The sequence below is a fragment of the Pteronotus mesoamericanus genome, unplaced genomic scaffold (genome assembly GCF_021234165.1).
Source record: "Pteronotus mesoamericanus isolate MK-2021 breed Mesoamerican mustached bat unplaced genomic scaffold, CSHL_Meso_final contig_20, whole genome shotgun sequence".
In the NCBI taxonomy this organism is placed as follows: domain Eukaryota; kingdom Metazoa; phylum Chordata; class Mammalia; order Chiroptera; family Mormoopidae; genus Pteronotus; species Pteronotus mesoamericanus.
Genome location: NW_026555085.1, coordinates 90752965 through 90825053, shown reverse-complemented (window position 1 = coordinate 90825053; position 72089 = coordinate 90752965). Strand labels below are relative to the sequence as shown.

Below are 72089 nucleotides of genomic sequence, written 5' to 3'. Positions count from 1 at the left end.
GCTCTTCTTTCCCCCAGTTTATCTCCAAACTGCTTGGTTTGGCTATTCCTATAAGATACATTTTCACGACAGAACTGGTATACCATTTATGTGTAAAATACAGCTATATAGTATTGTACAATTTGTATGCAGATCATTAAAGGCATATCACATTGTCTTTGTTACAAATTTTCTTTTATCCCAGCATGAAATCTTTTCACATATTTCCAGTTTTCACAATTTGTTCCTCATGGAACTCTTAACTTGGAAGACGTATGCACACACTGGGAAATTGGGCTTAAGCAAGATTTACTAATATTGCCCATTTCTGCAGAGACCTGTTGGGGAGTTTGTTAGAGCCCTTGTGTTTCTGGCATTATTATTTGTTTCTATGGCAATGGTAGTTGATGGGAAATTATCACTAGACAGGAATCTTATCTCCTAGTCAGAGAGGACTTGGGGTCTGACGAGAAAGCTGCTTAAAAATTTTGATTTAAAACTCTAAGAAAAAAATTATTGTCACAATAAATTTTAACTGTCATCCATATGCTTAAGCAGAAGCAGAAATCTCTACAGAATAGAGACTGCTTGGAAATATGTAACAGTAAGGAATCCTTTCTGAGACTTTTTATTATTATCTATGAGAGCAGAAAGAACAAAGACAGTTAGAAAATGATGTGCTCTAGATGGCTTTCAATGCTCTGATTTTATTTACAGCTGTATCCGCTCACTCATGGAAGTCAAATCACTCCAACCAGGTACCGCTTCTATTTGGGAATGTCGCTTACGATAGGAATGTAATATCAAATTTACATTTATATGTACTTTGAAAACATTATTGCAGTTTTCCTGTATTTCTCAATCCACAAATATTTCTTGCTTAATGGAATCATTAATTCATCGAATTGCTTGTGGACTAGTAAATTTGTCTATTCATCTGCTTACACAGAGCCGTGTTTCATTGAATAAAAAAAGCAGTGAAATATGCCCCATTTTCCCTAAATTTTGGATCATTAGGATGAATGACTGGGTGCATAAGCACACTTTCCCTTTTTTTAGTCCCAACTCCAGACCATACATCTGGTGTTGCCCATTCGCGGGGAGATGCAGGGAGAACAGGGACCTCTCAAGGGAGAAAGCCTGTGAATCAGAAAAGCTCCGAGTCACTGACAGTGGAGGAAGCAGACAGATAACGTTCCAGGCTTCTGGCCAGAAAGGCAACTTTGGGCAAAGAATCTGCAGCTCTGAGTTATTGCACCAGGTATGTTGCCCAAATTCTACCTACATCTTCTAGTGTCTCTTTGTCCTTCTCCCTGGGGATGATTCTTGTTTCTCCACTGAGCTTGTAAAGCATTTTGATTGAGCAATATCATTGCAGCCCTTGAATTTCAGACTTCGACTTGAAACCCCGCTGAGCCCAACACTTTCAGGAGAAGGCACCATGTGGTTTGATCGCAAGTCTGACACATACTTGAAGAAAGGGAGGGAGTGCGTGTTGATAGATGACAGTCATAATCTTGCTTTGCTCTGTTTTCTCATGATGAAAAATTAGACCAATTAAAACCATAACTTATCTCATTTATCCATCTGATTACAGAATATTTGATGGCTCTTTTGCTTTCCCCCTTGTTATGGAGCTTGTTTTCCTCTTTGGGAACTGGGCATTGCATTAAGTGGAAAGGTCAGGTCACAGGCCCCTTTACATGCCACTCACATAGTTAAGAGTTTGATGATGCTTAATTGCTGTTTCGTTGCTATAAAATTGTGTGCATGAATAATTGGGCAATGATGCCCAAAACTTAAGGGTTAAACAACCTGCTAGATTGCTACATCATGGTTAGAAGACTGTAGCCATAATTAGTCCCTGCTCAATTTGGCTGTATATGACTAATGATTATAGCAAGGTTACATTACTCCAAGTGCCAGGTCCCTTAGAGTTATGACCTCAAGTAATAGGAAACTGCCTTGCCACAGAACTTTAAAGAAAAAGGTTACAGTCCTGCTAATTAAGGGGACAGTAGAAATGTCCTGCGATTTGGCAATTTAACTTGTAAGCAAAACGAGGAGCTATAAGGGAATCCACGCAGCATTGTGAGCCTCGCAACCAGTCACTACATGAGGGCAGCATTTAAGTGCTACCTGAGAATCTGGAAATAAATTTGCCTCTGGTAGTTTGACAAGTAAAATCCATTTATAGTATTAATTAGATGTGGGAATAAATTATGAGATATTCAGTAAGTGACTGCAAAATTTCAATAAATGTGATTGGGTAGTAATTTCAGAATTATTAATCAGACTCTTTCAAGATGGCAAGAAGAAAAGACTCCCGCCAGTTACCTCAAATAATGGGTAAATGTTGGAAAGAATCACGGGGAAGGAAAGGAGGCAGAAAACTGTCTCAGGAGCTGCATGACCAGGGTCTGTGGACCCTGAAAGTCTATTCAGGAGTCAACAGGAACCAATAGGATCCTCTCATCAGAATGGGTCATCTTTTGTTTCATTTCCAAATATTGCCATTGCAATGAATCTACACGGCCACATTCCAGCTTTCTCTGTTCCTGCCACTACTGACTGTTTATTTTTCTCTTTACCATTTGGCCTTGTCCTAATCAACTGTAACCCAACAGAGCAGGAATACGTGGTCCACACATGACCCTCTAAGAATAAGGAATGCCCCAAAAGGGGAAGGCAGGCCCCCTGTGGGGAATGATAGGACCTCCTTTCTTGGATGACCCACTGCATCAGAAAACCAGGGCAGGATTGTAATGTAGGAAATGGAAGACTAGTCAATGGTATTGGGCTGTGAGAATAGAGGTATTTCTAGAAGGTGAAAAATTAAATTCCAAATAACAGTGGTAGTCCAATTACCACCCAGCAGACAGCATATATTCTTATGGTATTTGTTAATGTGAATCTATTCCTGAGAGATAGAAGAACTCACAAATATTAAGATTCTGGGCCTGTAAAAGTTTGAGAATCTGCCCCTGAAATATGATAAATGCATTTGAGGTAGATTTCATCTTGTCTTGGCTCTAGCTCGGATTCCACAAACTTTCCCTCTACCCTTCTGAACTACCATGTACAGGAAAGCTTCTATTTGAAAAGTGCTTCATGGTCAAGGGCCCATTAGTATTCACTTAATGATTAATAGGCATCCTTTTAGTTGAACTGGGCACTTGGCCATTGCATTGCACACTGGGTTCAGACAATAAAGTTTAGCAAACTTAGCCATAGAATATAGTTAAAAGGAAGAAAGGAAATGCTTCAAAGAGATTCTTAAGAACAATCTAATACTGAGATACATATACTATTGTCTGAGGATTATAGGCTAAATTTGGCTACTCAGCATCATCAGTTCTCAACCTTTATCTCTGTTCCCTCTGACTCACAAGTACAATACACTCCACGCTGACAACTCTCACACGCGTGCTGAGTTTCAACAAGGTGGCAAGTGCATAGCTGAGATTGTTCTTTCACTATTTCCTCTTACTGAGAATTTGAGGGGCACGGACCCACTGCAGTCTAAGTGAATGGCCTCCAGTGTCGCATATGGTGCAGCCTGCATGGCTGCATGTGTTGGAGCCACACTTGCATGTGATAACAATGACTTTTTAAATACGTAAACTTGTCATAGTGGGTGGAGAATGAGGGAGGTAATTTGAAAAGCGATAGTTACTGTCGATATATGAAAATACTCTTCTGAAATATGACCCTCCTCAGAGAGCTGGTAATGAAATTATTAAGATAATTTAATACTTATTTTAAATTCCTGTTTCAAGTATTGGGGAAGAAACCTTTAACGTTAGGCAATCATAAGCTTTATTGAATAGAAGAAATTGAGTATTGCGTCAGGTGACAGGGAATTTTATGTTTTGGCAACTCTACCATTAAGCTGTTTGGAAGTAAGAGATAAATTTAGGGGTATGTGGAATGTGATGGTGTATAGATTATTTCAATAATTGTGCATATATTTTTGCTTTCAAGTGGGAAAGAGTGGGTGATATTGATGAATTCAGGCCTAAGTGCGATTGCATATTTTAGTATTTAAACAGTTTATAAAGCACTGAGCCAGCTTTTTTCTCCCTTTTTTTCTTCCCCAACTAACCATTTGAAGCTGCTGTAAGTAAACCAAAGCTTCCATACACCTGCATGTAAGAAGCCTTGTAATTTCATTTTCCTTATATTTGGTTTGTGTACATTAGAGGTTTAAACTACTGCTATCTCTTCACTTTGTCTTATACATTCTTAGTGTGAAAGAACTATAATTACAGATTATTAGGGGACAAAAGACCCCAATGTATGCACATTTACTAAAAGCAATCAGTGATGAAATATTCGATGTTCAGACTCAGTAAAAACCACACTTCTGGGAGTTTTTTTTTTTAATCATTCTTCAAGATTCTGAAAGAAGTAAACTGCATAAGGAGGAGGTATTGCTTTGTGTCTGCAGCCAAGGCTTGAGAGATGGATATTAAATACAAGAAAGCGCTTGGGTAGGTTTCCCTGTGGTTGATAATTCTAGAAAGCACACTATATCTTTATTCTTTGGAAATTGGCTTTTGTGAGATTTCATTTGTGTGGGGAATATGTATGTGTAAGGGAGGGGGGAGGGAGGGAGAAGGAGAGAGAGTATAGTTATGTGCAAGAATGTTTCACTTCTTTCAATCAGAAAAATCATTTTAAATAGAATTTATTTGTGGGAGTAGTTATAAGATCTTTTCATTTTAAAAGCAGCAATTCTTCGCCCCATTAATTCTTTATTCAAAATTTTTCATTGTTTAAACATCACTGTTTGTCTCCTGCTCAGAGTTACTGATTTGGAAAGAAACCTGCCACATTCATTAGTTAGTGAAGCATCCACAGCTCTTGGTGCATTATCTTATTAAATGAGTGGTTATTTTTATGATGCATTATTTAAAAAAAAAAGCCACAAGTTCTACTTCTTGTCATGAAATAAACACACTGACTTAAAAACCATTCCAGCAAGATGGCCTCAAAATTTGCTTTTGCCAATTTGGCAATGACTGAAAATTTTAAAGTTTCTACAATATAGCTTTAAGATGAAGCCACACCAATAACTATTGTTGCAAGGTACAAACAGCACTAAAATAACCCATATGATGAAAAGGATCTGGCAAGACAGAATGGTCTGTATCGTATGTTGAAAATGCTGTGAGGCGTTTAAGGTGAGTATGAATTAGAAAACCAAGGAATATAATGTGAATAAATTGAGCGTGTCTCCTGTTTGCTTGCCTTGGTCCTTCACCCCTCCTCTAACGTCTCCCTTCCAGTACAATCTCCACAGGGGGAACAAGTGGTTATTTGTTAGATTTTAGCTCATTAAAACCCCCAGGTGTTTCCTTCCATTTACAGATGAGGTCCAAAGCTTTTTAGCATAGAATGCAGTGACCTGCATTCTGAGTTTTCTCTGTCTTTCCAGGTGATGACCCTGTCCTAGCCCCACGGGTCCCCCAAGCCCTGCAAATCCCCTTCCTACCTCTGAGTTTTATGCTAAAGCATAGGTGGTATTCCTACTTGCTACATTATTTCCTTTTTGGTCCTTCAAAACCATGTTTGGAGGTAATTTCCCCTGAGATCCCTCCTCAGACTCCTTTCCCTCTTATTAATGTATTGTTGTGCATATCATCCTGTAGTGGGAGAACATTTGGGAAGGTAATCTACTGGAAGTGGTATTTGGGACTGCAGTAATTATAAATTGTAGTTGCTTAGCAAACAGATTGACCTAACTTAGATTGGATGTTCATTTGGGCAATTCAGGGATCCCCTAAACCAACCTCGGCATGCTCCAGTTTATGGAATTTCTATCTGGCCTCCAAGACTGAATTTGAGCTCCTTCCAAGAAGGTGTTTCATTTCTGTGTTGCACTGGTTAGTAGGGTCAGGTGCTCTGAAGTACTCAGTAAATGCTTGCCGAATTGAGTATTTTTGTTAATCAGAATGACCATATTTCTAATATTCAGGTCTTAATAAACACAGGCATAACTTTTCTGGGAAAATAATAGTGCTTAGTCATCGAACTAGTCCTTTGGATTCATAAGGAACCTGAGGCACATGTCATTTAATCCTGACAAACAACTCTGTGAACACAAACCATGGCGTAACAGAAGCCGCCAAGAGACGCACGTGAGAGATGATTAGCCTTTGTGATGCCTCCTATCCCCAAGTCTGGCTTTGTTTAATCTGTCTCATACCAGCTTCACCAGGCAAATGTGTCACAACCAAAACAGATTGTATGACTGGCAGGCAAGAAACTCACAAAGTGATACTACAGTTAAGTTAGCCAGGTCAAAGGCTGAGACCTTAGTCCTGAAGGTTCAGAAATTCACTCACAAAGTCTTTGTCAGGATTTTAATATCTCCCCTCAAGGAACCTTTTTCTGAATTCAAAAGCACAGATTAGGTATTCTTTCTAATGGCCCCACAGGATTCTGCACTTACCTCTATCCAAGCTTTTAACTCTCTGTATTCCTAATATTCATGTCCGTCTCCCTTATCAGATTATTAGCTTCTTGAAGGCAGAGCTGGTCCTGTCTATTTATCTCTATCTCCCTGTAAGTAGGACATCCATACATGTTGGATACGTGATGAATATATGCAAGTACTCAGTTTGGAGATGCTTGATGTTTTGAACAAATGGCACAAGATTCTGAAATCTAAAACTATATTGTCAATTTAACTGCTGTGCATTTAGAAATATAGCTGTCAGGTGATAGCGTCTTCACTTCTTTGGTGACAGATATGTGGGATCTGATCTGCCCTTCGCCAAGACGACTTTTTGTCAGGGTGCATTTAGTCCTTTGAATCTCCAGCTTTGTGCTTTCATAGCTGGACAAACTTTTGTTCTCCTGTATACATTCTTTTCTAGAACTAAATATACCTATAGTCAAATTTCCAACATTCTTTTCTAGATACAAATATACCTATAGTAAAATTCATGTCTGTTCCTAACAATTTGGGAGTCATCCCAGCTTCTCATGATGGTTTTGCATATGTCTTTGTGATTCATTAATGCTGATGTATAATTTCACTCCCAACAGGGAAATCTCAAGGAGCAAACTGGATTTAATTACTCAGTGTCACCATTTACCAGGTGGGGAAAGTAGGTTTACATTGTTTGTATGGAAAGTAATACAATAATTAATGAATAATAATAGAAGAGTAAACTCTGTTTCGCGTACTCTGACTGTAAACTTACTTTTGCCCCACCCTGTATTGTAGTTATTATTTTCCTCTATCTTACAGATAAATAAAATAAAACCTAGAAAGGTCAAATTAATTGAACAGAACCATACTACTCTTAAGGGGCAAAATTTGGGCTAAAATCAATGTCTTTGGCTTTCTTCTCCATGCGGTTTAATTAAAACAACAACAACAATATTTAGTTGAGGCATAACGCATATAGAGAAAACTGTACACCTCAGTGAATTTCTGTAACTTGACAAAACTGTGTAGCCACCTGCCAGACCAGGCATCATCGTACTCCCCTCAGCCCGGCAGCCCTACATACACCTGCTTCCTTCCAGTCGCTACACCACCCTACCTGAGGGGCACCCATTCTCTCTGCTTCTAAGAGCATAGATTGGTTTTCCCTAATTTTACACTTTATACAGAGGGGATTCTACAGTATGTCTTTTGCATCTGTCTTCTTTAACTCTATATATGTTTATGACATTTATCCATATATTTGCATATGTTCGTAGTTTATTCCTTCTCATGGCTGCATAGTATTCCATTTTATGATAAAAATCACTGTTTATATATCTGTTCTTATGGGTATTTGGATGGTTTCTAGATTGGAACTATTTTGAATAGGATGCTGGGTATTCCTTTCCTTCCTAATTCTGACCATACATATCAAATTATTTTAGAGACGAAAACACAAGTTCATGGCAGAATGAATCAAGCCACTTATGTTTTAAAATGTCAGTTTTCTCTTAATATTTCAAGGGTGACATAGTATTTAAAAACTGATATAATTAACATCATTAAGAGCTTAAAAGATAAAAACATGATCATCTGAAGGAGTACAAATAATTGTTTCACTATTGATTCCCAATAAAAACTGTTAGCCAAGAGCAAAAGGTAATTTTCTTAACATGTTAAAGAGCTAGAAAACTTCTACAGCAAACCATACTTTTTTGAAATGTTGAAATGCCTTGCCTTTAAGATTTGAAACAAAACAAGGATGTTGTCTCTAACTACTATTCATTATGCTGAAGGTTCTAGCAGTCACACAGTAAAATGTGAAAAACAAATAAATTGTAAGGATAATGAAGGAAAAACAAGATTTATTAATCACAGATGATACAGTAAGAACATGGAAAACCAAAAACTGTATACATAAAATATTAGAAATAATAAGAATTTAAAAAATTTGCTGGGTGTAAATTTTAAAATGTTCATTGCATTTTAATATATGAGCAAAAATAGGTAAGATATATAATTTAGTTTAAAAGATAGAATTTAAATGTAAAAAAATAAATTTTCTAAAAATAAATCTAAGAAAAAAACTTACAACTCAATAAGAAAAAGATAAAATATTGATGAAAGACTTGAAGAACATTTCATTGAGAAAGCTTCTATAGTCTAGAAATAAACATATGCAAAGATGCTTAATTTCATTAGTAAGCAGGGAAATGGATGGAAATTAATTAACTGCAGTGCATTTTCTTTCTACCAGATTTGCAAAAATAAAGTGTTGTCAAGGATACGGAGTAACAAGTACACTAATACACTGCTGGTGGTCTATAGTCACTTCAGAAAACAATTTAGCATTATCTGGTAGAGTTGATTTGTGCAGTGGCTGCAACCCAACTATTCCTCCCCTGGATATACGCCCTAGAGAAACACTTGGACATATACAAACGTCTATTGTCAGCAGACAGGGAAAATTTGGAATCATAGTATGATAGATTACTATGTATCAGAAGAAATGAATGCATTTCGACTGCCTGTAAAACATAGATCAATATCAAGGACATAATATTGAACAAAAACCCCCAAAAGTGAAGATAAATATATACAATACGATTCCAAGTTTAAAAACAAGAACACGAAAACACTATATTATTTAGGCATGGGTGCATATTTGGTTGGTCTGTAAAGTAAAGCTAGGAAATGATAAACATAAACATCTGAATAATCATTACCCATTAGGGAGGGAAAAATAGGATATGATGTGAGAAGGATCCACAAAGAACCTAAAAGTGACAGCATGGCCTTTACTTTCTTAGTCTGCATGGCGCGTGCCTAAGCAGTGCTAGTACTCAGCTGGTGCAAACCGGCAGAGCTGGACTAATAAACACACCCTAGCTGGTCGTACAGAGTTATTGTCAGAAGGCTTCTGAGTATCCCTCTTCCAAGCACTTGCATTGTCCAACCTTGGAGTGTTATTTCATATATGTGCAATTTAATTGCTGATATTTTGGCTTTAGACCAACTGTGTTACAACTATTTGTTTTCTATTTGTCTCACCCATTTTATGCTCTTTTGTTCCTCTTTTCCTGTCTTCTTTTGGTATTTTGTATTATTCCACTTTTACCATTTTGGTATACATTCTTGTTTTTTTTTATATTAGCGGTTATTTTAAAGATCAAACATGCATTCTTAACCCCCTACAGACAACCTTATATTAATACTTTGCTGTCCCTGAAAAAGTGCTGAGAAAACTTAGAACAGTTTAACTCCATTTACCTCCCTCCTAACTTTGTGCTATTGCTGTCATATATTTTGCTTCTACATAGATTAAAAATATCATAACACATTGTTGTCATGTTGTTTTACAGTTAGTATATTTTTATTTTTTTATTGATTTTAGAGAGAGAAAGAAAAGAGGAGACAGCGAGAGAGAGAGATAGAAACATCGATTTGTTGTTCCCCTTATTTATGCATTCATTGGTTGTTTCTTGTATGTGCCCTGATGGAAGATAGAACCCACAATCTTGGCATATCAGGATGGGTACTCTAACCATAAAATTAGTATTTATTAATTACCCACATTTTTACCCATTCTTCTGTTCTTCGTCCCTCCTGCAGTTTTATGTGTCCATCTGGGATCCCTTTTCCTTCAGCCTGAAAAATTCCTCTAGTACTTCTTGTAGTGTAGGTCTTCTGGTATGTCAGATTTTGTCTAAAGAAAAGTATTTATTTTACCTTCATTTTTAAAAAGGAATTTTTAATTGTTATAGAATTTTAAGTTGGAAGTTTTTCTTTCAGCAGGTAAAGGTATCATTCTATTTTCTACTTGTTTCCATAATATATGTTCAAAAGTCTGTTATAAAAATTATTGTTAATTTTTGAACTTAATGTGTTCTTGTTTAAAGTTACTTTTAATATTTTATCAATTATACTTTTAGTTATATAATTTCTGTTTGATTATTTTTATAGCTGTCAACTCTAATTAAATTTCCCCAACTTCAATATTTTTCCCTTAACTTCAATTTTTTTTCTCCAACATATTACTTGCAGTTCATTTACTTCTGTATTATCTGATTAACTAAAATAGTTAAATATATGGTTTCTGAGAAACTAGTAATCTTTTATAAAAAATGGAGGTAAAATTCCCCATGGTCTTTACAACTTACTTTAAATCTAACTTAAGGTTATTTTTCCCTAAGAATTCTTAAAGTATTAAATTATCTGGGGATTGTGGGGGGAATAGGGGACAGAGAGTTCCTCATGTAAGGAAAACCAACATTATCCTTTAATTATTAGGCTGATACTATGATTATTTCAATATCATATGTACCTGGCAGACACAAACTTCTTCAGTTCCCTTTCCAACTCTGTTACTGACTTCTTTACCTTCAAAGTTATATTTCTTTCTTTTTTGTATTTTTTTAATTTTTATTTATTGTTGTTTAAGTACAGTTGTCTGCATTCCCCGCCCCCCACTGCTCTCCCCTGCCCCACCAACTCCCACCTCCTGCCCTCAATCTTACCATCTTTGGTTTTTCCATGGGTCCTTTATACATGTTCCTTGATAATCCTTCCCCTGCTTTCCTCCATATCCCCTTCTCCTCCCCTCTGGTTGCTGTCAGTTTAGTCTTTATTTCAATGTCTCTGGTTATATTTTGCTTGCTTCTTTGTTTCGTTGATTAGGTTCCACTTACAGGTGAGATCATATGGTATTTGTCTTTCACCGCCTGACTTATTTCACTTAGAATAATGCTCTCCAGTTCCATCCATGCTTTTGCAAAGGGTAGGGGCTCCTTTCTTTCTGCTGCATGGTATTCTATTGTGTAAATGTACCACAGGTTTGTTTTTCTTCTCCTTCTTTTTTATTGTTCAAATACGTTTGTCTCCATTTTCCAACCACCACTTTCCCCTGCCCTACCCTCAATCCTTCCCCACTGTGGCTTTGTCCATGGGTCCTTATAATGTTCATTGATTTGGCTCTTCCCCTTCTTTTCCCCGTTACCCGCTCCCTCCTTCCCTCTTGTTACTGTTGGTTTGTTTTTTCTTTCAGTGTTGTTGGTTATATATATATTTTTTTGCTTGCTTGTTTTGCTGATTAGGTTCCACTTATAGGTGAGATCATAGGGTATTTAACTTTCACCCCCTGGCTTATTTCGCTTAGCATAATGCTCTCCAGTTCCATCCATGCTGTCGCAAAGGGTATCACAGTTTTTTAGAGTTGTATTTCTAATTTACTGCTAAGATTAAAATTGGATGGCAAACTCAGATGTTAAATACATTATGAATGAATTTAAAAGAACACAGTAAAGGCACCTTGAGACTTTGTAGACAGGGCTGAATGTGAACATGTGTCGTGAGTCAGCTGTTTCATATGGGCATGTCTCATTGCTCTGGCCAGCTGCTAGATTCCTTGTGAGCAAGGACAGGGCCTTAAATTCTCTTTAACTCTCTTGGCCCTGCCAAATACAACTCTTACTTTACATGATAAGTGTTTAATTGATGTCTATGGTAACTATCCAAAATTTGATGCAACATGATGATCAGAACATGATGAACAGAAATTTGATGAAGAAATTTCTATGTCACTTCAGAACTTAAGATCAATAAACAACTCTAATAATCTACTATTTAAATTAGTAATAAAATCCTGAGAAGGAGATTGTGCCATGCGTATCTCCACTGGCATCAGTAACTCTGTTGAAAGTGAGCAACATCTTGCTACACAGCCCTGGCTCTAACTATTGTCCTTCTATAAAAAAAATTCCAAGAAAACGTGGTATAAGAAAAAAAAACCCACTTACTGAAAAGAGTTGTAAGGGCAGTATAAAAATGTTTAAGTTTACAAAGAAACATGTATTGCATGTAGTACTTGGTGGGCGAAAGAGCACATCTAAAGGATTTTTTCTCAATTAATCAAAACCTGATGCACGCCTGTCACCCACTCCAGCATGAGGCTATGCCATCCAGGACACATGACCTAGAGGTCTCCAGGGCACAGCAGCCAGGGCTGGATAAACTGGAAATATTTTAAAGAATGGGAATTGTTTTGTGTGTTTTCCATTGGCCAGAATCCAGGCAAGGAGCCCAAGCAACATCAAGCAAGGCCCAGAAATATAGAAGAACAGATGGCTATTTGGTGACTTAACAGCCTCTGCTACAGGAATGATAGGAGAGGATATCAGCACGATGTCAAATGCACTGCTTGTCCTGGATTTTTAGCTCGTCTGTTATTATAAGGATATAGAAACAAATCTAACAGTGGTGGTAACAGGAGTTAGTGGGTTTTCATAAAGCAAATATTTTCCTTTATTCTTTTAATAAACATTTATTACTGTAGTTGTTATAAGCATACAATCCTGTGTAATAAAATGAAGTAAAAATAAAGAGAAATCACTCAAAACATTTTTCTGCAAGGACCATGAAGTGTAAGAGTGAAGGTAAAGATATGTTGTAGACTATTTACTCAACTCTCATTTCTTTTATCTATTTCCACAAAATGCTGGGGTTTGGGGGTTTTTTCCTTTTTTTTTTTTTTTTGCATTGGGTAGCAAAAATAACCAGAAACAGTTTAACACTATTTCCAGAATTTCATTTCCTGTTTGAAATAGGAATTGTATTCTTTTCAGCTTCTGCAGGTCAGTTGTCAAATTAGTATGAAGCCATGAATGTTGAAAGCTGCACCACTTTTTAGTGAGGTGGGAAGAGCATTCTGCTAAAAGTCAAAACACGAGGGCTCTGATTTTCTTCCTGACCCACCCTGTGACCTTCAGGGAGCCAGTTTAACCCTAAGGCTTAGGTCTCCCCACATTCAGGAATGTTCCCCAAGGTCTCTTTCCAGTGCAGATTCCAACTTTTGCTTTTCCTTTCAGGTTTCTCTCATTTTTTCCTCCCTCTTCCCCTCCTCCCCTATTTGAATACTTTCCTCCACTTCTGCCTAGGGGCCCTATCATGGTGCCCCAGGTGAGTTTGACATCTCCAAACAAAGGCCCAGTCTCTGGAATCTGGACCTTCCCAAATCTCTTCTCCCTCTGCTTTTTATTGAATGTGTTTCTGTTCTGTGGTTTATTCTCTCAAGCCCTGTTTGCTCCTCCTAAGGACTTTGCTTCTCAGATAAACTAACCGGTACCAACGTGTTCACGAACATGTCACTTCATTTCTGTGTCACGTAACACAACTGCAGAACAGGTGTAGTGTTCTGAAGGGAAGTTCTTCCCGCAAAGAGCACTTCTCACAGGACAAACATGAGGTTCCTCAGCTAATAGGGGGAGAAAAGAAATCCTGAATTCTTGGCCAATCAATTGTCTATGCCTGTGACACAATACACATGTCACTAAAATATTTTTCTATAGATAATTCTACAAGGGAACAATACTTCTTACAATACCCTGCTTCTTCAATAGTGCTTATTCTATAGGACCAAATTTAATAACCTCCTAGCTGCTTACATTGGTTATGTAACAACACGAAATGAAAGGCTGTTGAAGTATTATCAAATTCTTTTTTCACATACAATGAGCTGATCAGATGGTCCCCTCCTTTATTTCAGCTAAATTATTTCAATTGATTTTTGCAAGTTAAACCACAGTTGCATTCTGGGAATAAACCCAACTTTTTATGATATGTTAACCATTTTTACATATTCTTAAATTTGATTTGCTAATATTTTGCTTGGCAATTTTGCATTTATAATTTTCCTTTCTTTTAATGTCTCTGTAAGTCTTGGTATCCAGCTTATGTTATACTCATAAATAGAGATGAGAAATATTTCTTCCTTTTTTATTCTGTAGAAGAGTTCATGTATATTTAGTGTTATTTCTTACTGAAAAATTTACAGAAGTCATTGCTAAAGCCATCTGAGCCTGGAGATTTATTTATTGAATGATTTTTCATTATATATTTATTGTCATTAAAATATTAAAAAATATTATTGTATCAGTGTGAAGTTGTAATTTTTCAAAAAATTACTATTTAATTTAAATTTTCAATTGATTGATATAAAGTTGTTATAATACATTTTTATTATTCTTTTAATGGATAAGTATCTATAATATTTCCTTTTTAATTCCTGGTGTTTTTAATTCACACCTTCTTTTTCTCTTGATTAATAGTCCCAGAAGTTTTTCATTTTAGTTAAATTTTTCAAAGAAGTAATTTTTGGCTATGTTTATTTTCTCTGTTGTATACTTTTAAATTATTATTTCAAGTTTAATTTGCTTTTATTTTTCTGATTTATCTGAAGGAATATTTAGATTTATTGATTTTTAAGCCTTTTTTGTGCATTTAGAGATAAAAACTTATCTCTAAGCATGGTTTTCCTGGCATCACAGGCTTTATGTCCTATTTTCATTGTCATTTAATAAAATATATGTTCTAATTCCCACTGTAACTTCTTGGACCAATAAGATTCTCTGGTTGCCAAGAGTTCATACATGTTGTCATAGCTTGTTGATAGGAAATGATGTGCATCCTGGTGACTCCACTGGAGAAGATGCTGGGAACTTGTACCTGTTTTCCTCCAGTTTGTACACTATGTACATTTTCCTCTGCTGATTTTGCTTTGTATCCTTCCATTGTAATAAACTGTAGCTGTGAGTGTGACTATGTGCTGAGTTCCGTGTGTTGTCTTAGCAAGCCATTGAACATAAAAATGACTATAGGGACTTTTGACACACAGGCATTTGGGGATTTTCCCCCCTTTTTTTGTTCATCTGCTTTGCTTTATTGTACTTGTCAGAAAATAAATTCTGAATGATTCATATTTTTAGAAAGTTGTTTAAACTAGGTGTATAAAAAGTCATTTCTTGGTAAATGTTTTATATGCAATTATAAAAATACGTATTTTGAAGTTCTGTGCAGTGTTCGTTTATGTTCATTAGGACAAGTTTGTTCATTGTAGTTTCTAATATTTTAAGTATTTACTGGTTTGTTTACTTGTTTTATTAGTTACTGACAGAAATGTATTAACATAACCTAATATTTGTGCTTTTTCTCCCTGGGCACATCTATTTTTGCTGTATATATTTTGAGGTTATATTATTACTTGAAACAGATTTAGAATTGATACATCTTCCTGATAGACTGACCATTTTATTATAATGAATGATCTCTTCTTATCTCTAATAATATTTCTTGCCTTAAAATCTACTTTGATGATAGTAACATTGAAACGTTATCTTTGTGTGTGTGTGTGTGTGTGTGTGTGTGTGTTGCTTAAGTTTCATGGTATGTATCTTTTCTATTCTGTGAGTTTGTATTGTTCTGTGTCTTTTTCTTTAGGAATGTTTTGTGTAAAGAGCATGTACTTAGGTTTTATATTTGTCCTGTCTCAGAATTACATTCAATGTAATTATAATATATTTTAATTTAAGCCTACCACCTTAGTCTTTGTAGTTTACTTGCCCCCCTTCTTTTGGGGAGATAACTAAAAGCTTCAGTATAAAAGTATGGATACTCAGAACCACATATCTGAAGGAAATTAGTTGGATCCTCAAGGGAGGATTGGCAAACATTTTCTTAAAGAGCCAGTAAGTACTTTTAGCTTGCAGTTTATGTGATCTTTGGTACAAATAGTCAACTCTGCCAGTATAACCCCAAACATGTCATAGATAACATGTAAGTAAATAGGTATGGCTATGTTCCAAAAAACTGTGTTTCTTAAAATATGCAGCCAATTCATAGCTTACAGTTTTGTCAATACTTGTTCTAGAATCAATTGCTTTTTCTTTATTGGTGTTTCATATAGCTATTGTATTCCTTCAAATACTTTTGCGTTTTGTTCTCTCTGCCCTTCAGTCTTAATAGGTATTCTCCCTCTTATTCATGGCCTTCTTTCCATGGTTTTAGTCCAAAAAATTAAAGGGAAAATTCCAGAAACAAACCATTCCTAAGGTTAAATTGCATGCTGTTCTGAGTAGCGTGGTGAAATCTCTGGCCACGCCACCCCATTCTGTTTGTGATGTGGATCACCCCTTTGTCCAGCACATCCACCCTGTGTGCACCCTTTGTCCTTTAGTTGCGTAGTAGCCATCTCTGTTATGAGACTGATGTCATGGCGTAGCAGTACTTATGTTCAAGTAACACTTACCTTACTTAACAAGGGTCCCCAAGCGCAAGAAAAGGGATACTAATAATTAGGATATGTCAAATAGAAGCCATAAGTGCTTGTTATGTGTTGGCAGAAGGTCGGTTGTAGCTTCACCCTGCCTCTGCCACTCGTCTCACTTCATCCGGTCACATAGGCACTGTGTCACCTCACAGCAAAATGACAAGAAGGATGAGTGCAGTACAGTAAGATATTTTGAGAGAGAGCGATCACACAAAACTTTCATTACAGTATATCATTATAATTATTTGAATTTGTAATTATTGTTGTTAATCTCTTACTGTGCCTAATTTATCAATTAAACTTTATTATAGATATGTATGTATAGAAAAAAACATACTATATATGTATAAAGTTTGGTACTATCCGTGTGTCAAATATCCACTGAGGATTTTGGATAAGACTCTCTGCAGATAAGGGGAGACTACTCTATGTTTTATTAACTTGTTTTATTATTCACTAATTTTCCCTTCTGTGCATCTGATCTGCAGTTAAACCATCTGTTGTGTACTTAATTTCAACTCTTATATTTTCTCCCTTTGATGTTTTTATAGATTTCAGTTCTTTGGTAAAGTTATCCATCTTCTTACTTCTTTTCTTTGACATATTAATTGTAATTATGATAAAGTCTACGTCTATTAACATCAATATCTGAATGTCTTGTGGTTCCCTTTTTATCTTTTTTCTCTTGATTTTCAGTCATTTTTGTTCTTTTATCATTTTCTAGTCTGCCTAGAAATGAATAATTGTGTATAACAAGTTGTAGGGATAATTTGAGGATATAGCAAATGCTATCTTAAGAGAGACTGTTAAAAGCTTAGCTCAGAATCCCAACTCCTTATATCCCATGTATTCTCAGATTCTTAGACTTTTGCTAAAACACCACAAGGAGAAAAATTATGCAGAGCTCCAGGCCTATATCAAACCATTACTCTAATTTCTAGAACCCTGGTCTCTTAAATCAAGGCTACCTAGAAAATATCCTAAGACCTTCAAATATATGTGTGTGCGCTCATGCCTGTGTGTACATGCTGTGTTCTTTGCTAATTACTCTTTTAGAGGGTAAGTCTGTAACAAGCTATACCACCTAAAACAGGCAACCCAATATATTCATTTTTAAATCTAAGATTTTAGGAGTGCCCACTGAAACAGTAATCTGAGCTTCATTTGTAATGGCTGGAATTTTATCTTTCTATGAAAAGATATTAAAATCTAAACTGATGTTATTTTTTAAGTCTTGTCAGTCTGCATTCTTATGTTAACTTTATAGTCATATAACACTGATACATATTTTTCATATGAACAGATATTAAATAGTGCTTTTATTAGTAGAGTAGATTTATTTAACTTAAATACAGGATTATACATTGAAATTATATCTTGTTAATGTAAGTCATTTTTCTCTGTAGTAAAGAAAAGAACCAAGATAAAAATGGAAAGTTATCATTTCTGTTTTATATTTGAATTTAATCATGTGATAAAAACCATGAGCTCTTCTATCTTTAATTTTTTTTGTATTTATCTTTAAAAAAGATTTAAAACTACATTTAAATTCCCTTAGAATATAATTGCAAATTCACTGAGAACTAAAATAATACTGGGAAATGCTTTTCATGTAGTAAATCTACTCAACTTTTGGAAGGACCTATTGATTCCGAGTATTTAGGTTTTTCTAATACCATACATATAGCTTCATGACAATTTTCTATAATTACTTCTGGTTATATGATTTTCTTTACATTATTATAAGTGTCCTTTAAACATGCAAATTTTCGGAGCCTGTATAACATTTTAGTTGTCCCCCTTTTTTTTTTTGTGGATCATTTATGACTGGGTGTCAAAAAAATTTTTTTGCAAGCTTCTCCATAGTCTTGGGTTACTTTATGCCTCCAAACTGGTTGTCGGATTACTTTTTTTCTTCTGAACGTGTAGAAATCTGCTTGTGTAAGCTTTAATTCCCATGTTTGTCTTGATTCAGCTTCCCCTCTTTTGGATATTAACACTTTAAGATGGCAAGAGTACTTTCTTTTGAGGCTTGCCTTACCTTTATATCATCAGACATCCTTATTGATCAGAATTAAGTACAAATAGTGGTACCGATTGTTTCCTCTTTCTTAGGAGAGAGAAAAATGTCAACAGAGTAAATCAAGAATTTATCAAATGTGTTCCTTTTAGAAGAAAAAGAATTTTAACAGATGCACAGCATTCTGAATTACACACAGTCCTTATTAAATCTTGCCTCTGATAGTTTCATGATTTGTATCAGATCACAAAATCTCAGTTCGGGAAACAAACATAAGGGGACATTACCAAAATAGAAAATCAGATAGGAAAAAAGAAAAGAAAAACAATTTTGCATACAAATGAGTAAATGGTGGAAAAACATTAACATATGTGTGTTCTAATTAGTTGTTAATTTCTTTCTAAATTGCAAATTGATGATTTCTATAACTCATTTATAGAAAACTGAATATAGTTAATATAACACACATTTAAAGAATATGGAGTGGGATTTCAAGTAAAAGTTGACTTTGACTTCTGCATCATGGCTGCCAAATCTTGAGGGAAAGAAGGAGGAAAGGCTATAAATTCTGCAGCCAATTTATTACAAAAGGTGTACTAAATGCTTGTACATAAGTGCTCCTTTTAGACCAGTGATATCTGTACCTGCAGCAGCCAATGCCAAGGCCCAAAGGGATCAAATTGTGGTGGAGCTATTGCATCCAGGAATTGGCAAGCAATCTTCAGGACACACACAGATGGAACTTGGAGCTTGTTAATGGTACTGGCAGTTAGTATAGGATTTTCAAGTGGATATTTCAATTTTAATTTGGGCACCAAGGGCCAGGTTCCCTTCTATGTGGCTGTAAGCTGTGCTGCATTCCATTTGCCTCAGGATACAATTGAATGAGACGGAAAGTGGCTAGATCCTCCTTTCTCACTCCCCATAGACTGACTGCCATAATTTTTTCCCCAATCCGGCCAGGAACCCAGGTGAAATTTAATAACAGTGCAAGATGGTTGAGTTTTTCTGATTTAATCAAACTTTTTCTTTTTTTTAACATAAACTCTATTGGCAGTGATGATCAGCTGTTCTAAAGTTCCATGCTCTTTTCCCCTGCGCAGTGGTAGCTGGGAAGGGGCTGCCCCATCAGTGACTCCATTTCCCAGCACTACCATTTGCTTCTAAATGGCGTTATGGGACTAGTTCTCACCAATGGTATAGAAGCAGAATGGTGAGTGTCACTTCTAACCTGAGGTTGCAGAAAGTATATTCTACCCACTCTCTCCTCCAATCTTCTGGCTGAATTTTGTTGCCTAGGGAAATCACAGTAGCCACTTCTTGAGGACAGTAGAATCACTTTAGTGTGGGTTTCTAATGAGAACAGAAAAATAATATGTTCTCTCTCTACCAAGCAAGAATACACAACTCTAGACTCTTTGAGAACAAGAAAAAGGTACCTATTGTGTTAAATTGTTGAGTGTTGTTTATGGATCTGTTAATTCCAATAGCCAGCATTATTGTAACCAATAGTGCCTTTAGGTCACTATTGCACCAAACACACACACTTACACACACGCACACAGAAAGATAAGCACTCTTAAGCCATTTATCCCCAAACTCTCAAGGCTCGCTGTCTCAATCTGGGTTCAATCAAAAAAGCACAACCACTAGGAGGTATACGTACATACATGTACTCGCAGGGGTATGGTGTTTGTGTGAGTGTGTAAGGTATTTGTTACAGAGATTTAATTTTATACAGCAGATAAGAAGCAATGTTTGTGAGCTACAAAAACATTTGATGACCTTGAATAAACCCTGGAGCATTAAAAAACAAGACAGTTACTGCTTTGCTTCCACTCTCCAAATCTTATGCAAAAAATAAAATGTCTCTCACAGATACCCTAAAAGAAAAATTTTAGGAAAAAATAAATCTTGTAAACAGTTCAGCCTAGCCAGGTTGACACATTACAAAGCCCCTATACCAGTCTGCTGATTATATTATCAACCAATCATCTTTCTTTAAAAGTCTACTGTTCACTTATTCATAAGTATGCATTGAGTGGCACCTATTTTCAAACACTTGGGAAATAATTGAGAAAAAATAGTAGTAAGATGTATTCCAAACTTTAGTAACTCATTATCTAGTGAAAGAAGCAAAACTGTAAACAAAATTATAATGCTATCATTACAATGGCATAACTATTCATAGGACATTGTACAAACACTGAAGAGGAGCAGCGTAGAGTATTGATGTTAACAATTACACTAGACCACTTTGCTCACACTTATACTAGCAAATGTCCTGGGAAACATCACACTTCCCCAATACCTGAAACTTCAAATCTTCTCTTCCCAGCCAACAATATCCCCTACTCTCTTCCAAAGGTATGAGAGTGATAGTCATAAGCGCAGAAAAAAAAAAAGGCAACTTCATCTTGACTTTAGAAACCAGAGATGAAGTTAAAAGCAGTCACTAGAAGAAAGTGATGTCAACTGTTTTATTTTCTTTTTAAAGAAATTGTATTGAATTTATTAGAGTGACATTGGTTAATAAAATGATACAAGTTTCAGGTGCACAATTCTATAACGCATCATCTGTATATTGTATTGTGTGTTCTGCTCCCCAAGCCAAGTCTCCTTCCATCACCATTTATTCCTCCTTTACCCTCTTCTACCTCCCCACACTCCCCTTTCTCTCTGGTAATCACCATACTGCTGTCTGTGTCTATCAGGTTTTCTTTTTTCTTTTTTTTTTAACCTTTGCTTAATCCCTTCACCTGTCTGCCCAGCCCCCTAAAAGCCCTCCCTTCTGACAGCTGTCAGCTTATTCTCTGTATCTGTGAGTCTGTTTCTATTATGTTTGTTAGTTTATTTTGTTCATTATACTCCACATGTAAGTTTAATCATATGGTACTTGTCTTTCTCTGACTGGCTTATTTCAACCACTTTATTTTAAAGTAAACACAGTATAGAGGGGACACTAACAAAGGGTGAATAAAGACTTGTAGGCACTGCATAAAGTCCTTTTTTATATACCATTCACTTCATCAGTAGTATGTTTAATAATATAGCAGACATAGAACTGACAAGAAATGGGAGTAAATTTTGCATAGGTCCATCATCAAGGTATGGGACATATAAAATATTTTTCAGATGGTTGAAGGTATTTTACAAACATCCAAAAAAAATTAGTAAAGCCCATACTTCTCAAGTGAGAAAACCGAGGGCAAAGATAGATTTATTCAAGGGCAGGAAGCCTTTATGACAAGGCAAGGAACAGAGGCCTATCCCTCACTCTTTCCGAGTGTGCACTCTACCCCCTTGCAATAACCAATATGGGTTGTAGCGTGCAGAATATCCCTCCTGCCACCCTTGAATTTACTTATCATTCTTCTCCTTTTTCCTCTCCCCACAGACCCTGGGGGCCTGATTAGCTGGGTTTATTCCAGCTGGTTTGAACAAGTTGAAACATTATTTTCTAAGCAGAATGACCCATTTGGAGACATAACTTTGTAGGCCCCCAGTAAATTAAGCCTAGAATGACCCAGACTCTTGGAATCTTGACCCTTCAATTTACTGCAGTGTTGGAGGATTTTGAATGTGACACTAGAAATAATTTTTTAATTATAAGTACTAAACTGAGTGGTGAAAATCTATTTTTTTTTTTTTTTTGCTAAGTGACTGTGTACACATAGACAGAATGACCATCATTATCATCCAAACTGAAAAGAATATTTTTGAAGTGCAAAGGGGCAAGTTAGTTATTACATCGAGAAAGAAAGTAGAGATGGGGAGGCCTGGACAAACAGACAAACCTGACCAACCTACACTGCGACGTGCCCCTGTGTTAATGGGTGTGGAGATGCCTTTGCCCTCTTGGTGAAGGTCCATGGCAGGCACTATTAGCCTGTGCTGGTATGCTAGCTAGCTCATTGTCCCTCACTCTGGAGACTTACATTTAGATAGCCTATTAATTTTGTAGAACTGCTGTTACAAGATACCACAAGTTGGTGGCTTGAAAGAGCAGAATTTATTCTTTCACAGTTCTAGAGGCAAGAAGCCTGAAATCAAGGTGCAGGCCTGGCCGTTTCCTCTCTGAAGGCTTTGTGGGAGGATCTGTTTCATGCTTTTCTCCAAACTTCCGGTGTGGCTGGCAATTTGGGGCATTCTTTAAACCTATTCTTAGGCTTATAGAGTGTCACCCCACCCTCTGCCACCATTGTCACACGACATCCTCCCTGAGTGCCTGGGTGTGGATTTCCTCTTCCTTTCCTATAAGGACACTAGTCTTGTTGAATTAGTGCCCACCCAAATGATTTTCTGGTTACATCTGCAACAGCTATTTCCAAATACGGTCATATTCACAAGTACCTAGGGATGGAACTTCCAAGTATTTGGGGGATGCGCAATTTAACCCCTAACAGAAAACAATGTTATCAAGAATGAAAAAGTAATAAAGGCCCGGCTGCCCCCGGAGCATACTTCTCAGTCCTTACAATTATGGATTCCGGAACAAATGGACCTGTAGAGAGGACAGAAACAGGTTCCTGAAACAGGGCACAGGGGAACTGCAGAGCATGAAGGAAGTTATTTCACAGCAAGTTTCAAACCCATCATAGAGCAAATAGTCTTCAGGGATACAAGATGCCTTCTTTATAGCATATCCTTTTATTGAAGAGCCTTCCCTTTTTGACAAAATCTCTATGAATTCCAGCAACACAACCTTTTAAATATTTTTTAGTTACAATGTTAGATAAAAAAATTGGCAGTCTGTTTTAAAATAGCTCTTGAAAAGGCTAGTGATTCAATGCTGGTGGTTTTGAGCTCCAATGATGCAAGAAGAACACATGGCCCATGAACTCACCTTCACAGCACACAGCTAAATATATACACTCATGTGTTTGATAAATTATTCATGTTATTTCTTCCTAAAAGCAACACTGCCATTTGGTGCTTATCAGATCTACTTCCTGCTTACCATATTCTTATTTTCTCTTTAGACAAACACCTAGAAGAAGTCATTATTGTGCCTTGAAGAGGTATTGTTAGCAGCTCCAGGCTGTCGTTTCACAGGTTACATTACCCAGAAATAGGTAATTATTAGCGGGAGTGATAAAATTCGGAGATGAATTGTTATCTAGAAAAGCAAAAATAAACAAGGGAAAAAATATCCATGCCTTCAGGCATTGCATTTATGTTTATACAGTGCCTTATTTCACATTTTATTGCTCAAGCTTTTTTTGTTTGTTTGTTTTACTAAAGACACTTTGGGTTTTTATTCCTATAATTCATGAAATAATGTGTTTCAAGACTATTTGTTTATTCACTAACAATGACATATAGACCTCTTTCTTTTGAATGCCAGAATCAAAATATGAGGGTTTGAAATTATTGTAGATTCATCATACTTTATTAGGAGAAGCCAGTTATTATTATAAGCTCCATGGTATATTACTTTTATTCCCTAATCTTTTTAAACCTTATTAAGATGGAATCCTCTTTCTTTTGTCCAGAATGCCTGCACTGCATTTCTAACGGATTTGTGTACTTAATGCAAATGTATGCTGCCTACTGTACAGCCATGTCTGAAATATGCAGTTGTGGTCATTTTGTGTTCTGTGTTGAGGGGGTGTATTATATTTTATCTTGCATTTTTTTGTGTCTCTGTGCAAACATCCAAGAGATGGATTAAAAATGTTTTGAATTAAGGAATAGGGGCTCATTTTAATCATTTTAGGTTTGCAAGGGGGGAAGTGAGGGGAATCCGATCAATCATAGAGACGATGATGTTGTTTCTGGTACGGCCCAAAGAAGTAAAGCCAACAACACTGACCTTATACTAGATTGCAATGCCTAAAACTGCAGGAGACCTCAGTCTTTAAACACCATAAATGTCCAATGCTGTACTTAACCTCTATTACAACCCCTTCACTACTAAATATCTTGGCAATTGTGGTAAAAATGTATATTTTACATTTATATCCTTTTTGACTCACTTCCCTCTCACAGCCTTTCTGTTTTAATGTGAACTAATGTGTGAAGGGCCAGCTAATTTGTCAGTGTCCTGTTAATGCATGAGTAGCGTTTGGGCTTTTCCTTTCTATTAATTTATACTCACACTTTTATCCTCCCTAACGCCCTTAACTCTTAGAAATCTTTAAGTCAAATAAGGTCACCTGTGTTATTCACTTGCTAGTGTAGCAATTCAATAATGACCCCAGAGACTGCTCCAAATAGAGTCACTGAAGAGCAAACTTTTGCACATTCTGTTAATTCTCTTTAACGAATGCTTTTTGTTATGCCTCCTGCTGAGGGCTTCGCACCCTTGATATATTATTGTATTGAGATCTACTGACAGAGAGGATGATGGAAGGAATAGGAGGTCTGCTTGGTTTCAAAGTGAGACTTGGTAAGGCGTTGTTACAGACTCAGTGTTTGTGTCTTCCCCTGCCCCCCACCCCAATTCATTTGTTGAAACCCTGGTCCACTGTGTGATAACGTTAGGAGGTGGGGCTTTTGGAAGGTAACTAGGAGTTGATGAGGTCATGGGGGTGGAGCTCTCATGAATGAGATTAGTGCCCTTAAAAGAGCCCTGAGCACGCTTGCATTCTCCCTTTGTTCTCTGCCACAAGAGGACCCAGAAGAAGTCTGGCCATGATGGCACCGAGTCTCAAAGTCTGAATTTCAGGAACTGTGAGAAATGAACTGCTGTTGTTTATAAGCTCCCCAGCTTGTAGTGTTTTGTTATAGCAGGCTGAGCTGACTAAAATAGGTGGTTGTCACCAGGCTTATATTTATCTACCCTCTGTAATGCCATGGAACAGATTTCATCGTACATGCCTCAAAATGCTATGCTGATGGCCTAAACTTTGTCATTTCTTTCTTTTGATTACCTGGATGAGGGAGGATTGCTCCATAAACTGGTGACCCAAAAGAAACCAGACCCCCATGGACCGTGACTAGGATACCGGTCATGAGTTCAGGGGCTTGCAAGTATGTAATTATAAAGTATTAGCAATCAATATTTATTTTGCCAGATGTTGACCTATGTGTGTTACATATACAACCTCATCAGATCCTTCTAACCCACTAAGCTATGCATTATAATAATAAAGTATTAGCAGTTGATATTTATTTTGCCAGATGTTATCCTATGTGTGCTACATATACAATCTTATCAGATCCTTCTAACCCACTAAGATATGTATTATAATTACCCCTATTTTTCAGATGAGTAAACTGAGCCATTAGAGGTTAAAACCTTAGAAGAATTTGATCCCAGGTTGTCTGATTATAGAGTATTTAATCTTAAAACTATTCTGAACTGGAATCATATTAAGAGACAAGCAAAGAGGAGAAAGGCAATGAATACAGAGGTGCTAGTTTGTTCAGTGATGAGGGACCCAGAGTGTGGAAGCTGAACCATCAAGACCATGGGGTAGGACAAGCTTTGAAGCTGATGTTTATAGCTGACACATTGGTATGACTCATTTCCAGCCACCATATGTGTTACAAGTGTTTACCTCATGGTCATTAATACATCTTCCTTGACGTAACCCAAAATACACATAACAAGAACAATTGCCAAGGGTAAGGAATTTGGGGACTTATAAAAACACAGATAAGGAACTAGTAAAGGTGGTAAAATGAATTAATGTTGGTTTCAACACAAACTTAGGAGATACAAAAAACGTCTACCATATAAAGATTTGGGTTTTCTTTAGTATAAAGCCCACAGAGAAGTCATTCCACCCAAAGAAGAGTTAACCTATCCCAAGCTTCAGTGCCTCACAGGATAGCCACTGGGAAGTTAAAAAACACCTTGCCAAGTGCAGAAACCAAAGCGATTCCCAGGAAACATCAGTTGGTCTAACATAATCATTAAATTAATACTTGACAGTGATGTCATCATTTAGAAGTCACTAAGCAGCAGTACAGCCCAAATTGTTTGTCCACACATACAACTCCCCATCAATAAAAACCAGGAGTGCAAGAAGCTACACTGGGAATGACCAGCATGTGATTTTCGAAGGAAAAAGAATCAAACCTGACAAGGGTCAAAACCTGAAGTACATTTAAGAGAAAAACGATTCTTCTCTTGAACATTACTAGGGTAAAAAAAAAATGACAAGAATGATGTTGAGGTCATTCTCCATTTGTTGAATATTTAGTGTGCTCAGCACTACAGTAGACATTGAAACACTACAGTGAGGGACTATAATCCTCATTTTTTAAGATAAAGATGCTAAAGCTTAGAGAAGCCAAGCAATTTGCCTAAGTGCCACAACCAATCTTTCAGTGGGAAGATTCAAACTATTTTCTGTTACTACAACACGTGCACTCTTCACTGGTAAGCGGCACTATCTTTTAGAAGATAAAAATATAATTCCGTGTTTTAGGTGATTGTAGACAGAATTCATCCACAAGGCTGCACTTCCTGCTTGACTGGAATGGTTTAGGGAGACACTAAGGAACTTCCATGAAGAGCCACAAGGACAGTGGTCCTTGGGAAGCCTGTCCCAAGTTCAATGGTCTCCTGTCTGCCACCCACGAGGCTCTGCAGAGGTCTTATTATGCTGTGTATTTATGACCACCCTGGTCAAAGGGATTCAAAAAACTTTCACCCAAACCTATTGGAAGTCCTTTTTAATTTATCTTTCTTCAGGAATTAATTCAGCTGTCACTGAGCTTAATGTAAGGAATGAAGATAAAGACCACAGCATCTGAGAAATCTAAATGTTCATTAGAATTGGGGAGACAATTTTAAGTAAATTAGGTTTGAATTTTAGTTACTTTGGAAAATAAGCAGCAAATCAATGATTATGTTTCTCTCTTAACATTCCTTGCAGGTTATTAAAAGTAATCTTTTTAGAAGTTATGAAGCGGTATCCAGGGTGATTTTAGAAAGTGGATTCCTGGGAGCTCTGTGCACATGTGCTGTTGTAGCTGACAGGCCATTAGCAGAACCTCCTGGTAAATTTCAGACAAAAGCCTGAGGACTGATACACATTGAAAATTACCTCTGCCCCACTTTATGTTACTTCCTTTACTTCTTTCATCTTATTTATGATTTTTAAAAACACCGTGAGCTTTAGTCCAGGAATTGAATAGCCTAAGTTTATGCATGTCTTCAGTCTTCCAAACCACCTTGTTTGTCCACAGATCTGTTGATAAAGAATCCCAGAGAGCACGTTATTTCTAAATATAGTCAATGTGAGGAATAGCTGCCTAACCTTGGCCAGGTACACATCAGCGCTGCGCCATTTTCACCTGCAAACCGGAGGGGCGGCAGAATAACCATGGCAGGCATGGAGGGCTGCTGCTCAGACACTCCATCAGGAGAGAATTTGCCACACAGCCAGGAGCGTGGTCAGTAAACAGCAACCAGCTGTCAGCTTTTTCACAGTCACCTCCAACTGTAGAGAGCCACCTCACTCAAGGCCACAAGTTTCCCTGAGGCAGCTGGCATCTGGTGATTGACAGGCAGAAGTCACATAAAACAAGTCTGTTCGGCAATATTTACTTGCAGTGAAAACCTAAACATCTGGGCCCCACCTCCAATCAAGGTGTACAGGCCATTGGTATTTTTCAGGAGATTCTGATGCACAGTGAGAGTTATGACCTAAAGCGCTGGACCCATCACAGCTCAAAAAATAACCAGGATTCATACTTGGGCTAAAAGAAATCTGCCAGGAGAGACCAATTCCAAATTGTGCCTAATCAAGGTGGTGTCTCAGCCTAATTTTTGATTCTGTGGACCACCTGGTCAGCTGCTTCATGGCACAGAAAATGAACAAGTAGAAAATGGAGCCCAAGGCAGTGTAGAGAGGGGAATAGTACCACCCCTGATTCTTTTGTTGACAATGAGGAAAGTGGCCATCCTTGAGGCACAGGGAGCAAGAATTTCATCATAATTACCATACTCACATATTTCAAAAATGGTTTAAGATAGGTTATATAAATTCATACAAGACAACTGATTTTTAATTTAAAAAAATCAGAGAAACATGGGTAAACCAAAGTAATTCAGAGTAAAGTAACCACATAAGGAAATGCAAAATAAGTTCCTATATAATAAGTATGAGTAATTTTGGCCCCCAATGACTGCCCTTTGTTCATCCAACAATGTGCTTCTTCCTTAACACCAAAACTTGAGTTTGGTTGTAGAAAGAGTTCTTTGGTCTCTGAAAAGTAAGGCCCTTCTCCAGTCTTCCACAGATAAGGGAAAAGAGGTGGTAAGCTGGGCTGACTCTAATATTTTTTTTTCTTTCCTGCCAAGAAGACATAGATTGGGGAAAAGAAGACTTTCACTTTATTTCTTATGCCTGATTTTGAGCATCAGTCACTAGGGCAATGGTTCTCAAGCTTTGGTTGATATTAGAATCATCTGAGGAACTTGGTGAACAGAAAAAAAGCTCTGACTCTATTATTCAAGGAGCCTGAGCCTCCATCTGCTTTATCATCTTCCAGGTAATTCCAATACACACCAAAGTCAGCTACAGCTGGAGCTGGGGCAGCCATCCTGTGTCTGAAGGAAATTCAGAGATGCTGGTCCTCAGATGAGAAGCCAAGCCAATTCCGGCAGTACTTACCTTCAGGCTTCTTGCTATGAAAAAAGAAAAAGAAAAACCTGCTCAAGTTATTGTAAGTAATTGTGGCTAAGAGCAGTCTCAGTCAATGCACAGCCAAAGCAAAAAAGAAATCACAACCAATTTTAATATCCTCAATGCCAATGGAATCAAAATGTTCCAGTAGCTCAGAAAAATTCAACCTACATCCTGAGGCCAAGGAAAATTACTCCTCTAGGCCCACATAAAGGAGACACTGCTTTCTGTGGTGAGAAATATCTCCAGCAATATTACTACAAAGGATACAAAGAAAGCATTTTTATAATCTCTCCATGGCATCTTAATGCAAAATACCAATCACAGTCCACTAAAAGTGATTCTGGGGGAAAAGATGTAGATTGCAGGGGATGTGACTTAATCCAAGAATGAAATTTAAACTGTCTGGATGATGAGTTGTTGCATAATGTATAAGGGTAAAAAGCAAAAAGCAAATCTAAGAATTGGTTCATTTATTAGTATAGGCTTGGCATAATTTGTTTTCACAATCTTTCCTGATACAGACATGAACTTCTAACTTATTCCTGGTTACTCAGTATTTAAAAAATAGTACATCATGCTCTATCTTCCTCAATGTGATCATTGAAACATAAGTTAATTTCAAAACTCACCTTGTTTCAGTTTATTTTATTTTTGCTCTGCATCTCTGGGTACCTTCCCAGCCTGTATACTCACCTATCTCAACAGCTTCTGAAAAGTGTTCAAACATCACTGCCCTTTAAGAGGAGCAGAGGTTGCCTTAGAAGATCATGGCCAGAACTGCCCTTGGAAAGTCCATGGAGATCGGTGGTGAACAAACAAATCCTGGGCCCTGCAATTCAGGTGCTGGGGAGGGGCGAGTGTCCTTTTGCTAACCCAGCAGTACTTCCAAGGCTCAGATCTGGACCTGGTCAATAGATCTCACTAAGTATCAAAACTATTGTCTTATGCAGTAATAGAAAATAATGCTCTATGCTGACTTGGCTTAATGATAATTCATGACTAACCCACAGTTCTAGGTTACACGTGATCAAATACTGGGTGCATTCCTATGAGAATCATGAAAATACCTATTTAATTATCATCTCCCTCACCTCAGATTTTTTTCTGCACTGACATCCATACTTTCCTTCTTTAGTTCTGTCTCAGAGAAAGAATTGTTTTGTTTTTTTGTAAAATAATTATTCCACTTATCTCGATGGCTTTCATCCTCTGTGCTGTGCAATTTCACTCCATCAATCATCCCTGTTCCTTCATCTTCAGTCCTTCAGTTCCCTCTTGTTTCTTCCCTTCTGATTACAAACATGTTTCTATATTCCCTATCCTGAAAAAAAATCCCTCCCTTGATCCTGCTTCTGCATTAAGCTACTGTCTAATCTCTTCCCTTTAATAGGGAACTTCTGAAAACAACAAGTTATGCTCATAGACTTCACTTAAAACACCCTCCACCCCCCCCCCATTTTAGTTTACTTTCCAAAGCTTTGAAAATAGGATCTTCACCTAATATTCTACTATATCTTATTTTTTAGCATGACTTCAATAAACAAATTATTCAGTTTCTTTTTCACATTCTTACCTTCTTTACACTGTTTGACATTGCTGTCTACTCTCCTTTTGAAGTTTTCTTCATATCCAAAGCTAAGCCTGTCATCTTCACCCATAACACCCATAACAGCATAATACCTTCTTAAATAGTATAACAAATGTCTGTTTAACTTTTCATATATTTTTAGAAAGTTTAAACAATTATATACTATTTTTACAAAATTCGTTTTTAAGTATATCTGTGCATCAAAGTTGTGACCAGTGACTAGTGCAATTTTTGAAGCCAAGATAAGGTTTGGCCATTGAGCTACATCGAATGACAGGTCCTAAGGCATTTCTGATTCTTTCCATTACTTCTCAAAAACATAATTTTCAGCCTCCTTAACAGCAGCATATTTGTCCCTCTCTGGTTGAAGTCCGCTGTGTTAAAAATACGACTTTTTAAAAATATGACTCCCGGGATTGTCAAAATGAATTTAAGACTTACTATTGTAAGTCTTGCAGCCATAGCTAAACCTAACAATCACTTCAAAATGCTGCTATGTGGCTGCTTGCATAAAATTCAAGTAATAACTAGAGCAGCGTGTGTGTTGGCGGGGTGGGAGATGGGGCTGAGAACAGGCCTACCTCATTTTATTGTGCATTTCTTTACGGTGCTTTGCAGATTCCGCATTTTTAAAAAAAACTGGAAGTTTGTGGCAACTAATGGACTTGCATCCAGCAAGTCTTTCGGTGCCACTTTTCCGATACCATTGGCTTGCTCGGAGTCTCTGTGTCCCATTTCAAACTTTTCTCCAACGTTTTCAAATGTTTTCATTATTATTATATTTGTCATGTGATCTGTGATCAGTGATATTTGATTTACTATTGTAATTGTTTTGGGTGCCATGAACCATGACCATACAAGACAGGAAACTTCATCGCTAAATGTTGTGTGTTCTGACTGCTCCACCAACCAGTCTTTCCCTGTGGGCCTTCTGTTTCCCTGAGACACAACAATATTGAAATTGGGCTTCTACCATGGCCTTTAAGCATTCAAGGGAAAGTAAGAGTGTCATGTGTTTCACCTTAAATCAAAAGCTAAAAATAAGGCATGTTAAAAGCTGAGATTGTCTAAAAGCTTGGCCTCCTGGGCCAGTTAGCCAGGTTGTAAATGCAAAGGAAGTGTTCCTGCAGGAAATTTAAAGTGCTAGTCTAGTGAACACACAAATTAAAGAAAGAGAAACAAGTTTAGAGCTGATACAGAGAGAGTTTAAGTGGTTTGGATAAAAGCGCATATCAACCACAACATTCCTTTATTTATTTATTTATTTTCTTTTAATTTTAATGTTTTGTTCAAATACTTTTGTCTCCACCTTCCTGCCACCACTTTCCCCTGCCCCCCTCCCCCACCTCCCTCCCTCAATCCTTCCCCACTTTGTCTTTGTCCATGGGTCCTTTATACATGTTCTTTGATTTGATCCTTCCCTTCCCTTTCCCCACACACCGCCTTCCTTCCCTCTTGACTCTGTTGGTTTCTTTTTTCTTTCAATGTTGCTGGTTATATTTTCCTTGCTTCTTTGTTTTGTTGGTTAGGTTCCGCTTACAGGTGAGATCATATGGTATTTGTCTTTCGCCCCCTGGCTTATTTCACTTAGCATAATGCTCCCTAGTTCCATCCATCCTGTTGCGAAGTATAGTAGTTTTTTTTTTCTTTCTGCTGCGTAGTATTCCATTGTGTAAATGTACCATAATTTTTTGATCCAATCATCTACTTATGGGCATTTAGGTTGCTTCCAACACTTGGCTATTGTAAATTATGCTGCTATGAATATTGGGGTGCATAGCTTCTTTTGAATTGGTGTTTTGGGATTCTTAGGGTATAATCCCAGCAATGGAATCGCTGGGTCAAAAGGCAGTTCTATTTTTAGCTTTTTGAGGATATTCCAAACCATTTTTTATAGTGGCTGCACCCGTCTGCATTCTCACCAACAGTGTACGAGGGTTCCCTTTTCTTCACAGCCTCGCCAGCACCTGTTATTTGTTGATTTGTTTATGATGGCCATTCTGACTGGTGTGAAGTGGAATCTCATTGTGGTTTTAATTTGCATTTCTCTGATGGCTAGTGATGCCAAGCATCCTTTCATAAGTCTCTGGGCCCTCTGTAGCTCTTCCTTGGAGAAGTGTTTGCCCAGGTCCTTTGCCCATTTTTTAATTGGATTGTTTGTCTTCTTGAAGTGGAGTCATGTGAGTTCTTTATATGTTTTGGAGATCAAACCTCTATCTGATGTATGATTGGAAAATATATTTTCCCATATGGGTGGATCCCTTTTCATTTAACCAAAACCTAAACCAGAGCAAGGTTCTAACTCTCTTCAATTTTACAAAGGCTGAGAGAGATAAGGAAGCTACAGAAGAGAAGTTTAAAGCTAGCAGAAGTTTGCACATGAGGTTTAAGGAAAGAAGCCATTTCTGTAGCATGAAAATGCAAAATGAAGCAACAAGCACTAATGTAGAGGTTAAAGCAAGTTTTCCAAAAGATCTAGCTAAGGCAATTAACAAAGGTGGCTGTACTAAGCAACAGATTTTTCAATGTAGACCAAACAGACTTACATGTAAGAAGAAGCCATCGAGAACTTTTATAGCTGGAGAGAACTCAATGCCTGGTTTCAAAGCTTCAAAGAACAGGCCGATGACTTCCATGCTAGGTGCTGATGCAGCTGGTGCCTTTCGGTTGAAACTCATGCCCATTTACCATTTGAAAAACCCTAGAGCCCTTCAGAATTATGCTCTATCTACTCTGCCTGTGCGCTGTAAGTGCAACAACAGAGACTGGATGACAGCACATCTGTTCATAACATGGTTTACTGGGTATCTTAAGCCCATTGTTGAGACCTCCTATTCAGAAGAAAAGATTCTTTTTGAAATATTACAGCTGATAGGCAATTTACTTGGTCACCTAAGAGCTCTGCTGGAGATGATGTACAATGAGATGAACGTTATCATGTCGGCTAACATAACATCTGTTCTGCAGTCCAGGGATCAAGGAGTAATTTCAACTTTCAAGTCTCCTTATTTAAGAAAAACCTTCTGTAATGTTGTAGCTGCCAGAGATAGTGATTCCTCTGATGGATCTAGGAAAAGTAAATTGAAAAGGTTGAAAAGAATTCACTATCCTAGATGTAATTCAGAACATTTGTTATCCGTAAGAAGAGTTTAAAATGTCAACATTAACGGGTGTTTGGAAGGAGGTGATTCCAACCCTCAAGGATGACTTTGAGGAGTTCAGGACTTCAGTGGAGACAGTAGCTGCAGATGTGCAGAAAATAGCAAGGGAACTAGAATTAGAAGTGAAGTCTGAATATGTGACATTGCTGCTACCTCATTATAATCTTTTAATGAATGTGGAGTTGCTTCTTATGGATGAGCAAAGAAAGTGGTTTCTCGAGATGGAATCTACTCTTGGTGAATATGCTGTAAAGTTGCAGAAGTGACAACAAATAATTTAGAATATAAAACTTTTTTTTTTTTGCTTAATTGCTTTGCCTTTTCCCCCCAGCCCTGCGACACCTTCCCCTCTGACAGCTGTCATAATATTAAATATACTTAAGTGATAAAGCAGGACCAGGGTTTGAGAAGACTGACTCCAGTTTTGAAAGAAGTTCTACTGTAGGTAAAATGCTATCAAATCGCACTGCATTGATTGCATTTTACTGAGAAATTGTTTGCGAAAGTAAGACTCAATAAATGTAGCAAACTTCATTGCTGTCTTATTTTTAGAAATTGCCACCACCACCATGACCTTCAGCAATCACCACCCTGATCAGTCAGCCGCCATGAATATCAAGTCAAGAACCTCTACCAGTAAAAAAAATCACTGAAGTTTCAGATGATGGTTAGCAATTTTTAGCAATAAACCATTCTTTAATTAATTTTTAAAGATATAATGGTATTGCACACTTAATAGACTATAGTAGAATATAAATATAATTTTACATTCACTGGGAAACCAAAACTTTGTGTGATTTGCTTTATTGCAACATTCACTCTATCGCAGTCGTCTGAAACCAAATCTGCAATATCTCCAAGGTGTGTTTGTATACGGATGAAAGAGAAAGTGATGATGAACAAGGGATGGAATTTGTTCTTGTAGGCAACTTGTCCCACCGTTCCCTTGTATCATCAAATACAGCATCTGACAATGAATCCATTGTTTTGTGAACACAGATTTGGAAGTAGAAATAGGTCTTCTTTTTTGACTGCATGGATGTTCTGCTATGATCCAATGATTGCACAACAGATGGACAAACACATAAACCCTATATAAAAATTATGTGCTGCCCTGGCCAGCGGTTCAGGAGGCTGGAGCCTGAGTCTGTGCACTGAAAGGCTGTCGATTCAGTCCCCAGTCGGGGCATGTACGCGAGGCAGCCTATTGATGTTTCCTTCTCACACCAATGTTTTTCTCCCTTTCTATCTCTCCCTTCCTCTCTCTATAAAATCAATAAAAACATAGTCTTGGATGAGGATTAAAAAAATGTTTTATTTCAAAAGAATATATACGCCCTTATGTTCATTGCAGTATTATTTACAATAACCAAGATTTGGAAGAAGCCCAAGTATCTATCAGTAGATGAGTGGCTAAAAACGCTATGGTTCATTTACACAATGGAATACTATGTGGTCATAAAAAAGAAGAAAATCTTATCTTTTGCCACAGCATGGATAGATCAGAAGAGTGTTATGCTAATGAATTAAGCCAGTCAGAGAAAGACAAATATCATAATTTTCCTAAATGTGGAATCTAATGAACAAAATAACTAACAAAATAGAAATAGACTTATAGATACAGAGAATAGACTGATGACTGTCAGAGGAGAGGGGATTGGGGTCTGGGCGAAATAGGTGAAAGGATTAAGAAAAAAAACCCCCACAAAAGCTCATACACACAGACAACAGTTTGGCAATTACAAGAGAAAAATGGGAGTGGGGGGAGGTAGTAAAGGGTAAAGGGGGATAAATGATGATGGAAGGAGACTTGGGTGGTGAACATACAATATAATATACAGGTGATGCATTACAGAATTGTATATCTAAAACCTATATAATTTTATTAACCAATGCCACCCTAATAAATTTAATAAAAAATATTTTTAAAGAAAGAAATATGTGCCAAATTTATGTCCCAGGAATTATTCATGAGCCTAGGAAAACTTGAAAACTTATGTGAAGAAATGCATATTTATGAAGCTGAAAACAATGGCATATTACTTCCTAACTTACAGGCCTCCTCATTTTATGTATACATAAAATTATTATAATTTTGAGATGCAACATTTTTCACCTGCATCTGTCTCCTTATATGATGGGTGAAAGAGAAATTTCCCAATGTCATATAGATTCATTTAGTGTCATAAAGTTAAAATTGAATTCAGTACCTAATCTGACTTTTGGATATTGCTCAGTTCTTTACTATTTGCTTTATCAAAGAGTTTATGAGTTTGAGTGATCTGCTAAGTTCTCACCAAAGGCAACCAAAGCTGGTATCAACTGCATAAAGAGCTCAATCCAAGTTCATGCACAAAACCTGGGTCTTGTACTGCTCCACAGTTCCTCAGTGGGGTAAGAAAAAAATGACATTGATTTCTCATGCTGAAATCCAAAAGGAAACTAGGAAGAGGAATTAACATTTTTGCATGTTCCTATGTACCAGGCATTGTTAAAAAGCACCTTAAATGTGTGTTAACTCCTTTTAACCTCCTAATAATCCATCAAAATGGATTCTGTTGCTGACATTATACAGATAAGGTAACTTGGGCATGGAGCAATTCTATTGGCAGTCAGTAATGGAGTCGGATTTCAAATTTAAACAAAAAAACCCCGCCAGAGTCAACATTTAACTTTTCTGTCTGTTATGTTAGCTGCTTCCCAAATAAATCCTAGGAGCATTTTAATTTAGTGGCAAAGCTCTATCCATTTAATTATTCTGTTAATTCATTTGATTAGCTTCATAAGTGTTTAAAACTTTGGCAACTTGGTATTCATTATCTGAAAAGTTCAAAGTACAAGAGGTCAATATTTTGAGTTTGCACCAAACCTCTCCTACAAAACCTCTCAAGGCAAATACATCGAAATGTTTGCGACCTGCCCCAACCATCCCAATATGAAGCAGTAATTTTGACTTGGTCACCCCAGACAAAGTTAGGCTTTGAAAGTTATGCTTCACTGTGTAAACTTGGGAGTAAGCACAAAGGAAAAAATATTCATGGAAAAATGTATATTCATGAGGAAAATGTATATTCAAATGTATATGAATATACAAGTTAAAATGTATATTCATGAGGAAAAGCCAATATAAAAGACACAGAAGGAGGGGTTCCCAAGTTTTCTACAAGAGCCCCATCCTGTGCCCCATTTCTGAAGCCCAGTGGACGTCACAGCTTTTGGTTCTATTATATACTTGGGCATCCAACGCACTTGGGACATTTGTCTGGTATCCTTTCTCTTTTTGCTTCAGTGGGTCTCAATGGTGTCTCTATTACCTGCAACCAAAAGAATCCAAACCAGTTTATCAAAAGACACATTACATTTAGAAAAAGTACATCTATTTTCTATATTCATTTTGTTTAATTAACTATATTTGGGAAGCACTTTTTAAATTTTTGCTGAAACATTTGTCAAAGATTTGTACAGCTATATCAACCTCTAAAGGGTAACTCTTTGAAGGGAGAGATGAGAAAAAATGGTTGAATTTTACTAGGACGTGTTCATCAATAAAACTGAGTTATTTGTCATTTTACTTCCTGGAGGGCATATCATTTTTTTCATGTTTATTACCTACCATCCTGAAATAAAGCTATCAGCATGCCAAAACAATGCTGAATACACCATGTTTCTTTTAATCTCTACTTCTAGCTCCTGAGTCGAAGTGGTACCTGATTTTGGCAGATTTCTAGCCAGAATGTGGGTCTCTTCGCAGCCAGAGGCCATGGGGTACTGGTGTGAGACAGGCCTACATGTGGCCAGAAGATTTGAACTTGAAGCCAAATAAAAGGCCCCACCACTTCCAAAATTTCTCTCTAATACTGTTTCCCAGTGAGAATACTTCAGTGAGGAAAAGGAAAAAATAAAACCTCAAAACCATTCCACCTCTGTCCAATTATTTTGATCAAACACCAAGTCTAGTGGAAACAGTCATAGAATAAAAAATACTGCCACTCAAATGAGCAGTGACTAACACGGTACACTGAGTAGGAAAGATTAAATCAGAGCCAACAGCTCTGTGGCATTTAATACAGCTTGTATTTTATTTAACTAGACTATTCTCAAGTTTGGTGGTGCTTTATTACCAGCAGTCAGGTGGCTGGGATGTAATAATGGTGTTTCATTTAATGAAAGTATTTATTCTGTGATAGCTAATGAGTGCTCAGTGTTTGAGAGGAAAAGAGAATAGGAAAAAAATTACCACGGGTAATTTGAGTTAATGTTCAAAAATCATTGCAGTTATAGTTTGGCTGAGCAGTAAATGATTCTCTCAAACATTTGAGAAAAACAATTTGCTTCTTCACTGTTTAGGCCCTTGTTTTTCTCAGGGCTCGTTGTTGTCACTTGCACACCGAGCTGTAGATGCAGATTTGACAGGCTTGTATCCCGCAATGACGGTGCATTCACAGGAAAAGTGAGAAGGCGAGATCTTTGGAATCAGCTGAGCTTCGTTGCAAATCCCCGCTCAGCCCCTCACTGGCATGGGCCGTGCACAGAAAATAATTTAAGGTTACTTTACTCACTACCGTGATAACACTGACTTCGTCTCTTCATTCTTAACGGCTGGGGTCAGCGAGTCGGAGGTTCTCCTGCGCAGAGGTAGCCAGCAATGCCCGTGGGTGCTGGGGCGACGGGTTCCCACGGGAGGGTTCCCATGGGAGCAGGACAAGGACAGCGCAGGCACACCAAGGCCGCACCCGGGGGTAGCTCTTCCTGCCCTAGAGCTTCAGGACTGCGCGGAGCAACGCCGATCTAACCTAGCGTTCAAACTTCCCACCAGCACCCTAACAGTTGAAAATAACTGCAGTTCAAACAGAGAAGCCTGAAGTCCGTAAGGAAGGGCCTGGCCTGGGATTTTATACCGTGAGAGTGGGACCCGCCTGGAGCCTGCTGAACCCAGATCCTTCCAGCAATCTCTCAGATTGCTTGGAAATCGACCAGGCAAAAGCCGCCGAAGAGGCACATTTATGCCATCCGCATGCTACTCCCTCCACCAGAATCTTCCAACATTTTCTATGGCCTGGAAGGAGGAGACATATAGAATAATCAAAACTTCAGAAACTCTTTCCCCGCTACTTCACCCCTCCCACATTCCGCACTTTCCGACCCCCCCCCCCCCCCCCCGCGCCGCTGAACTGAGGAGAGCCCCTGTCCTGGGTGCAGCAACCGCTTTCGCCACCAGGTGGCGAGGTCCAAGGGCGCACTTGAGGAAGGGCAAATCGGTTTTATTCTTCTGTTCCAGCGCTCACATTACCTCCAATTACTCCACCGAAGAGTGGTCTTTGGTTTTCCCTGATGGTTCCCCCGCTGAAGCGGTTCATACTGGGGAATTGTTAGTCTCTGCGCCTAACATCGTAGGATTGAAGCCCAGCCCAGTACTGTGGAGTGGGTCAGTTTGTAGTGTCTTCGTGCCACAGGCATCCATTGATATTCCACACGGAGAAGGTGTTGGCAGGAACAGACAGGTCCTTTCTCTGTCTTGCGTCTTTGTCTTGAAATAGTCATGCCTTTTGAGAATAAATTTGAAGCTGACAGCCCAGCCATCACGAACTTTGAAATTTCTATCCATTTCTTCTGTCCTAAGGGGAATGCTAAAAAGATATTTAAAACAGAGGACTGTGGCCAGGGCAAGCAGGAAAATAAAGGGAGGAAAAAGTGATCATCAATTCCCTTTCAATGTTGTCATTTGCCTTCAAGTATGCTAACTCATCAATCTAAAAACCATAGTATGAATGCGGTATTACTATTCCCATTTTTATATTCGAGTAAATTTCAGCTGAAAGGCTAAGTAAGGTACCTATATTTAACTCAAGGCCATGTGGGTTGTAGAATTTACTCACAAATGTCCATGACTTCTGAGCAAACATATGATCTTTTAAAAACAAGATAAAGCAAAAAAAAAAAAAAAAAGAAAGAAAAAGGATGGTACATATATAGGGAAAGGGGGAATTAACAGACATTCTATTAGGAGTGAAGGCAAGTCCAGAAGGGATTTTGGTGGCTCTGGCAGTAGTCAGGGGACACCCACCGACAAAGTCCCTCCTTCAGGAGCACCTCTTTAGCTTAAAAGTGATTCCTGTTAAAGACACATCAGAGAAAAAAGTACATCTCGACAATTCTCTGCCATTTATACTTCTAGTGAAGGTGGTCTCAATCCTTTTTGGGAAGAAGGCTTTTAATTTCCCCTACAGCATTGAAAAACCGGAACACACTGAACTCCTCTGCGGGACTCATGTTCACAGCCAATTTATCAACCACATATGAATATCACTTTATTGCACATATTCACATATTTTTAAACCCAGCTTGTTTATCTGTTTTTTTTTAATTGGGATCCATATAACTTTTTACTAGTCCAAAAATAAAATCCAGTGCTAAAGGATAAAGATTGGCTACTGCAGCAGACAGTCCAAAAATGTATGTTAGATCCTGAAAAGAATTCCAAAAATATTCTGAGGAAAGACAGAAAAATTGGGTTGAGTCTGTGACTTCCAAGGAGTTTATTTTGAAGAGGCTTGAATTCCTCTCAAGGCAAAAATTAGGGTATATTTGCTATCATTTTTATTACCTTAAGAGTAAAATTTCTTGCTTACAGTAGAAAAAAGCAAATAAAACTTTTTTCTTAGATTTATGAATTAAGACCAGAGCACTGGACACGAAGCTGTATAAGGTACTCAGGTGCTTGGAGCATTGCTTTCCTGAGGCATGATCTTTTGTCAGTGCGAAACTGATATTAGATAAAAGGGTATGTACACAAGTATACTCAGAGGGATCTTGAAAAAGTAAGGAAGAACACTGCATAATGTAAAAAAGTTCAAAGGCAAATCAATCAAATGCTGTTAGAATCATCACCTACTGAGCTCTTCTAAAACACAGACCATTTGACTTATCAATTGCAGCAGACGTTGACTACAAATAAAAATTAGAGCTGTGATGTTCAGCCAAGTAGCATAGGACTGCAGCTGAAAAAGAGGAAAAGACTGAAAGAGATTGTCCAAATGTGGTACATATTTGAAAAACTGCTCAGGATGTTAAGGATAAAACATAGAGCAAGAGACAGATGCTTCTGTACCAGAACTAATTTTAAAAAAACTAAAAAGAAAAATACAGCTTTTGTCTGATAGGAGAACTTTGTGGGAACTGATAAGTAAACTAAGTATTTATCCCTTGGACTATTAATAATATGAACATATGTGTTCAGAACTATAGAAGCAAGTCTGTATTGAGAGACAATTCCCATTAGGTCTCTCTTGTTTCTGCCATAAGTCACTGACAGATTTTTTTTTCTGGACTATCTTTTCAAGGGCCTTTGTTAAGCAAACATTTTTGGAAAATACAAAGGGTGTCTCCTTCTGAGACAGAGGGCAGACTTTTTCTCTGCCCAGAGTAATGAAGAAAATGTGTCTCTCTCTGAGGCAAAAGTTAAGCATGTTTGCTGACAGCCCCTTTAAAAGGGGCTGCATTTAAAATGCATTTAAAAGAATGCATTTTCTTTGATCGGTTTATCATCTGGGACACAAAACTACTGAATGTGCAGCACCCACCTGAGCTTCCTTGCATTGTTCCCTGGGAACTATGGGGGAAAGAGAACCAGTTCGCACATGAAGCCCATAAGGTCTGTCGTGCCATGAGTAATAAAGTCCTTTGTCTCTGGTACAAGAATCTCATGTCTTCTGCTAGCACCCATGAAACTGTTGCAAGCTATATTTTTAGGGTAAAATTTTAACTGTTCATGGTTCTTGACAGTCTGCAACTTCCAAAGAGAGAATTGCATAGGATCTTTTTACAATCTTCCTTAAAGTGACAACTTTTAATGTCTTAGAAGACAATTAAGCAAACATAAATGTTAATAAGAAAAGGACAGATGCAAGCATGAGGAGAAAAACTATCAAGCATAGATAGATAGATGATAGATAGATAGATAGATAGATAGATAGATAGATAGATAGATAGATAGATAGATAGATGATAGATAACAGATAAATAATAGAGTGCATGTTTGGGAGTATGAGTGTATACACGTATGTATGTGATTTCATGTGTTGTATGGATACTGAGCGTTAATATACAAGTTAAGAACATTCACACAAGAATAGAATTTGTGTTTCAGGTTTTGTAGTTCAGAATTTGTATTTTAAAAACAGTGTTTCTTGGGTAAAATTTTTCCCCCCCTCCCTCCCTCAATCCTTCCCCACTTTGGTTTTTGCCCATGAGACCTTGCTATATATTCCTTGACTTGCCCCTTCCTGTCCTTTTCCCCCACCCACCCCTCCCTCCTTCCCTCTTGTCTCTGTTGGCTTCTTTTCCTTTCAGTGTTGCTGGTCTTATTTTCCTTGCATCTTTGTTTTGTTGGTTAGGTTCTGCTTATACGTGAGATCATATGGTATTTGTCTTTTGCCCCCTGGCTTATTTTGCTCTCTAGTTCCATTCATGCTGTTGCGAAGTGTAGTAGTTCTTTTTTTCTTTCTGCTGCATAGTATTCCATTGTGTAAATGTACCATAATTTTTTGATCCAGTCATCTACTGATGGGCATTTAGGTTGCTTCCAACACTTGACTATTGTAAATTGTGCTGCTATGAACATTGGGGTGCATAGGTTCTTTTTAATTGGCGTTTTGGTGTTCTTAGGGTATAGTCCCAGCAGGGGAATCACTGGATCGAAAGGCAGTTCCATTTTCAGCTTTTTGAGGAAATTCCACACTGCTTTCCACAGTGGCTGCACCAGTCTGCATTCCCACCAACATGGTACTAGGGTTCCCTTTTCTCCACAGCCTCGCCAGCACCTGTTGTTTGTTGATCTGTTTATGATGGCCATTCTGACTGATATGAGGTGGTATCTCATTGTGGTTTTGATCTGCATTTCTCTGATGGCTAGTGACACCGAGCATCCTTTCAAATGTCTCTGGGCCCTTTGTATCTCTTCCTTGGAAAAATGTCTGCCCAGGTCCTTTGCCCATTTTTGGATTGGATCATTTGTCTTCTTGGAGTGGAGTCGAGTGAGTTCTTTATATATTTTGGAGATCAAACCTCTATCTGACGTATCATTAGCAAATGTATTTTCCCATATGGTTGGCTCCCTTTTCATTTTGCTGATGTTTTCTTTAGCCATGTAGAAGCTTCTTATTTTGATGAGGTCCCATGTGTTTATTCTTTCCTTTATGTCCCTTGCTTTAGGAGACATATCAGTGAAAAAATTGCTGGATGGGATATCTGAGAGTTTCCTGCCAATGTTCTCCTCTAGAACATTTATGGTGTTGCGACTTATATTTAAGTCTTTGATCCATCTTGAGTTTATTTTTGTGTATGGTGTCAGCTGATGATCCAATTTCAATTTTTTGCATGTAGCTGTTCAGCTCTCCCAACAGCATTTGTTGAAGAGGCTATTATTGCTCCATTTTATGCTTCTGCCCGCTTTGTCAAATATTAGTTGCCCATATAGACCTGGGCTTATTTCTGGGCTTTCTATTCTGTTACACTGGTCTATGGGTCTGTTCTTGTGCCAGTACCAGACTGTTTTGAGTATAGTGGCTTTGTAATATAGTTTGATATCCAGTATTGTGATCCCTCCTATTTTGTTTTTCTTTCTCAATATTGCTGTGGCGATTCGGGGTCATTTTTGGTTCCATATAAATTTTTGAAACGTCTATTCTATTTCTGTGAAATACATAATTGGTATCTTAATAGGGATTGTGTTGAATCTATAAATCGCTTTGGGTAGCATGGACATTTTGATGATATGAATTCTTCCAATCCATGAGCATGGTATATGCTTCCATTTATGTGTGTCTTCCTTAATTTCTTTCTTCAGTGTTCTATAGTTTTCCGCATACAGGTCTTTTATCTCCTTGGTTAAATTTATTCCTAGGTACTTTATTTTTCTTGTTGCTATATCGAATGGTATTTTTTTTCTGATTTATTCTTCTTCTATTGCATTGCTGGTGTAAAAAAACGCCTTTGATTTCTGAATATTGACTTTGTATCCTGCTGTTTCGCCCCTCAGGTAAAATTCTGAGCCCTTCCTCAGCAAGATCAATTGAGGATGAAGTAGGTTGGTTTTCTTTTTTATTTTCTATTCGATTTCTATCTTTGGTGAACCTTCAGGAGAAATGATGCTGTATGTAGATTAGGTATGAATTGGCTCATTCATTTCAATTTATTGCTTGTTCCCTAAAAGAAAAATGAAGGAGCAATAAATGATCTCTTGCCTCAGCATTATCAATTTGCATTCACTGTGCTTTATATCTTCCATTCAGACATGGCTATGTCCTGACCTTCCTTTTAATTTAGGTCCGACATAATTTTAGCATTTTATGTCATGGTTGGTCTCAAAAAATTCTGGAGCCTTTCACAGCTGTCTGAGGTTACATTTCATGAAGACCTTGACCATTTAGCTTATTTTTTACACACAGCACCAAAGTGCAATGAATGCTTTGGTTTCAGAGGCCTGAGGTAGCCTTAGCACATTTCACTTGGACTTTGTTTCTTCAGGGGATTTGGTACAACAGCACTAACCCGAGCAAGAAAAATAAATTGAGGCTAGATATAGGTTTTATCTAATCCCTAGCAGACATTGTAGCACCATGCACTAAGAACACCCGTAACCTCCCCTAAACTACTGACGGCGTGAAGGGCACATCCCTTCATTGGAGGGGCCCACTTGAGTCCGAGATTCAGAGGTGAGCTTCTCAACATATAGCACCCCCTAAACCTCTGAAATCTTAGGTTTCTGGATTTCTGACACAATTCCTTCCACTTACTTTATTCATTTTTTCCTATTAACAGTAAGCCTAGAGGCTAGTAAGAAGATGGGGATTTGTTTATTCTCAAGGTAGTCAGGCCTTAACAAGGGTGCGGGCCAAACAGTTCCCATCACTCTCTGTTTCACTCTTCATGTTTCAGGAACACCTAACTATTCACATTGCTTGTTGTACCCCCACCTTCCTCACTGCAATATACCTGCATAATATATGACTACAATATATCTGCATAATAAATGATAGCTTTAAGTTCTAAATTAAAATAATTTACCTTGTTTCCATTCCAAATGGATACTTAATCTCATTCCTGACATGAGACCCCTTTGAAAAAGGCCTCTCACTTTTGACCTCATTGCTTTTCATGTAACTTTGGGTCTAGTTTCATTTCCCAGGAGAATACATATTTCAATAAAAGTGATTGACAGAACTATTTTGCTGACTTGCTCAATAAAAAATGAAGTTAAAATAAAAATTGTACACAACAAAGGCCCTCTAGTGGAAGGTTCTTTTTTTCTTACCCTTGCTGGTCCTGACTCTCTCGCAAGAATTTGTCATTTCTGCTCCTCATAGTTGTCAGAATTGGAAGCTAAACAAAACCAGGCTGTCTTCTGGTCTTCATTAAAGTCTAGCCAAGGGCCACAAGCTTTCTGTCTCCACTTAGAAAGTTACCAGTCTTCCTTCCCTACCTTTCCTTGCTTTAACCACCTTCTCTTTTACTTCAGAATCTCTTTTGCTAAATCCTATGGGTTTATTTCTGTTCTCAGCACATTCATGGAGCATTTCCACCTGAAGTTCCTGGTTTTCCTAAAAGATAAAAAACAGATTGATGCAGTTGCCAGTTTTGTAACTTCCCTGAGCTTGCCTTTGATGATGTCTCCTTAAAGTGTATGAACTTCTTGGGATCTGTCATTGCAATTGTAATAGCAGAACTATTTTAAACATACATTAAGAGCATGCTTTTGATACCCTCCAACTCTTCCCTACCAAAATGTTCTCTTCAGTCATTCAGGAAACATATTGACTGTCTATCACCTGCCAGGTAAGTTCTAGGCACTGGGAATATGGAGATTCATTAGACATGGTTCCTGCTTCCTCTGAGTTTACAAACTTTCTGAATTATTAACAGGTGTGTTTTTTTTTTTTTTTTGTTGCATAATCAATTACTGATACTTAAGCTCTAAAATGTCAAATGCCTTCATTTTTTAAAATTCTTTTTCTATATTGTAAGAGTCCCTGGGTAATTTTCATAAAACATAAAGCTCACCATGGCTAGAACTTTTTTAAAAGCCTAAGTAGAAAGACACAGTCATTTAACAGATTTTGTAATATAAGCTACTTAAGGAAGACTTATCTTAAAGTGCAAATGAAAGAGCTCAGAACCAACATTAACAATATCCTGGTTCTGTCACAAAAATGCTACATCGATTCAGAAAAGCCACTTAACCTTTTGGATTTCTGAGTCTTCATCTGCTAAATGATGGGTAAGAGTAAATGTTCTCCTAGCTAGGATCTAAAATTCAACGATTCTAAATATAAAAGTATTTCAGATATGAAATACTGAGCTAAACACATTTCTCATGGAAATTCAGTGAAGTGTAAAAATTCAGCCAGCAGACCTATTGGAATTCACTGGAGGAAAAAGGCCAGAAGTTGTGCTGAAATCCCTGCCACAAGCAGTCCAGGGGGATAGCCAGGCCTGAGCATGGGTGTGGGAAATGTTCACTCTCAATCTGCTTCACATCTCAACCCTCTGTCTTGGTAAGGTCAGGTTCAGTGCCAGGAAATCATTGCACGTCCATTATGGCTATTCTCTATCTGCTGGTGGTCTTTCCGAATTTATTAGCAAAATTAGGTTGAAAAAAACTATTGTGATTGGAGATGCATACATATCAGGACCGGTAGTCAGAGAAAGACAGGGAGGAGTCCATATAATAATTGCATGCATGTGATGAAAATGGATCTCTCTCGTATGCTGTAGGGATCTGCCATTCCCAATGCTACAGGCTGCAGAGAACCAGAAAATTAAATGTGGATTAGAAAATCATGACTGCAGTTGCAATGTTGATGAATGTAATATTGCCTTCTGAAGGACAAAATAGGGTGAACTGCAGACATTTTCTTCATGCAATTTTAAATATGTATGAACTTAAAGGCAAAACATTAATACATAATATTGGTAATTTGGTCAAGCAAAACAGTCTTGGAGATGAATTCCTACTAGTGACTTATGAATTAATTGAAATACATTTTAGATAATATTTCTGATTTAAATTTTTTATTTTTTTCCTTTAAATAATCATTTTTCTTTCTGCTGTGATTTTTGTTAGAGACATATTTTTAAGACAAGCTCTTAGTTTTTGGTACTATGTCTGCATGCCATGAAGCTGGTGTTATTTATTATTTTATAATAAATGATCTCATAACTTTGATATGAGTCTTAGCCTCTACTGACTTAAAGGACATAAAGCCAATGACAGATCTCCAGTTTTTTATATTCATTGACAACATGAGGGTTTCTAAATAAATAAATTTACCTTCATTAGATTTTGGCCGAACATAACATCATATAGCAAATTATCCATAGACATATAAATGTTATTATAAAACAATGCCACAGAGCAATGACATGCATTTTCTACATTTTCCATGCATGCAATATTTAGAAACATATACTCTTCATTACTTGAGAAACATGACTTAACCCATAGCGACTAAAAACCTGTGCTACCAGAAGGAGATTTCCAATGGCTTTACTATAAACGTATATAATAGGCTCTTGAATGATGTAGTTTCATTCAGGTTTGTTTCATAAAAATGTTAATGTTAGGAACTTAACTCTGGTTTATATCAACTATCATATGATAAGACTGGTTTTGTTTTACAGGGTAGGGCAAAAGTAGGTTTACAGTTGTTCCTATGGAAAAGAATACAATAATTAATAGATAAAAATACAAGAATAAACTCTGTTTCACAACCATAAACCTACTTTTGCTTAACCCCATACATCGTTTTGCTTCAACTTGCAAAGCTTATTGACTCCCAATTGTTTTAAATGACTAAAGATGTAGACTTATATATATCGAACAATAGCCATTTTCCTTGATGCCATACAAACCAAGTTAAAGAGTATACTGGATATAAAATGTTTTTCTTTTTAGTGTTCTAATTTAAAGAGTAGGATCAGGCCATGGTTATTATGTGTCTAGAAACATAGCGTGCCACAGCAAAGTGATCTAAAAAGGTAATAAATATTCATGAGTGTGTGAGCTAAATAGATGTGTTTGCAGGTTTCCAAATTTTATGTGTTATGCAAAATAACCCCAATTTTGCTTTAGAGTCACTGAAAGTTATCTTCAAGTTTTATTATCTGTGATTTTTTTCAAAGCTATCTTTTCCTACCCCAAATCTCACCTTCTCATAAATGTTCTACTGGAAATTGCTGTGAGCTCACATAACTCATCTTACAGATTGAGGGCATAAGTATTAACAAATTAGCTGTAACAGAATTTGGCACCTTAATATTGTATTTATTCTCTTCGGAGCTTGCTGAGTCAGAGCCTGTCAAGTGATACAGATCAGTTCAAGAGATATAAACTAAATTATAATTTTCAGGTTAAAGGAGGAACATTTATGAATATGCAATGTATACTTGAAGCCACAAGCTTCTGAGATGTACAACTTTTATTCCCATCCATCTCCTCAGTCAAAGAAGGGGCATAATAGCTGGCGTGTATTCCTCTTCTATAAGTCAGCCAAAATGGGAACTCATTGTGAACTTCCTGATTGTTTCTCTGATAGTGAGGACAGGGTGGATATCCAAGCAGAGAGCGTATCTTGTGGTAGCAAGTGTGTTATTGAATTATCCTGCAACACAACAGCAGGATCTACTCGGAGGTAGAACACATCTATCTTTCTCCATGAGAAAGGAAGGCCACTGGGGTAATTTGTGGGGTCTTTGGCAAATACTTAGCTAAACTTTCTCTTTCTAATCTTTATACTCCTATGACCTTGCAACTGCACTTTTATCCCTTCTCACAGCAAGTTTGGTGAATTTAAGACTTTTTAATTAGGCGCTATGTGCCAAACAAGACAATAAATTCATTAAAAAATAAACAAATAAAGAAGTCAGTTTAAATTTACCGAATCATTCAAATGAAAGAACATTTTTATTGAAATAAAGAAATTCCTGTGTTGACATAATTACACATAGTCTCCTGGTAGAGAAATTGAACAAATAAAAAGGGTATTATCATTAAACTTAAAAAAGGAATTCTAAGAAATTTAATAAAGCATTAGATAAAGAGAAACCACAAATGGCATTTTGCATATATAAACCAACAGCAGATATGTAAGAATTATGATAATCCATATTCCTCAGTATTTTTAACCAAGGCTTTTTGGGAGCTCATGCTAAATTTTATACTATAAAGTATTAGTAACATTATATAAATTAATCTTTATAATTTTGCTTCTACTATCCATAATATTTTAGTGACTTTCTCAGAGTTCTTAACTTCAAATAATTTGACCTATGCAGTAGTGTACCTAAATTAAGTTTTCTACTGTAAGGTAATCAATCATACCAATCACAGATGTTTACTGGGAATTTCTCTATAAAAAGTATATTAAAAATGTGAACAATATAATTTCAAGCATAATGATGAAATAATATATTTTTAAACAAATTCAATCATTTTTGTCCATTCTTCTTTGTGCTTAAAACTTTGACATATATGGGCATTGCATGTGTATTCATATTTCTCAGGAACTACACTTAATGTGTTCATTTTCCAATAGTTATTTCTTCATAAACATAGAATAATGAACAAAAAAGGAAATAGAAAGTCACATGGAATCAACTTCCACTTCATTCTCAATGAGATAACTTCATATAAGATATAATATACAATTTTGTTTCTTTGCTGAAGCAAAGCATGATTCAGACTCATCTTTGGAATCAAACTTTGTCCTTATTATCAAGATGTAAATAATAGAGAATTCGTAGTTCTGAAAAAATGTAAACTTTCTTCCTCTTCTTCTTCTTTTTTTTGTTTTTTTAGAAAAGTAAGACTTGTGTTTGTTGTTATTGCATTTATAGAATATCCTTGCAAAGAAATAAGAGACTTCAAACCACAACCAACTGGGACAAATTAAACTATGAATTTCTAATTTGTGTACTAAAGGATCCTATTCTTGAATGAAACCTTCCACTTAAGGGATTTTCAATCCTACAGACATGATTTTCATTTAAGTGAGAATATGTGCAAAATTATGGGAGACAGAAATTTAGAATAAGTGCATTTCTAGGCAGGAGAGAAAGCTCTCTGGTTGAGAGCTATTGGGGTGTCCAGAACCAAAAGAAAGCATTGAAAAGCACTAAAAAGAAAGAACTTCTTGGATTTTAAGTCAAACATCCAACAAGTGTGTCAGTTGAGTGCACATTCCTCTGTGAAACTGATCAGAATGTAAAGCCCTTAATGGTTGAAGTTTTCTTTTCACTTTGATAGTGGTTTCCCCCATAGATACCTCACTAATTGATCAATGAAAGTCAGTGGAAAATAAATTTTCTGTGCTTAAGTCACTTCTTGCATCTATTTTGCAATTCAAGTGATATGGAAAAACACCTGCATCAAGGTTTTCCTTCAGTCTTCAGCGGATGCAGGACAGAGTGTCTTCCCAAAGTACTGCTTTGTTGGAAACTGCATCGTTAAGATACGTTTGGAGTGTGGTATCTGCTTTGTGGCGCTTACTCCTGGTCTGTAGAACTACGCATGGGCTGTGGAGAAGAAAGCTGGGAGGCCTTGGGCCTATGGACTAGAACAGTGTAAAAGATACGTGGGCAACTTGGCTACTGTCTGCGGCAGCTGCATTTGCCACGAGCAGGGGAGGAGGTGAAGGGAGCCATGTGCTTGAGAAACTGCTGGGCCCCCACGTGATGATCTGTCCTTGCTGCAGTGCCTGCCCTCTATCCTTTTGCAAAGCCAAAAAAATGTAACCGTAAAGCTTATTTGCACCCTAACTGCCCATTTGGACCTCCACTTATGACTATGTTGGTGCAAAATCATACTAGACTTTCCTTTTCATTTTCATCACCCCTTCCGTTGTGCTCCCTCATCCTACAGGTGTGGGGAATACCAATATATAACACAAAATGGAACACAACTCAATGAATATTTATTGAGTGCCTGCTCTTTGGAAGGAGGAATCGGGTTTTCAGCAAAAATTCTGGAGGAAGCTATTTCTCTGTATTAAAAAAACGCAGGCACAACTGCATTCTCACAGACATACACCCAGCCTATGTGTCATCTCTCTGCAGTCAGGCTTGGCGACATATGGGAGTAAAAGTCATTTATTACTACAGGCTCTGACAATCACTGAGAAAATTTACTGCAGAAAATTAGCCAACAGCATTGCAGCAGGAGGTCCAGAAATTATCTATCAAAGATTCAGAGACTTGAGGCAACATTTCACCTCATTTATTCAAATGCTCAGGGCAAATAGAATTATCATAAACCACCTAACAACCTGTGTCCTGTGCACATTGACAAGCTAACTGCTAATTGATTGGGTCTAGCTCACACTCCAAAAAGAGATAGGTTACTATTGATTTTAGCTGACATTTCATAAGAGAGCATGTATTTTATTTTAACTTATTTTTGTGAAATTCAAATCCAATTCCGTAACTACTCATAATGAAATGGGGGTATCATGATTTGGCTCCATCCTATGGCCTTAAAAACAAACAAATTAGCCATCCAATTACCAACACTGTGAATAAATAATTGGTTAAACATTTGTACAGGATGGATGTCAATACTACCTCACTTAGGCCAATCAAACTTTGCATGGAAAGAATTCTTTACAAATAAGAACACAAATTCCCAAATGTGTTCTTCAAGCTTAGTTACTTTCAATTCACACCCCATCAGTCTCTTAACCCTTTATGGTGGAACTGAAATACATTTTAAGAAACATGACAGTTACATAAGTAAAAGGTTTGCAAAGTCTTCTGGCTTTGGAATCTACTTTTAATACAACAGTACTGTTGTAATCTGGATGACATAAGTACATCAACTAACTGTCATGTTCACAAAATATTTATTGAAGGTCCTATGTTACCTGCTGGGCTAGGCCACATTCAAACAACTCTAAATAAGAAACAGACTCGTCCTCGAGGAGTTCAGGTCTACTGGAGGAAGACAGATAGCTGAAGAGCTATCATAAATTAAATGCGGTAAGAGAAACAGTAAAGGTGTCCATGAACTATTTGGAAGTTCCTATGGTAAGTCAGTTTGGTCAGACCAGGCTTCTACATGAGGTGACTGAACAATAGTATCACAGAACTGCAGTGTGTTGGAATAGAAAGTGAATATGGAGGTCATCTAGTTCTGTACTGTGAGTTTCAACTGGAATGAGCAAGAAATCGGTAATGAAGCATGTGCACTTTTCAAAAGTATTAACTGGCTTTCTTAAGCTAGAGAATGGGGTGGAATTACACTAGAGCTAGAAGAACAAAGTTCTCCTAACTAGAAGGAATGCTTTCTATGAAGCCACTTGTGAACTGAGGACAAAAACCTGTAAACACTGATATAGGTATTGGTTTTACGGATAACAGTGGAGCAAAAGGAGAATAAATATCTTATCAGAAGACATTTTAAGTGAAAGCTTAGTGAGATCCTTCTACATGCAAGGTGGAGTTTTAAGACTGGAATGAAAATATGTGGTAAAATCTATTTTGTCCAAGGATAGAGAGAGGAAAAAATTACTTTCATTTTTTAAAAAAAGTTAGTGTGCATGACAATATGGGGAATTACAGAAAAAGGAAGGAAGTTAGAACAGAAAAGTCAATCAGATCCTGATGTGCAAAGGAGGAAGTCAAGAGTGGAGAATATGAAATAGCACCCAAATTGCACAAGAGGGAATGGTATTGTATTGTTGTGTGAGGCAGGCCTAGTGACAGGCGCTACAGACTCAACAGATGTCAGTATCTGACACCGAAAGCATTCACATCACCTACCCATTCAAGGCCAGTGGACCACCGATTGATTATTTTTGGTCAGAAGTTACCTTTGCATATTTTAAACTCACTTTTTATTGAAGAGTTTCCATCTTGTTTAGCATTTATTCTAATAACTTTTTAGCTAGCTACTTGATAAAAGGCAAACACTTCAACATCATGAAACATATCACATTTTCCCTGTAAATTTTTTATAATAAATGAAAAACTGTGCCGTACTTAGTTCAATATTACCCATACAAGGTGAATCCTCTGAGCAATTACCTTGTTTCCATGGCAACAGCACATGTGCCCATCCTTCCGTGTGTCTGGGAAGCCACCAAACTGGGTCTGCTCAGCAAAGCTACAAGGAACTTAGTGAATGGGGAGAGGGCGTGTAGGGGAGATTGTGAATTTGATACTAACTGGGTAACAAACATATTTCTATTTGTATTACTTATTAAGTGGTTCATTTGAGAAGCTCCAAACAGTCCATAAGGGAAGAACTAAAATGTTGGAAAACAGATACAAGAAGCAAAATCTATAAATGAAAAAAGGTAAGAAATGACAGCTAGACTTTCTAGTACCCTTGCCCACCCCCAGCCCTTAGGAGAAGGCCTCTGAAGAATTCCAGAACCTTTGATTGAAGAATGAATGGACACTAATTTCCAGGAGACATTTGCCTTGGGAAGTCTGCTTGGACCTCACTCTCCACCCAGAGCTGGCCAGGGCTGGAGCCTAACCCTTGTATTTTTAAGTAAATCCTGAAAAAAAGAGGTCAGCAAGTATGCCTTTGACTTCCACGGGAAAGCATACTGTTATTTTGGCTGTTGCATTCCAAGGAACTGCAAGAAAAAATGAATCGGAAAAATTGTACCACGTACACTGAGCTGCAAGGCAAACACAAGAGCAGAGGAAGCACCTTCAGAATCAGACTGTAAGGCGCACTGCAGCTCCTGTTTGGGAAGCAGTTTTCAACAGAGATTTTAAGTTAGAAATTAGAGATCTCTTCCCCAGGGGAAAATGGACATTATTATAATGTTGTGCCTGTTGTCATAATTGATTACAAAGTCTTGTGGGAGCTGATTCGCACACAGTTTTACAAGTAGGATGTAATTTAGAGACATTTTCTTGCTGGTGATCGTGAGGGAAACTCTAAAACAAGAGGTGGAAAGAGAATGTGGAAAAGGTGCAGGGAGAATCGCAGCAGAATTGTAACCTGATATGCTACCATTTGATTAATATGACATGTAATTACATCTAATTACAGGCATCTTTTGGAATGTGGACCACCAGGTTGAAGATAAATTTAAATACCTTAGAGAAATACCTTGGCTAATGTAATAAAGGACTTTTTTTCTATTCACAAGGATAAACCTATTAATGCAGAATTTAAAACAGGTGGTTATACAACTGCAAAATTTGCTAATTGAAAGGGAACAACGAGGATGAGGAAATCAAGAAGTGAAACAAAAAATATCCAAAGAACTCCCTGACTGGCATGGCTCAGTGGATTGAATGCCGGCATACGAACCAAAGTGTCATGGTTCGATTCCCAGTCAGGGCACGTACAGGGGGCTAGGTCCCCAGTAGAGGGCGTGCAAGAGGCAACCACACATTGATGCTTCTCTCCCTCTTTCATTCCCTTCCCCTCTCTCTAAAAATAAATAAAAAAAATCTTTTTAAAAATATTCAAGGAATTATTCCATTTTATAAATTACTCTGATTTTATTTTAACATTATTTTTATTGAATTTATTGTGGTGACATTGGTTAATAAAATTATATAGGTTTCAGGTATAAAATTCTACAACACGTCATCAATATATTGTATTGTGTGTTTATCACCAATTACTCTGCTTTTAAACTGCTTGCCTTTAAAACATTTTGAAAGGAAACTTAAACATGAAGATAGAAAAAAACACTGGGAAAATGAAAAGGTAGACACACTTCAAAAGTTATCTTAAAATAAGATTTAGAAATAACAATCATAGAATTACTTACAAATTCTGCTGGCCTCTTTTCTACATACAGACTTGGGAACAAATTATTTGTACTTCAAAGATTATATACTTGCCTGGCCCCATCAAAATCCCTAAAGACTCTCATAAAAAATACCTATGACAGTAATGTTCAAAGAAAGTGTTTTTAAAATACTATTTTTTTGTTTATAAAAGTATATAACTCATTGTGTTTAACAGCTGAAAATCTTATTGCTTAATTTGATCTATAGTACAAGGAACACAGATCTTTAGATAACCTATGCTAATTTAAATCCCATAATATTTAATATAAAAAAATACAGTGTAAGTGATCTATGTCTCAACTTATTATGTAAAAATCACTGACAGATGTATTGTAGTTGGATCAAACACTATAGCAATATTTAATCTTCTAAGATTAAAGTAACCATTCCATGTATTTTACCAATGTCTGACTTATGACACAACATCATCAATAATAAACATTAAATAAATGTACATTGAATTAATTACTTAACAGTGAGTCCAGATAATCAGTTTGTTTTCATCCACCACTGAGTTCACCACATAGTTTAGGATTGTGGACATAACCACAGGTATCTCTAAATTACCCATTATTATATGGATGATGCAATGGCATTCTCTCCTCTACACTCGAAACTCCCTCCCTCTGCAGGTTTCCTTAACTTCCCCATGGTTGTGGAATCCATTTTCATTTTCCCTTTTTCACTTGCAACCTCCATGGCTTTGCCAGTCAAGATTTCCTTTGCTTCACTGAAATATAACTATACAAACATGACAGACTTGCTGGACATCGCCTCTGTGTCCAATGCCACTGGTCATTATGAGGTTTGGGTATGGTCCAACACTAATCTACTAGGAGGAGTAGGACATACATTCATGAGAGCAAACCTACAGTGAACTATTAGATAAGGGAAACAGGCATTACAGACCAAATTCTTTGGTGGCTTAAAAAAGGCAATGGAAGGGAATGGATAGAAATTCAATAGGTGGAGAAACAGGAAAATTAACATTTATTGCGCATTTATTTTTCATCAGTCCCCAGTGCTGGGGAGTTTTACATACAGTATTTCATTTATTTCTCACATTAAATTAGGAGAGATATTTTCTCATAATTTAACAAGACACAAGGCCCAGCAGGGTTTCCAAACTTGCTTAGGGTTATATTGCTTTCGGGTCTCTGAGCAGATATTCTAATTCAAGTTGATGCGGTTTCCATCCCAGGCAGGAGGAACATGAGTGTGCCCTAGGGCACCAAGGTAACATTATGCACAGGTGTGTTGGACAGAGAGTGATGGTGGCTCTCTGGAGCATCATATCTAGGGTAGAAGCCACAAGCTTGGAAATAGCAGGTCTGGAGACATCTGACTCTCGTCTCTCACATTTCTTTTTGGTTCTTTCTTAGGATATCCATACATTGCCCAATTTGTCCTTGCATGCTGTATGAGTTAACCATTAGAGCCCTTGGCATATTAATCATAGCTGTTTTATATACCTGGTCTGATAATTCCAGCATCCTTGCCATGCCTGGTTTTATTTTTATGAACTTTGCCTATGAATTGGCTCTATGCATCTCTGAGCCTGTGGCTATGGGCTGTGAATTTCACAAGCGTTTCTCAGTTTTCTTTCTCCCCCCTTCGGTCGGACAGGATGACTAGAAGGGGCTGGAGATGGGTATTCTTGTTCCCCAGGTGAGTTAGGTGTTGATGGTACCCCGGCAGGGTAAGCTATGGCTATATACAAACTCTTTAATGTAGCCTGAACAGTCTTGCATGGTCAGACCTGGCCTGTCTAGCATCACCGGGGCCTCTCATGTCTTTCATCACCACACTCCAGCCACACTAGTCTTGTTTCACCCCAGAAAGGAAGCTCTGCCAAGCCACTAGGGCAGAACGCTGTTCTCCCAACGTGATGCCTGGCTGTTGCTTATGTTCCATAAGCGACATATTGAAATATTGACTCCTTAGAAAGGTCTTCCCAACCATTGAAAGGTGGTCTCCCACCCCATTCTCTTCATCCCTATTATTCTTTTTCAGTGATGCATGCTCTTTATTACAATGCTCTTAACATTAAAATAAAAATTTTAAGTTTTATATTGATTGGATTATACCCTTGTTTACTATTAGTTTCCTGGCTATGCTGGAGCACCATGCAGGCATTAACCATGTAGCTACATTTTAACCAAAGACTATGTCTGGCTCATGAAAGTCAGACAATAGATAACCGTTGAATGAATGAAAGAAAGAATACATGAATGAATGACATTTTTTCCCCCAATTTTACTCTTAGCATGACTCAATAACTGTAAGAATGTCTATTGCTCCTGCTTAATATCTGTTGTTAAATAAGTGGTGAATTTGTTACAAGTCTATTTAAGAGGGACAGGTGTTCACTCCCAGTGGGCAATAACGTATGGTTGTTGATAAAACACTAACTATAATGTGCTGAGAAATCATCACATAACAAAGCAAAATATTTTGAAAGTTAGATGTCACTGAAATCTTTATTAACTGAGCAAGTAGTCATCATTGCCCTTTACAGATATCACCAATCCTAAGTCTTGGAGTTTTGAATGAAACAAACAAACAAAATGTTTCTGTGTCCCCTGCAGGATCTGATACTAACAAAGAGTCTCACTTTTGTCTTCATCTGGCGCTCTGGTTCAGTTCCAGACTCAGACTGAACCTGTCTTTTTTCCTTGCAGATCCTTTAAATCAGCACTTTCTCAGGGCCCGTGATCTCTGCAGTAGGTGGCCGATTTAACGTCAGGGTCACCACCAACCCTAACCATGTGTGTGTACAAAAGGGGCTCTTAGGAGAAAAATACGCACAGCAACAGTGGTTGCGTTTGGGTGGTGGGGCTGCAAGCAATTTTTTTGTTGTTGTTCCTTCCATTCCCTGTTTTCCAAACAGTAAAATAAAGTAAGATAGCTTCATAATTAAAAATGCAATAAAGCAGAATGATCTCTGAGCTGACTTATTGAGAAAATGAGCCACTTTAAGACCAATTTTCTTACTATTAAATCTAATAATGGTGGTGACTGAAAACACTAGACTTCACATATTGCTCTCCTGGTGGTGCTTAACCAGCAGTATTACTAGAATAGAGTTGATTGTCGGTATTATATTGCAATATTTAGTGAGCAATTACTATGTCAGGCACTATGCCAAGCTCCTTACATAGTATTACCTCACTTAATCCTCACCAAAATCAGATTGATTATTATTATTATTATTTCCATTTTACGATAAAGAAATTAAGAGAAGTGAATAGATTGCACTGGTCCAAGGTTCAGTTTAACTTTGATATTCCCACTCCATAATTTTAATCAAAACCATTTCCTCATACACTTATTCAACGTACTATCAAGCATATATTACGTGTCAAGTCTTGTCCTAGTCATTAGGAATACATAGGTGTAGAAAGAAGTTTCTGTCCTCGAGTGCTCAAATTTAGTGGCAAAGACATTTGTGTAAACAGCCTTAATAAAGTGTGTTAAGATAAGAAGAGGTAAGTTCAGAGTTCCAGGAGAACCCAGGTGTGGGACCCTAAACTAGACATGAGTAGGAAGAATATATCAGAGCAAGTGTCCTGGAGATGGTGATCTTGTATCTCACTCTTAAAAAATAAACAACATTTGACTTGAGATGATGAGTGAGAGCAATTACTATGTCTGAACATAGTCCTGGGACAAGATACTGATATTGACATATGAGAGGAATGGTACTGTAAGAAAAAAAAGAGTAATAAGGCACGAGACAAAGAGAGAGTGAACATTAAAAAATGAATAAAATGTCATGTTTACATTATAAACATACAACTGGAGCATATACTGGATAATTAGAGAAAGACAAGACTGGGGGGTTGGAATGCTTGGTGGGAGGCTGCTGAAACATGATAAATAAGAGAGAAAAAGGGCCTTAACTGGGGTAGGGGTAACAGAGATGCAGCAAAAGAAGGGAAAGTTTGTGAAATATTTAAGAAATAAAACTTGCAAATTGACTTTCAATGATGACGAGATATGTAAAAAGGTTAACGATAAATCCCAGACTGTTAGCTTGAGATATTGGAGGCATTAATCCTGGTGTCCCCATCCCTGGGGGACATAGAGAAAGACGAGAAGCAGACCTGGGAAGAGAGGAACTCAGGTTCAGACAGGCCAAATGAAAGTGACGGTGGGACACCGGGGTGGACTACTCAATGTCTTGTTATCCCTGAAATTTGGGAGTTTGTAGACAGATTTGAGCTGGACAAAGATTTGAGGATCTTCAGCATATTATGGTGGGTGGAACCCAGAAGTTTGGTGAGGTATCTCAAGGCGAATGGCAAGAAGGAAACCTTGCACACAAAATACAAGATTGGGATTCTGAAAGACAGAAGCAGCAGAAAGATTATGTGGACAGTGAGACATGACAGAGCCTGGGGGAAAGGGACATTTTAAGGATGGGCCAGGGAAGAGGACACACAAAACCCATAGAGGTAAGGATCAATATTGGAAATTCACAGAGAACCAAAGAGGTGATCCTATGAAAGGCAAAACTTTGAAAGAGGCTTTTCAAGAATTAGAGAGGGATTGACAGATGAGTGGTCCAATTAGATAAAATTAAAATATTCCATTTCATCTGGAAACTGGCAGTTGGTGAATTGGCATCATTGGGCATCACTGATCATCATTGGTGAGTAGGTGAAATGAGTAGATTGGTGGGAACAGAAGTCAAGTTACAATTGTTAGTTGAGTGAAAGGCAGGGAAAGGAGTTAAAATATCAGATGATGTACTTTCTAAAATTCTGATATGTGTTGGAGTAGAAAGACTGGTGAATTGCTAGATGGGATTCAAGGTCAAGAGTTTCAGAAAGAGATTTGTATTTTTGAGAGGGGAGATAAGAGATTACCTATACTTGAGTAGGTTCATGGCTTAAAATATAGAAATAAGTAAAAAGGCAATAAGGACGAATAACTGAAAGAGTACAGTGTAAGAACGCACTTAGTGTGGTTGGAATTAAGGGCACAGAGGAACGGGCTGAGCTTAAGGAGGAAGAGTAGCACCTCATCCACGAAGACTGTTGAAAATAAAGGGAGAATGAATTGGTGTAGGTCATAAAGGTAAATTTGTTAATAGAGACCACCAGTTGAATAATAAATACGCCTAATGACTTCAGTTTTCTCAGAAAGGTGAAAAGAAAGATCCTCTAATAAATGGTTGATAAACACACCAGGGAATGATAGTCCAATGGAAAATCTGATAGAGGTTAAGAATACAAAGTAAAATAATTTAAAAGTGTTGCTAGTGCCAGGACTCCTTTTCCAAAGGACATGGACCTTTAAAAATGCTTAGTAGAATATGAGGGTTGGTCTCCATACAGAGTCTTATACTGATGGCAGGAGTCCATAGCACCGTCAGAACTTGGGCATGAACCCCTATAATGACCATTCCAAACAAATTTAGATAAGAGAAAAGCACTTTCTTCCACCTTATTACAGAGACCTTTGTACTTGACTCCAGATATTTTTCTTTGAAGAAGGCTTGTAAATTCTTTATCATGAGCTCTTATCATTATGTGGCATTTAACTCAACATCATAGCACTTAAGTCCATCCTTTATGCCCAGCTGAGGTACATACCAAAATTACAGAGGTTCCCAGATACGTACTGAAATAAAATTGTTCACCAGGATTCCTCTTAATGGAAGTACTGAATTGTTCAAAAGGAATAATTTGGTGTGTCATTTTTCTGTAGAGGGTGACATCACAGACTTCATAAAACATATTCACCAATAACCTATCTATCTATCACACAAAGGTACAAGAGACAGAGGGAGTGAGCGCTATGAATTCCTCCCACTACCAGACCAGGAGAACTGGGGGAGGGGCGCAGTGCTAGACTTTGGACTTTCCTAGATTATAAAACTGAGGATTGGAGTTAAATATGACCAGCTGTCCTAAAACGACACTACAGCTCCAACCCAATTCCCCACAGCTTGATCTATGCTGCATGAATATTCACTGAGGGAAAGTTTAAGCAAAATATTTAGGTGGAGCCACTTGGCACATAAGCAGCACGATGACACAGGTTATAACAGTGTTTAATCCAGGAACATAACGGGAAAAAACGATTCACTAGAACAGTTTTGACTTTAAACGTCTGACAGTTAAACAGAGTCCAAAATAAACTACAATATGAACAGATTGCTCCTAGAAAAAGCAATACAAATGGCTCATGCACATATGAGAAAGGAAGAGGGTCAATCTTCCTCCCATCAGAGAAATGCAAAGTAAAACTCCAGCAAGATGACATTTTCTCTTAGTCCTCCTCACACATGTATAATTGCTGGCAGAACTGTAAACTGGTACAGGCTTTGTGGAGGATATTTTGGTAATATTTATCTAAATTTAAGGTAATTTTCAAAATTTAAAATGTCTGTGCACTTTAAATCAGCAATTCTCCTCCTAGGCACATCGTATAGCTCTTACCACTATTAGCTTTGTGAGAATGACACAAATAGAAAGGTTTTCATGGCAGAATGGTTTGTGACTTCAAAAGGTTAAAAACAACCGAAATGCCCATCAGCTTGGCAGTGACCCAATGAAGGACGATGCAAGCGCACAGTGGAACATTATACAGCCATGGAAAATAACGAGACAGATCTCTATACACTGATATAAAAAACAATCTCTAAATTATAATACTAAATGAAAAGATGCAAGGTAGTGTATACAATGTTCTACCAAATGTGTGCATACACACAGACACCCATTTCCAAGTTGTGTTTATGGCCACACACACAAGAATATTGACCTGTATTTTATAGTGTATTTTTATACAAACATAAGAAACTTGAAAAATAATTGTCTTCTAAAATGGCAGTGAGGTATAACAAGGACAGGCCCATAGAAGACTTACTTTTTACTCTACACACTTTCTTTTAACCTTTTGAATTTTGATATTGTACATGTATTGACTTGACAATAAGGTAATTAAAAAAAAATTAAAGTAACTGTGAAAAGCAGAATAGCCTCCATGCTTTGACTGAAAGCCATCCTCAACTGTTCGAGGGGAAGGAAAACAAGATGTTTAAAAAGGAGAAATAAAAGACCAATGGGCAGGTTTAATAATCCACCCAAATGACCACAAATTTGAAGCAGCATCAGTAGGTGTGGCAAGATAGGCGTGTTTCTTTTTCAGCAACATTGAGGCATCTTGCCACTAAGGATGAAGAAGATGGATTTTTCCATGTTATGAATATGCTATCTTTTATCAATTCCAAAAAACAAAAACAAACGAACAATCAAAAATGAATGAATAAGATGTATTTTCAGCATCTAACAGAGGATTGTAATTTTGAAGCAAGGGGAACCAATTGTGTTGCTAAACAATGGTATGTTTTGTCTCCAGGGGTATAGAAAACATCTAAAACTAATGTTCAAAAGATGAAGAGGAAAGCAGACTGTGAACTGGGTCCAAAAGTTTTCTCTGAAGGAAATGTAGAGTTTCATGTTAAGGCAGACTATGATGGGGTGAGGATAACAGGGAGAGCCATGCAGTCAGAGTGAACCCTGGCAGTTCTGTAAGATCCAGCTCCTCTCATATCTGACCTCACTTCTACCACTGCCTCATGAGGGTCATACAATTGCAGACACACAGGTCTCTATTGATGGTCCTTAAACTCTGCAGGCAAGTTCTACCACATAGCCTTGGCTTTGGCCATTCCTTCTGCTTTGAAGGCTCTCCCTTAATACTGCAAGCTTTCCTAGGTCTTTGCTCAAATGTCGCTCTCAATGACGTCTACCTGAATCACTCACATATAAAATAACCACTTTTTATCTACTTTTCTCCCTACTTTCTTTTTACCCATAGCACTTAGCAGCTTCTTCATGTTGATTATTAACTGTTTGCATCTGCTAGAATACAAGCTCTTTAAGAGTAGAAAATTTAACTGATTTTTTAATTGCTGTATCCACAGCATCAAGAACAATGGCTGGCAATAGCAGACATTCAATAAATAAGTGTTGAAAGAGTGACTTAGCTATTGTATAAGGTAAATGAGTAGTAGTCTCTAATCAGGTTATTTTCCTGGATGTTTCCTGTTTCACCAAATACACTGTTTCTGTTTCACCAAATATTTGGTGAGCTTTTTTCAGGTGTGAAGCCCTGGTTGGCACAGCAGATGCAAAATGATCACAGTGTTCCTGTTTTCCAGGAGTTCATCATCTGGAAGAAGGTATGAAGGGAGCAAACTACTCATTACAACTCAAGGCACTAAAAGTAAAGGCATCCAGCACACTGCAGGAATCCAGAATAATCATCGGTTCCCTTGCTGGTTTCCAAAGCTGAGAGTAAAGAGCTTGCTGCAGGGTGAACGTGATCCCTGTGGGCACCAAGAAGGGATCACGAGCAGCAACGTGAAAGATGACAGTGGCGACTGATGTGCTCTGCTCTGAGCGTATTATGCATGTCATCTCTTGTTAAACTCTTGACGACTCCCCAAGGGAGGTTCTATCATTCTTGTTTCACAGATGAGCTAGTCGAGACTCAGGGAAGTGACATAACTTACTTACTCAAGGCCACTGAGTTCATGACAGAACTGGCTTTTGAACACAGGCGACATGCCGCCAGAGCGCCTGCTCTTAACAGCTGCACTCTCCTGTCTTTCTCATTTATAATCCGAAGAACCATAAATAGTTGAGTGTGGCTGGACGAGAGTTTGTGTAGGGGGAGGTGGTGAAAGATGAGTCTGAAAAGAGTAGTTGGAGCAAAGCTGTCGGAGGCCCTGACCACTTCACTACGGGGTTAGGGCTTCACTCTGGGCGTTGGAGAGCTATTTTAGGATGTTAGGAAGTGACGCAATTTGTCTTTTGTTTCAAAATGATAGCTAACGGCAGTGTGAAGAAGAAGGAGGAGGGGCATGATGAGCATATAAATTTGGCCAGAGGAAATGGAAACGAAGAACGGGGTTGGGAGATGTTTCAGAGGCATCATTGGCAGAGCTAGATGATGCCACAAAATCTCAAGGCCTCAGAGGTCTGCTAATTGAGATATAGCACAGCAAATATGAACAGAGAGTTATTAGAACTACATGGGGTTTTACATTCACTACTGTCAAATTATCCTATAATATAACCATAAAGATGAGCATTCTGAGTTTAAATAGTTTCCTAAGCAGATATGGAAATTAGATATTCCTCCTTCCAGCCTTAAAAATATTTTACCACCTCCTGGTAGACTCAATTTCTCAATCAATTAAAATATCTGTATTAAAATGTGTACATATGTTTCCCTAAAACAACTTTTATAGGATTTGAAGTTTTTATGGAAGTCTTTACCTGAGTCTAGGATAATAAATTCTATCAAATGTTCCTCTTATATTTGTCCCCCAGAGAGAAAAAGACTACCTCCTAAATAAATTATTTTTAATTCCAACTTATATTAAAATGTGTATTATTCTGGATACAGCTCACTTTTTCCTGGACTCTTCAAATCTCAACTTTAGTAACTGAGTGTAAGCATCTATATTTAATGGTAAGGTCAGTGGAGTTCTGGCAGAGGTAGCGGGGTGAGTGCTGAAAGGCAAAAGGCAGCTTCTCACCTGCTTCTGCTGCAAGAAGATCTCAAGACATCACCACGCACCAGTGAGCCCATCTCCACTTTAATATGCATTTATTTTCTCACTCTATCATATATTCAACAAATATACATTGAGTGTCCACCATACTCAAATATTGGAGAGACATAGGGCTGAATTAGGCAGTTTTCATTCTCAAGGAGGTTTCAGGTTAAGTATTGCTAGCTAAACAGTTGTGATTTTAAAAATTAATATAATATTAAAAATCACAAAATGCTATCTCAAGGAAATGATCTGTAGTTTGAAGCCAAAGTAACCAATCCATTTACCATATTTAAAAGTTTTGACATTTGTTCCCTTGATTGATAGCTTACTTTTTAGGCTTTGTAGAAATGGATAGACTCAGGAAACCAAGAAAGAAAGAAAAAGGAAAAACAGCCAAACTGGGTCAGAGTCCCTTTTTGTCTTTAGTATCAGTGTGCCATGTTTGTGAAACGAGGTCTGAATCCAAGAAAGCAATGGAGAGCCACCAGAGACCCCCAGCTCTCCTCCCACCCTGCTTCTATGTTAAAAATGAGTTATTTGTCACTGGGCTTAATAGGGGGCTGCCTCGATAACTGCTGAGAAATTTGTGTTTCTGATCCCCACGCACTATTGCCCACAGTCTGCACACAGAGAAAGGGCAGGTCTCCCGTGGAGCACGGGACATGTTTCCTAGGAAACAATGCAGGATTGCTGCACGGCAGCAGGCTGTGACAGCCTGTCTCACATGTATGTCTCTTCACTGGCTAGGCACTATTTCTAGAAAAAGTGTATCTGCAGTCCACCTGCCGAGCACAGGGGTGACAGTGGGAAGCCCAGTTCCTTTTGTAACAGGAAAGTGCTTTGGGTCCTCTTGGGGCCTGCAGGACCAAAGCAGCCAATACATTCAGATACAAGTATCTCCTCCCCCTCTGAGCTCCAGAGATCTGTCCAAGGCATCATTCCCACAGGGGAACACAACAAATCAGCTCCATTGCACTCTGTTTCGTTTACCCGGAAAGAACCAGTATTTTCTTCAAGCCATCTTCTGAATATGAATGACAGCAGAGAGCCAAAAGCTGCTGGCTCCTGACTCCCTGGAAGCTGAGACCTGTCTCTTAATTAGTAACTAGTCCATGGCCTGGATAATGGTAGATGCTCAATTGATATTTGTTATATTAATTAATTAGTGATTTCATAAGAGCTAAATAATTTATGGGCCTGTGCCTACCGTGTATCTGGCGCAGGGCAAGCATCAATGATTATTTGATGAGTGAATGAACCAGCCGCAAAGTCTACACTGCAGTTAAGTTCAGCCTCCAGTGCCAGATCCAAGGCAGCATTAGGAAGCAGAAGAAGTTATTCCAGCCTGTCCCCTCCTCACTTGCAGCTCTGGTGTGCTCTTTCCAGGGCCTCCATGGTCCACCCAGACAACCTGCCTGCTTTGAGTGTGGTGCCCGGACCAGCAACATCAGCATGACAGGGTAGCATGGTAGAAATGCAGATTCCTGGGGCCCACCTCAAAACCACTGAATCAGAATCCTGGGCTTGGGGACCAGCTGTTTGTCTCATAACAAGCCCTCCAGGTGATCTTGTGCACACTAAGATTGAGAATCACTGCATAGGTTTTTGTTTTTGTTTATTTCTGAAAAATTACCTACTTGAGAACCATCCGGGAGAGCTCTTTGAACATGCAATTTGACCTCTTCTCTAGATTCTAAAAATCTGAATCTGCGTTGTAGCCAGGGGAGCTGCATCTTAAACAGGAGGTTTTTTTTACTCAGTAGAACCATTTTCTTAAAGCTTTGTTTTCTCCCCATGATCCATTAGTTAATCAGTTTCAGCAGAAATTTTTAGTGGATTAGATTTACGTATATCGATAAGGTATAATCAGAGATATTCTAATGTTTAGCAGGGAACTAAAGGCCCCTCTGTCCTGAAAGAAAAATGCGCTACCAACAATGGCAATTCACACCCTGCTCTACACAGTAAAGGATGCTCTAGGCTGGGGTAGGGGTTTCTTCATCGAATTAAAAAGCATTCATGGTCTCCTAGCTGACATAATGAGAGGGACAAAGGACAAAGTGGATATTAGATTGGCTATTATGTCTTTAGAATTTAACTATTAAAAAAGATGAGGCCCAAAGGCAAAGTTCAACAAACCAACCTGTAGATGTGCGGGATTTTCTTGACCATTAAAAATATGCTTTATAAGCAGGAAACTACCATTGAAAAATCTGATTTGCCTGAATTTCTGGAAACTTTGAAAACCCTGGCCCAGTTGACAAAATATTCCTATGAGGTGACCATCAATTAGAACTGAGTCATTGCTGCTTCTGTTCACAAGGTACCGTCATTCCTTAGGGCTCCCCGAAATCTTACTTGGGCCACTTCTTTGTCTAATATTGAGTTCCTGTTCTCCACAGGCATGTGATGAACATGGTTTCATCATCATCCTCTCAGAGGGAAGCATTTGGGGCGAGAAGAGGAGTCCTAGAAGGGCCAAGAAAAGAGAGCTACAGCACCGGTACCCCCAAGTAGTCCAGTTCTCTCTAAATCTTTAAAATGATGATGCTGATGCTATAAGCTGACTCCTGTTGGTAGTTTTTGTAACCATGAATGCTATGTGTTTTTCTTGTTTCCTTAGCAAGTCAGGAGGATTCGCTGGCCTTCAATTCCATGGATGGGCCTTGACATAGTGACTTTCTTTTGAGAATTCTGCTTAGCATTTTAATGCATTTTGCCATGTTGCAATACTTTGTTTCCAAAAATTAAATAAATATTTCATTGGAAACATTTTTTATGTTTTAAAATTGAATCACAATATCTCCTTCACCTGGTATTCATTTGATTATGAGAATGACCATTTTTAACCAAGCACATAATAAGACAAAACAGATTATAGCTGGTTCACTTAATAGCATTTCCCCATATACCTATCAGAAATATTATGCTGCTTGTATTAGGCTATGCATAATGCATTAATAACTAACCTTATAAATTTATGTTATCTGTTCCCACTACAAATTATTTTGCCCACCAAATAATTCTGGAAGTCCCTAAGTATGTGAATTGAACAAGTAGCATCTGTTATTTCTCCCTCTTTTTCTGCTTTAGTAGTTGTTTACTGCATTATATTATTTCATTAGAAATATTAGAATGAGGGAATTTAAATTTGTGAGCTCTAATGGTTACCTTGAAGTAGAAGATAAGCAATAAGTCTTGCTCATAATGGAGTAGGTAGGTTAAAAGATATCACACCCCTCTCCTACTGCTGACTTTTACAATTTTGTGCTAATGCACCATTATTTCCCCAAGGCTTCTCCAGGAGCCTTCTTTTGCTAAAACAGAAGAATGCCATAGATCAAGATGAGCTCAGAGACCTCAGAACATCGACACCCACGTGGGTCACTGTCCACTTTTAACTATCCCAGTGTCGTCTTCAGCAGGACTTTACTATCCCAGGAAACTCTGACCTGTGCAGATAATTTCATTGTTCATTTTAGAAACTTCTCCACAATTTCATTTTACCTAATATCAGACTGTCCAGCTTTTCAGTAGATAGCAGCAAATGACTATTTACTCCTCAAGACTCTTGAAAAGCTTACCATAAAATCCTTGCCTTGCAGTACCCACCAATTTTATTTCTTTCAGCTTTATTGAGATGCAATGGAAAATAATGTTATGAGGGAGGCCCGGTCCCTCAGAATCCTCTCTGCAACCGTGGATGAAGAAATAAATTGTACCATACATGATTTGCCTGTCAGGAAAAGAGGGTGGCGATTCCGTCTAGTGGAAAATGCCCTGAGCTCTTCTCTGAAATGGATTTTATTGAGAACAATATGAGCAGGGGTATATAGCATAAGTGCATGCGAAGCTTATCAATCTACGTCAGGGGGCTATAGATAACAATAGAAAGAACATATAGATCAGCCTTGGGTTAGAGTCTGTCAGACACAATGATGCCAGATGGTCATTAAGCTAAGGTTCAGGGGCTCAGAGATATTCTCCCCTGCTTTGAGACTAAACATTTCGTTTTTCCTTATCAGGGCAGTACAAAGCAGAGCAAGCTTCAGTGGACACAATGCATTCTTTAGGCCAGATTTCCCACTGGAACCCTCAGTGCTAACATCGGGTCATGTCTGTCTGGTTGAGACTTACAGGCCCTTTTTCAAGGCCTGGCTCACGCAGAGCTACAGTTCCCAATACCACACAAAGTGGTCCCCAACAATGTTACATTTAAAGAATACAATAAGATGATTTGATATATGTATGCATTGTGAAGGGATTCCCCTATAAAGCTAATCAACACATCTATCACCTCACATATTTACCCTCCTCTTTTTAGTGAAAATATTTAAGTTCCACTCTTACCAAATTTCAATTATACAATACAGTGTTACCAACTACAGTTACCATGTTATAGAGTAGATCCTCAGACATTATTTATCTGAAATGTATTCCCTTTACCAACTTCTCCTAATTTCTCCCACCTCCTCAACCCCTGGTAACTACTTTCCTATTCTGTTTCTATGAATTCAGCTTTTTTTAAAAAAAAGATTCCACATACAAAGGGTACCGTGTGGTTTTTGGCTTTCTCTGTCTGACATCTCATTTAACATAATTTCCTCAAGGTCCATCCATGTTGTCACAATTGGCAAAATTTTCCTTCCTTTTTAAAATGATTAATATCTTATTTTATTTGTAGATCACATTTTTCTGATCCATCCATTGACAGATAATTAAATTGTTTCCATAACTTGGATATCAGTATTCCCAAGTTGATACAGCATTATATCATGATTCTTACTCAATCTTAACCCTTAAACCAGATTCCAAAGCCTCAAAAATATCCTGATTTTGCTCTCCCTTCTCCTTGACTTCATGAATAATAATCTCAGATTTTCCTGATCAACAGGCTTTGTATAGTGGTATTTTAAGAGAGCCAGCATTCAACACTCCAAAAGACTAGACTCACCAGCTATCTTGGTATTTTTACCAACAGGCTGTTTTCCAAGCTCACCCTTCAAAAAGGTTTCCTACCCTATTTCAGTTTGTTTGGTTCCACTCTGAGGAGACAGGAAATTGTTCATTATCAGGTTCCAACCTTGAAGCTTTCAGTGACTGCTCAGCTCCTGGTCCATGACCCTCTCAGCTCCATGCCAGAAAGCAATTCTGTTTCCCACAGCTTTTAACTTCTGGTGGAAGAAGAATTAGTTTAGTCTCAGAGTACATCTAATTGTTGCCTCATTACACAAATACTTTAGCTACACATTACTCACCATTTTAAATTCCAGGTTATAATTGCAAACACAAATGAACGCTCACCCCTGGGCCCTTGACAAAATTTAATGCTGTTTTGGGCCAGCTTAGTAGTTTCACCCCAAAGCCAAACTCCTTTGGAAGAAGTCATTCCTCTCTTCATATGGAAACTTTAAATGTATTAAAGGTGATTTTGGTGATTGTCAAAATCACAACTCATGAATCCACATCTCTTTTGAGCAAGTACAGTGTATGTATCAGGGAGGCCTGTGTTCAGCCCTGGGTGCACAGTAGGGATAAGGACCACAGGCACGATGGAGCTTAGTCTAATGGAAGGAAAGATTTGCCTACACTGCACTTGTACAAGGTCTACAAAGGGGAAATGTAGAGGGCTTCAGAAGAACATGACAGGGGATCTTGGCCAAATCTAGGAACTTGAGGAAGCTTGTCTCAAGAAAGTGATATTTAAATTATTTGGTCCCATCTGGTTTCAAAAGGAGATCTTGAATATTTTGGCATTAATTAAAAGATTGAAACCTTAAAAAGATGAATATTTTGGCTTAGTTGCAATATGTGATCTGATAAAAATTTATAAGATATCTAAAAAAAAAAGATTCAGTATGTTGTATGTTCATAGGTGAGGCTCTTTGCAGGTTTCCTCAGTTGAATGTGCCTAGTCATTGCTGGTGAGTGTCTTTGGGTTTTTTTCTTTCACCAATACAAATATTCATTAGCACAAAAGAGAAGTATTGTGATAATCCTCAAATTTTAGACCAGTGTTTTCTGTTACATCTACTGATATATTTAGAAACTGAAACATCACTTAGTAATTTCTTCTAATTTTCACTTTTCTGAAAAATATTCAATTTAACTTATTTGTAATAGTTTTACCTTTCATATACTATTTTTCTCCTACTTATGTGGGAAAGAAAAATGTCACAAAATGGCAGGCCTCAGGAATGTCCTGGAGAGGTTAGACAGATTGTATTATATCTGTTCAGAAAGCACAAACAAGAACTTCATGAATATAAATTAGTGTTTTATTTTTTTCTAGTGTCACATATGATAAATCAGTTCCCTGGCAAGTGACAGTGATATGAAGAGTAAAACATCTCCTCATCTCTATGCAAAATAAAGGACTTAAGAAGGTAAATAAAAATTTAAGAATTAAAAGGAAAGAATTTTTTTCCCAGAGAGAGTAAAGGAGGAATGGGCAACAGAGGAGAAGGAAGGTTCATAACCAGGCAGTGGTCACCTTACCATGGGAATCAGGCAATGTTCCTATCCAAGTCTGCCTTGGCAACTTGAGATTTCACAAATATTTTGAAAGCCAAAATATTAAAATATTGCATCTTCCCTATCAATCTTTTCATAATGTCCACCTAATTGTGGAAAACAATATGGCAGGCAGGAAGGGAGGAAGTGCAGGAGGAAAGGAAGGAGAGAGGGAGAGGAGGGGAAAGAGAGGCCTTGTTTCTTTTACCACATAGCATAGACACACAGGCTCAGTATTCTGTTTTAATAAAGTAAATAGCCCAAACTTTACATCTCAGGGGAGCTGATGCCTATCTAATGAAATTCAGGATTTTATTTATAAACATAGTCTAAATAAATTGTTCAGGGAATCATTCAAAAGCAAATGTGAAATATATGGATATTCAAAACCACCCAGGCTAGAGATTCCCTGGTCATCTAGGGGAATTCAGAAATGAAAAAGACTGACAGTTTTGTTATATTACTTTATTTTCAATTGCATTTAAGTATTAGTTCTTTATGTTACTAAATTACTTCTCAAGTTACCCATTTCCTTTACCCTATCCACAACTACATCTCCTCTAGAGCCATCCCATCAGATAGGAGAGCAAATTATACTAATTCCAGATTCAGCTACTTTAATTAAAATATTTCTCTGCAAAGACTTCTTGATGACCACAACGACATATGGAACTCAGAAACCCTAACATCTTAAAGCTGAACCAAACTGATTAAGGTTCTCCATAAAGCCTCTCATCTTTGTGTGGCATAAGAAAATATTTTCCCCCAGGCACAATGATGGAGACACTCCCTGGAGTCAAATAACATGTCTCACTGCTTAACTGCTCTCTTTTTCTTTGCTTTCCTTGGATTTGCAGTTCAGGAGCAAGATAATCTCCCGATCAGATAGATTACCTCAACATTGACATCTTCTGTTTTTAAAGTTTGAACAACATTTTGCCCACGGATGCTAGTGAAGCAATTTATCTGAAGAAAACTTTAAATTGGACTCAGAGAAATTAAAAGAGACGATTCCAAAATGCCAACATAATTCTTCAACCTACCCCTTACTGCGGCAGTAGCTTAAAATGAGCCAAGCCATTTTATCCAGTAGCTGAACTACTCACCAGAAAAGCCTAGGTCTTCAGCTTCTCCAGGACCTCACCCAGCTTCTGGGGAATTTCCCTGAGTGTGCTTCAAGCCCTTTCATGTTTGTCAACTTTTCCGTATCTCCTGGAGTGTGCTTGGAGGCAGAAGAGGAAGATACCAATGTCTGACCACATACGAATGATGAGAAACCTTGCTCATATTGCCCTGGAGGA

The 72089-nt window shown here is 37.7% G+C and overlaps 1 pseudogene; it reads left to right on the top strand.

Moving 5' to 3' along the window:
* The first annotated feature begins 31691 nt into the window (after positions 1-31691).
* LOC129066937 (tigger transposable element-derived protein 1-like) lies at positions 31692-38740 on the top strand (annotated as a pseudogene).
* The last annotated feature ends 33349 nt before the right edge of the window (positions 38741-72089 follow it).